The sequence below is a fragment of the Hevea brasiliensis genome, unplaced genomic scaffold, assembly GCF_030052815.1.
Source record: "Hevea brasiliensis isolate MT/VB/25A 57/8 unplaced genomic scaffold, ASM3005281v1 Scaf130, whole genome shotgun sequence".
NCBI lineage: Eukaryota > Viridiplantae > Streptophyta > Magnoliopsida > Malpighiales > Euphorbiaceae > Hevea > Hevea brasiliensis.
This window is the reverse complement of record NW_026614620.1, coordinates 56,307-128,395: the sequence shown is the minus strand read 5'-3', so window position 1 is coordinate 128,395 and position 72,089 is coordinate 56,307. Positions and strand designations below refer to the sequence as shown.

General features: G+C 34.0%; 1 protein-coding gene, 1 non-coding gene and 1 pseudogene across 2 annotated transcripts; all 3 read left to right on the top strand.

Moving 5' to 3' along the window:
* The first annotated feature begins 40,317 nt into the window (after window positions 1-40,317).
* LOC131176487 (small nucleolar RNA R71) lies at window positions 40,318-40,412 on the top strand (annotated as a pseudogene).
* Window positions 40,413-49,978: 9,566 nt separating this feature from the next.
* LOC131176486 (eukaryotic translation initiation factor-like) lies at window positions 49,979-57,302 on the top strand. Its single transcript, XM_058141534.1, has 9 exons — window positions 49,979-50,501; window positions 51,848-51,919; window positions 52,307-52,402; window positions 52,917-53,144; window positions 54,023-54,120; window positions 54,935-55,022; window positions 55,098-55,448; window positions 55,588-55,830; window positions 55,909-57,302. Exons 1-9 carry the CDS (start codon window positions 50,322-50,324, stop codon window positions 56,935-56,937), a joined length of 2,385 nt encoding a protein of 794 aa, XP_057997517.1. The 5' UTR covers window positions 49,979-50,321; the 3' UTR covers window positions 56,938-57,302.
* LOC131176488 (small nucleolar RNA snoR103) lies at window positions 51,065-51,168 on the top strand. Its single transcript, XR_009146535.1, has one exon. It is a non-coding gene; the product is annotated as a small nucleolar RNA snoR103 (small nucleolar RNA).
* Window positions 57,303-72,089: the final 14,787 nt, after the last annotated feature.

Genomic DNA, 72,089 nt, shown 5'->3' with positions numbered 1-72,089 from the left:
TCCCGAATTAGGATTTTCAAACTCAGTTCTAGAAATAAAACTCTATTCTGGTATATTTGTACCATAGTGAAAGTCATTTATAACTATTCTTATCCTTATGTACTATTGAGTAGTACGTAGCTCTACACAATAAATCTCAAGTCAGTACTGTAATCTGCAGCTTACAACACAAACATCAAGAATATTGCATAGTCACTACGATACATCCCAATAGATCAAACTTCCCTATGTCTTATTTCTTTCAAATCCACTAATATCTTAAAGTTATTTTGATTATGGTACTTACTGACATCTATCAACAGTAATACCTTTACTTCCATCTAGGGCAGATATATTACTAAAACTTACTTTTAGGTTCTCTTGCCTTACCTAATTAGGCTTACTAATTAACTTTATAATTTATCATAGTCTAGGAAATGTCTCTCACTAGAAACTTTTCCAAAATTAATTCCAATCACGCTTATTATCGCAATTCTTATCATAAAAGACTAATTACTAACACATTAAAATTTATCTCCATGCAAGGGAATAGTAGTAGAACATATAATTTTAGCATTAGCATATAAACAAGTAGAGCCGGAATCAAATAGTACATAATTATTCCTTTCACAAGTTAAGAACATATCGGCAACTACATCTGAAGTCTCTGCTTCTTTCCCTTGATGCATGGCATTCCCTCTTTCTAATGTATTCCTCTGCTCGGGTTGGTCCATTGTGCGAGGATTACCTGAAGTGTTGTCTCTACTTCTACCTCTGCCCCTACTGACTATTAATGAGCCTCTAAAATCAGAATCTTGAACTAATTCCTCTGGTGTAGTATATGGCATAAATCGACGTACACTAGAACAATCTCGAGCAAAATGTCCAATTCCACCACAATTGAAACAGGCTCCAGTGACCCTATGGCATATACCCCCGTGTAATTTTTCACAAACATCACAGATACGGATAGGGTAGGAACTTCTAGTTCTTTGACGAATGGTTCTTGATTGCTTCCGCCCTGAAGATCCGCCTCTGTCATACTTAGGAGCTCGGGGTCCCTCAAAATCTTTTCTCTTTCCCAAATTACTACTCGAACTTTGACCGATGGATTTCCCACTTTTCTCTTTTTCATGCTGCTCTTGAGGGGGTTGGGTTTGTACTTGAGCCTGGGCTGACAGATTATCAGCCATTTGCTGAAAGAACATGGCTATCTGCTAGGCCGTTAGTGCAGTAATTTGTATAGGAGGGACTGGTGCAGTTGGACCTCCAACGCTCTGCGAAACTGGGGCTTCTCCTTGTACATTAGCTGTATCAGACTGCTTTACTGTTTTATCCCCCTTGTCCATATCTATTCACAGGATTTTTTTTTTTCCTGTACAACCAACACAAGGAAATTTCTCCCCGTTAGTTCATAATTATGATGTAAATGTACTATATGTATCAAACATTTGAGCAGTTGTACTTATCGAAAAATATTTCAAATTCACAGTTCAAAATTTACTTTAAAGCCTTTGCTCTAATACCACTAAAATATGTCACACCCTACTCCTCTTAAGATGTAACATGCTCCCGTAGTACACCTAATGAATTACCGTACTTCGCCTACCGATAACCCATTAAATATACTATAAGGGATTTTAAAACAATTTTCGTTCATTTTTAAATTGGTGGGTAAAATTTTTTCTCAATTATTAAAAAACCTTTATTTAAAGTCCAATATAAATCTAATTTTTAGATGTTTAAAATCTCCGCAATTTTTACAAAAATTTCGGCAGAGTGCCGTCTGTATTTTGAGAAAACAGTTCTTCAAAACCTGAAAATAAAGACACTCCCAATATATTTCTCAATCACAACTTCTTCAAATTCACAATCAATCTCAACCAAATTTTTTCAAGTTTCAAATTTCAACAATCCTCATTAAAGTAACAAAATTAATATTTACATTCATGGGAGCATTAAAAATTTAGTAGTGCAAAACTTTATAAGTACATAAAATCTCAAGATAATATTACAATAATTTGTATTTGATTATAGTCCAAAAATATATTACAAAAGAGTTGGTACAACTGCTCAACTGAAATTACATACATATAATTACAGAATTACATCAAAATCTAATGTACAAGGGTATACCTATGATATACCCGAAGGTAGTCTCACTATGTCTTTTCAGTAATCCTGCTCAGTTGCTTTATATTTCCTTTCACCTGCGACAACATACAAAGCTATCGCTGAGTGGTGAACTCAGTGGTGCACAAACTAATAATTTAAAACTTAATACAAATTATGCTTGACAATTCATAACAAATAGAATTTTAAAATTTCTAAATTCTTCAAAATCCATGACCTTCAGAAATCAACATTTTCATTCATGCAAATTATTCATTTGAATAACATTTTGATCAAATAGTAACTATTTATTTACATTTCTTTTAAATTTCGAAACAATACAAAAATTTTTGAATCACTGACAAATTATTTATTTCAATCACAATTTATCAAATTATGCATAATTTAAAGGGCGTTGCCAACAATTCACACAGTCGAACCCATGACCCAAAATTCAAATAGATGCCGTGTTGTACACCACGACATTTCACACTCTCCCAATAACCGAAGCTAAAAGGGAGAAACAAAGACTAGCTAGTATATATGAGTACTCATTCAAATCATTCCCCAACTGGCAAGCCAGAGAGGAAGAAACTCGCCCCATCAAGTGGAGGAGTTATCTCACTAGACAAGCTAATGAGAATTCACAACATATTTTGTCATGTCAACTGTGGTTTCAAATCATATTCAAAACAATTTCTATTTACAAAGTGTTTACAAACCGTCAACATATTTAATCATCATAAATTCATGCTCAAAGTTGGCAACACATCAAACTTAAAATTTATAATCCTCAAAATCATGCAATAAATCCTTAAATGCATAGAAAAATTTACAATTAATTTATACAATTTCATTCAACAAATTAAAATTCTCAACACAACAAAATTATAAATCATAAAATAAACTTGTTCAAATCAATTTAGAAGTGAAAAGTAACAAAATAGTTAGTTGTGCACAAACCTTATACGAGTCGCCTCTTGGCCTTGACTCGATGTCTCGATTTCTTTCCCGGTGTTCTTTTCAACTGAAACACACAGTTTCACAGTGTTTCAGTATCATAACTCATTGTAAATCCAAAAATAAATTCAAATTCACTTTTATCTAGCTCTAATGTGCTAAACTTGACGTTCTGTAATTTTTGTGTTTCGGGGTTACTATTCACCACACTATTCAAGTCAATTTGTTGACTTTCTAAGGCTTAATAGGTATGGGAATTCCAACTTCACCCACATACCACATTTTGGTCACTAAATTTGTTGGTTTTGGTTGTTTACTCAATTTCTAAGTCTTTTAGGCAAATTTGCAAATTTTCAGTTTTGGTGTCTTAAGTTGCACTGTTCCATTAGTCATTTTACTGTTGGAATTTAGCAAACCTTTCTTCATAGAAAATGTTCCCTATTGTCTTAAGTTTATTCTCCTTTTTGAATCACTCCAATTGGAGTTTTGTAGCTCAAGTTATAGCCATTTGAACTATAGCTGCCGGATTGGACTCAGCCCAGATTTTCTGGCCAATTTTGGTTCTGGCAGTTTTAGGTCACCAACTTTGGGTGGCCAAATGACTTGGTTAATGGTAGAATTTAGGTTTGTGTTCTTCATGAAAGTTTTAGTTCTATATCTAAACTATCCACTGGTAAAATTTCAGGTAATTTAGACCTGCCTAGCTCAAGTTATGGCCAAATGAACAAACACTATTCATTTGGTCAGTTTGTACAGGGCAGACTGAGAATTTCCGGATTTGGTCAATTTGTTCACTAGGTTTTGGTCACTTTTTGTGCATGTTTCCTAAATGAAAATTGTGTCATTTTGTGTCTATTTTCATTCCCAATTGGTCTCATACCAAATAGACTTGTAAATTTTCAGTTTTGGTCCCTCAAAAGGACCTTGCAGCATGACCACATTAAATCCGAATCTAAACTCAATTCAAACACTTCCATCACACTTCATTTGATCACAAATGACTATTTCTCACTTCAAATTAGGTCAAATACATCATTCCACCATTTCTCCAAATTTTGTCTCCTAAACCCTAAGTGTCCAAAACCCTAACTCACTAAATTATTGCATTTAACCAATTCAATGCCTATATACATGCTTCTTCAACCCAAACAAGATCACATACACCTTTAAGTCCATCAAACTCATGCATACACACATCAAAACCCTAGTTGGACAAAATTCAACTTTGTCCCCTAACACTTGTCTTCATTTCATTTTAAGCTTATTTCCAAGTTCATTCAATCATAAACACATGTATTAAACTCAAAATTCCAAAGTAAATAGCTTACCTCAACTTTGATATTCAATCTTCAATTTTTCTCCTCTTTTCTTCTTTCTTTCTTGCTAAATCTCTTTCTCAAAGGAAGAAAATAAGGTTTTATGAAGTGATTGGGGAAGAATTTTGGGTTTAATGGTGGATTTAAATCTTGGAGCAAGCTTTCATGGAAGTGTGGTAATGGTGGTGTTAAGGGAGAGGTGGGCCGGCAACATGGATGAGGAAGAAGAAAAATGATTTTTCTTTCTTTTCTTTTTTTTTAAATATTTTATGTCTTATGGAAGACCATAAATCAATTTAATTAAATTTATTTATTATAATCTTTATGGCATCATGCGTGATGTCATGCATGATGTCATCTCCCTTCACTTTTTCATTTTCTTTTTTTTTTCTATTTATTTTTCTATTAGTTCTTTAATTTAATTCCCAACTCCGAAATTTTCTTTTCTCCGATTTTATTTGACAGTTAGGTCAGGAGTCAGCTCTCGGGGTCAATTGACCAAATCGCCCCTCGCCGGTTCAACCCGATTTGCAAATAATTCAATATTTATTTCGGCTCCCTGACCTAATTATTTGACTGGCTTAACAACCTTTTTCCGTGATTTTCTCTTTTCCACTGTGTTCATAATAGTCCTAAGGACCACGGCGTCACATTTTACGATTTGAAATTTGAGTTTAAATCGACTTTGCAGTCGTTCCCGAGAAGGTCACCCATCACTGTAACTCTCGGCTCGTTTAACTTTTTATGTTCTGTTTTTCTTATTTATACTTAACTAATTGGCAATTACTAATTATTTGTGTTTATGGCTTATCTAGTTGTTTTAAGTGTGGTTCTAATCCCCTTAATTGTCCGGACCGACTCCGGTCACCAGAATAGTGAAATATACCAGGCTATGCAAATGGGGGTGTTACAGAGAAATTATAATTTTGGGTTAAGAACGCAAATTAAAAAGTAAGGGTAAATTGGTCTTTTCACATGGTGACATGTGGCACCATGAGATGGTGGCACATGGCACCATACAAGCTTGCTACTTGTCTTCCTATGATAGAAGACCACCTTTTATGATTTAAATGTAGCTTGATACATGGCTCCATAAGATTAAGTCAACCAAAAAGCAAGATGGGATCTTGTGGTGACATGTGACAAGAGTAAGTGAAGTTTGACTTTAGTATAAAAGGCCAAAGTAAGAAAGAGAAAATAATCTTCTTCCTCTTCTCCATTTTGGATGGCAACTTGGAGTGTTCTTCTCCTCTCTTCTTTTCTCATTTGATTCAAAGAGAAATCACTTGTTTTCTTTGAGTTAAAATTGCTAAAAAAAGGTTTCTAGTGTCCTAAACACCCATTAACCTTCACTAAATCACTAAACCCCATCTTCAAGTGGTTGGCTGTAACACCCCTATTTGCATAGCCTGGTATATTTCACTGTTTCGGTGACCGGAGTCGGTTCGGACAATTAAGGGGATTAGGACCACACTTAAGACAACTAGAGAAACCATAAACACAAATAATTAGTAATGTTCAATTAGTTAAGTATAAATAAGAAAAACAGAACATAAGAAGTTAAACGAGCCGAAAGTCACAGCGATGGATGACCTCCTCGGGAACGACTGCGAATTCATTTTAAACTCAAATTTCGAACCGTAAAAAGTGACGCTACGGTCCTTAGGACCCTTATAAACACAGTGGAAAAGATAAAATCACGAAAAAGAACTGTTAAGCCAGTCAAATAATTAGGTTAGGGAGCCGGAAGAAATATGGAATTAATTGCAAATCGGGATGAACCGGCGAGGGGCAATTTGGTCAATTGACATCGAGAGCTGACTCCTGACCTAACTGTCAAATAAAATTGGACAAAAGAAAATTTCGGAATCGAGAATTAAATTAAAGAACTAATAGAAAAATAAATAGAAAAAAAAAAGGAAATGGAAAAATGGAAAAGTCCAAAGGTTATGACATCATGCATGACCTCATGCATGATGCCATAAAGAATATAATTAATTTATTTATTTATTTACATTTTTGGTCTTCCATAAGACTTAAAAATTAATAATAATAAAAAAGAAAATCATTTCTTCTTCTTCAAAAAACGTTTTTATCTCTCTCTCACTTTTCTCTCCCAAGGTTCCTCCATTAACAAGCTTTTAAAGCTTGAAAAACTTAGTTCTTCCCCATAAATTTCAACCCTAAACCCTAAAAAGCTTCCAATCTACACTAGAAAAGAAGATTGAGGGAGAAGAAGAAAGAAGAAAGTGAAAGAATTGGTGGATTGTAAATCAAAGAATTAAGGTTAGTGTTCTTCTTCATTTTCCCTTTGAATCTATGTTTAAGTAGTTAAGTTATGCTTGTAAATAAACTTAAAATGGAAAGAAAATTTGTTGAGAGATTATATAGAATTTTGGACAGCTAGGGTTTGGTTGGACAAAGTATAAATTTGTTTGAGCTAAACATGTTGGAAGCTTAATTGAGTTAAGGGAGTATGCTTATAAGTGTTTAATTAGCTAAATGCAACAAATGACATGAATTAGGGTTTTGAACTTAGGGTTTGTGAACCAAAAATGCAAGAAATGAGTAAATGGCATGTTTGACCTATTGTGAACTGAAAAATGGTCAATTGTGACCAAATAAGTTGTGTTTGAATTATTAGAAGTGAAGCCAAATTCGGAGGTTGTATGGTCATGCTGCTGGCAGCATGACCAAGTCAACTTTGAAGGACCAAAACTGAAATTTTACAAGTCCAATTGATATGCCACCAATTGGGGATGAAAATAGACATAAAATAGCACAATTTTCATTAAGGAACCATGCCCAAAAACTGACCAAAACTTGGTGAACCAATTGACCAAAGTGAAATGAGAGCAGGCTGCCACTGCACCAAACTGACCAAATGAACAGTAACTGTTCATTTGGTCATAATTCGAGCTAGACAGGTCAAATTGACCTAAAATTTTACCAGCAATTAGATAAGATATAGATCTAAAACTTTCATGAAGAACACCAAGCCAAATTATGCCATTAACCCATTCAAATTATTGAGCAAAGTTGAGTTACTGAACCTGCAATTCTACAGATTTCCATTTGAGCAGTAAAGTTTGAATGGCTATAACTCTCTCTAGAAAACTCCGATTTAGGCGATTCTGGAACCGATGGAAACCTAAGATATAGTAGAACATTTCATATGAAGAAAGTTAGACCAAATTATGAACTTAACTTGATCAAATTACTAAACAAAGTTGGATCAAAAATCTGCCAGAACCAAAATACCAGTATGAACAGTGCACGTGAACAGTAATTGTATTTTGGCTATAACTTGAGCTACAAAACTCCGATTGAGGTGATCCAAAAATGAGAATACACTTAAGACAATAAGAAACATTTTTTATGAAGGAAGTTTTGTCAAATTCCAACAGTAGATCGATCAATGGAATAGTGCAACTAGGAGCACCAAAACCGAAAATTTGACAATTTGGCCAAAAGGACTTAAGTTTTGAGAAAATAACCAAAACCAACAAGTTTGGTGACCAAAATGTGGTATGTGGGTGAAGTTGGAATTCCCATACCTATTAAGCCTTAGAAAGTCAACAATTTGACTTGAATAGTGTAGTGAATAGTAACCCCGAAATGAAAATTTCTAAGAACGTTAGTTTAAGCATATTTGGGCTAGAATTAAGTATTTATTAATTAATTATTGGATTTATGGTAAGTTATGATACTGAAACACTGTGAAACTGTGTGTTTCAGTGGAAAAGAACATCGGGAAAGAACCCGAGGAATCGAGTCAAGGCCGATAGGCGACTCGCATCAGGTTTGTGCACAAAAATTTATAAATTATAGTTTTTACAATGAAAATTGATTTGTTATACATTGTGAATATGTTTATTTTATTATGAATTTCGAGAATGTTGTGCTACCTATTTTACAATGGAGATTTGAAATGAAGCTTGTTTAATTTTTTGCATTGTGAAATTTTTGTGTTAATTATGGGTTTTAAGTACTACGGTGTTGCCACCTGTGAATGAAAATTTGACTTTAGAAATTGATTGTGTTTCGCATAAAATATTTGAATAACTTGATTTAAATTGTTTTAATTCACACTTGGCATGGCAATATTAATATGTTCCTCATCCACTTGTAGGGTGAGTTTGATATTTGATCAGTTTCCTCCTCTTGCTTCCCACCGAGGCGAGTTTGGATGAGTACTCATTAGCTAGCTAGCCACCTCCCTCATTGATTTCGATTAGTGGGGGTGTTTGCCTTATCGTGATGTACACACGGCATGTTCAGAAATTTTGTGTCATGGCCTAAGTTGTGTTATTGTTTGGCAACACTATGTTTATTAAATTGTTTGATCAAGTTGTGCTATATTAAGCTTGAAATTATGATTTGTTATAAATGCAATTTGAGAAAGAAATTGTGAAATGCGATTATGAGATTTTTGAATGATGATTTGTTCATAAATGTCTTATATTATACATTTTATTCTTTATTGTGCACCACTGAGTATTTATATACTCAGCGATAGCTTTAACTTGCTGTCGCAGATAGAGAAAAGGACATAGCAATAGAGTGAGCTGCTACAGTCAGAGAGGAGCACGGTTGAAGAATTTCTGTACGGGTATTGTCTATACCCTGGTAGTTTAGTTTGATGTAAATATGATGGTATGCATATGTATCTCTGTAGTTTGAGCAGTTGTACAGATAAAATTGTAATAATATTATTCTTGAGATTTTGTGTTTGTAAATTTAATAGTGAATGTAAATTAAATATTTAAAATGCAATGTGCATGATTTTATGAAATGTTTTGAGTTATTAATTTTTGATTTGAAATTTGGATTTTGAGTTGAAGTGTTGCCATTGTTGTTGATTTGAAATTTGGTGGTTGCAAATGAAGTTGTGATTGAGAAAAATATTGGGAGTGTTTTTATTTTCAGGTTTTGAAGAACTGTTTTCTCAAAATACAGACGGCACTCTGCCGAAATTTTTGAAAAAATCGCGGAAATTTTAAATATCCAAAAAATTTTATTTATGTTTGGACTTTAAATAAAGGTTTTTAATATTTGAAAAAAATTTTACCCACCAATTCCAAAATGAACGAAAATTGTTTTAAAATCCCTTGTAGTATATTTAATGGGTTACCGGTAGGTGAAGTACGGTAATTCATTAGGTGTACTACGGGAACATGTTACATCTTACGAGGAGTAGGGTGTGACATTGGCAAAGCTTGAGAGGCAAGATTCGGGGCTGCCATAGTTGATTCTTGGTGTGCTTGTGGTGGACAAGCTAGAGGGACTACAATTGAGGTCCTAAAAGCATCCAAAGGAACGGACATTGATCAATTGTTCATCTTGGAGGTTAGTGATCAAAACCATTCTTTTAGTTAGGGTTTAATTGATTAAATTCCTAATGTTCAATTCTTGATGGCAAATGAAAGTTTAATGCATGCTAAAATGTGTTTTGGTATGCAATTGGGCATTAGAAATTGATTAGGCACATAATTCATCATGCATGATAAATGTAACCCTAGAATAAATTTTGAAATTCAAGGTTCTAATGCCCTAATTCCCATGCTTCCATGCCTTCATTTTGTTCCCAAGTGAATGGTTATATTTCTTGTGACTTTAAAAAAAAATATTGTTGTGCACCACTGAGTAAAATTACTTAGCGATGATTTTTTCTTGCTGCCATAGATAGGGAGAAGGATAAAGCAGCAGAGTAAGCTGCTATAGATACAGGGGGGAAATCTATTTTTCGATCTTCTACTAATATAATATTTTATACCCTTGTAACTTTCTTTTTCATGTAAAATATTTGTACATGTGTATCTAAAGAACTAGTTAAGCAGTTGTACAATCAAAATTGTAATATTAATATTTTGTTCTCTTTTTTGGAATTTCAAATTTATATTTGAGTGGCACTGAATGAAATGCTATTGGGATTACTTGAAAATGTGTTGATTGAGTTGGATTGTGTGGACCTTAAATGGAGTTGCGGGTATTATATGCATATTGGAAGTGTTTTTAGCAGGTTTTGAAGAACTGTTTTCTTAAATTCTAGTTGGCATTGTGCCAAAATTTCTGTAAAATTTTCGAAATCCAAAATAAATTAAAATTTTATCTTATGACATAAACCTTAATAAAAGGCTTTTTATTAATTGTTCATCGTTACCTTACATTTTAAAATGAATGGAAATCGGTTTAAAATCTCTTGTAGTATATTTAATGGGTTATCGGTAGGCGAAGTTTGATAATTCGTTAGGTATACTACAGGATCATGTTATGGCTTACAGAGGGGGTAAGGTGTGACAAGGGATGCATCAAAATACCTGATATAATATAAAAATCAAGAATTAGGTTAGATTAACATATTTTCCAAAATAGAACAAAATTTACCTAAAACTGTGCAATTAACTAACTAAATGTGAACGAAAATGCAACAATTACTATCCTTAAATGCCTATATAATGTGAATGCATCAAGTACACCCAAACTTAGATATTTACTTGTCCTTCTGTAAAATTGGAACTAAAAAACTTATAAGGGAATCATATCTCATAAAATCATAAATAAACTCATCTGGCTACCAATTGTGCTCTTAACCACCACATTCCAATTTCTCGCTTTTAAGGCATAAAGAATTTAGTGGTCTTTTGAGAAAATCTACCTTTTGAATGAAGTTTCAACCAATCAATCCTAAATATACAACCATTAATAAGTTATAAGGAATTAGTTTGATTAGATAGATTCAAAGAAACAATCACCAACTAAAGTGCCTCTATTGTAGATGAATGTATGAAGAATGGAGGAATTTTTATCTAATTCCATAGGCATACCTCAATTCTTGATCTCCACTAACATAGTATACGCCATCAAAAGGTCTTTTTATAGGGTTGTAATGGGATTTAAGGGATAATAATATGGCAATCAAAGAAAGGAATAAGAGGCAATCAAAATATGAGAGGAATCAATCTGCAAAAGACCAAGATACACTAGAATTTCTTTCTTTTCAAATATGGAGAAAAGAGGTTTTACAATTTGACTTTAGTGCTTAGTATGCTTTTTGATGATTGAAGAGGGACTTTAGTACATAATTAGTTGAATTTGATGTTTTTGTTTCACATTGATGTTTACCCCCAAACTCATTCTTTAGGTAGTTTGTGACGATAATTCTTGATGATTTATATTACATACTAGCACTTCTATTTTTTTTGCTTCTTTCTCCATATTCCTCTTCTCTCTCTCTCTCTCTCTCTCTCTCTCTTACACATCTAGTATGTTTCTCACTTTTGTAGATAACCCCTCTCACAGGGTCAGGATAAGTGTTTGAGCTAAGGGCTAGATGAATAATATAGGTAAAGTAAGAAAAAATTACATAGGTAAAACATAGGCTCAAATTGGCTACAAGGGGTAATTTTTTTAGGGCGATTAAGGCTATAATAGGGCTATATCAAAGAATGCCTAAATCATTTCTTTATCAAGTGTACATTAGGATTCACTTCGATAGATTAAAAAGGTTTGTTCTAGGGTTAGTAAGACATGCATTAGTTGTTTCAAGTTTCAAGAATTTTCTCTAAACAATCAAAATTCATTTGTGATAGATTAATAGTTGTGAATTTAGTTTGATTGAATTAAACTTAACTAAAAATTGATTTTTACAAGTAAAGCACTTAAAAAACTTAAAACTATCCTATATGTTCAATCCATCTAACCTATGAAAGAACAACTATTCATTTTTTGAAGTGTTAATAATGTTTCTAGAGACAAGAAAAAATTAAGGAAAAAAAATTTTAGGTGTAAGGGCAAAATAAGGCATTAAAGGAAGTACAAGTCCACTAAAATTAAAGCAGAAATAAACAATAATAAGGTAAAAACACTAAAAACACAAAAAGTAAACATAAAGTGTATAATAAAACAAAATTACAGTAAGAAAAAATAAAAGCAAAACTTTGTATACTCTTAACTCATTCTTGACATTGTCCTCAATGTCAAATATAGATAATGCATGCTAAGGTGTAAAAATAATCGATATTATGTAATATAAATCATCAAGAATTGTCCTCCTGTAGGCTAGCCTTTATGTAAAGAAAGAACTAGGCTTTATGGTACCATGAAGTTTATGTACTATGTATCCACAAGCCATTACATCAAAATGGAAGTACTATTAAATATAAAAGCCTAGTCTAAAATTCTTTTGAAGGGGAGAATGGCCCATTATTGAGGTTTGCAAGGAGGTTGTCTAGCTTGTCATATGCCTCCTGTACGCTATCCTTTAAATTTTGAAATCACTGAGTGAACATTGCTTTCATTCTCTGAAGGTATGGTGGGTTGTGGTACTGGCTTAAGTGGTGGGACACGGGTTAGGGAAGCCTATAGAAAAGGGTCTATTATGGTGGGCTGTGATGCTAGCCTAGGTGGTGGGACACAAGTTAGGAAAGCCTGTAAAAGAGGGTTTGTGGCTTCCTATTGGTACTATGGCTTAGTAGGTTGGGATTGCTCTCCCTGCTGTTATGTCCTTGCCCTTGGTATAATGTTTCCTTCTTTATCCAATAAGAAACACTAATTTCCAACCTTCTTGAACATCTCCATTGAGATAAGTTTAGCTACATCTATCCTATTTGTCCCTATAATGGGATGTAGCCTAGCATATGCTTAGATAAATCCAAAGTGGAGGGCAATGGCAATGATCAAACCTTCGTTAGCTATATGTCTAGTCTGTTAGTGGGAGATACATTAGAAGTGCTAGCAACAGAAAAAGCCTGTATTGCACCTTCTGTTGCTTAGCATACACCATAGAAAGAATAATTTGTTGGCATTAACAACCCCTAAATTGTCTTCTCTCCTTGTAATGTTATGTGCCGATAAGCAATGGAGATACCTGAGCGCTGGGTTGGTTAACCTTGAAGATTTTAATCTACTGGGCTAGTATTCTAGGGCATTTGGTGCAATGGTGTGCTAGAAAAGGACACTATTATAGTTCTATCCATTGGTATCTTCTAAAACCCTCACTATCAAATCCAAATATAGCATTAAATTCATCCCTATCCATAGCTCTATCCACTCCCATCAGGTGGAACTCAATTTATCCTCTATCTTTTTAACTACCTAACCACAATGTGGTTCTAAAACTACCCAAGAATTCTAAGGTAAGGTCCTTATATATTGGGTATCTTAGGGTAGTGAACCTAGTCTAGCCAATATTTTCAAGATAGGTATTTACTTAGTCTCTTAAACAAATTTATTCTAGGGATAAGTTCATGAATTTACTTAGTTGATATTACCTTTTTTTTTTGCCAGATTTATGCAAGAAGCCTTATGGGCGACATCACGAAAGGGCCATGCAATTTCCAAATCCAGTTCTTATGGAGGATTGCAACTTAGACCCATTGTACGTTATGGTTGGGTAGCACTTGTTTCCTAGGTGATGCGAGTTTGAGGTCTTCATAGAGGAGGAGTTGGTTCTTTCATGTGGGAGGAAGAGACACGCCCTATTACACATTTTTTGGGTCCCATTGTTTAAGAAAGATTAAGGCTCGAGGTTAGTGTTGGAGAAAAAATTGAGATAGGGAGAGATATTAAAGGAAAAAAATGACGTGAGAGGGGCTTATGGGAGGAGTTGAGAGCTTTTTTATTGCTCAAAAGGGAGGAAGAAGTTGGTTTTTGCAAGCGAGAGTCGAGTCATGTGAAAAGGGGGAATTTAAAATTGCACATCTGTTAAAATTGCATGGGTCATGTGCTGGTGCATAGGTCTGACTCGTGTAATTTTTTGTTCAATTTCGAAATTGTTTGAAGAGCCTCTAATTTGGTTACATGGGCCATGCAATGTTGCATAAGGTAGGCCCATGTAACGTTCTATTTGCCTTTTTCAAAAATTTGGGTGTGGTTTGGCTACATGGGTCATGCAATGGTGCATAGGGCAGACCCATGCATGTTATGGAGCTATTTTTTAAAGTAGCTTGAGTTTCCTTATTGTATAGCCTGTGTGATGTTGCATGGGGCAGACCTATGCAACATTTTGCCTCTTTTTTTTTAAGTAGTTTTGTGGGCTTTCTAAGTTTTAGGTGGTATTTCATCATATGAACTTGTGAAACTCCTTATTTTTGCAATTTAAATGCACAATATTACCCTTTTTTACTCTATGCCCATGTGAATTTTGTGCTATAGGAAAACACCTTGCTATTGACATACTTACAGATTATGCACAATGAATGAAATTGAAAATATCAAAATAAGGCAAAGGAAGCATCCCTTTTTGGTGTTTGCCGTCCTTATGTGGTGTATGTCTGATTGTCCAATCCCTCTCTTGCCTCTTGCTACTATTGACTTGAAATATTTTGTAAACATCAAAATTAAGTTTGGGGGAAGATGTAAAGAAAGATTAAAAAGAAACTTTAATTTTAGATAGAATGAAACTTGGGTTACCTCCCAAGAAGTGCTTATTTATAGCCTTTATCTTGGCTATTCTATTTGCTATTATGGAGCAGATGAATTAGAAAAGGAGTATGTGACTCCTTTTTTAATAGGCTCTTTTGTGATGTATGGCTTTAAACATTGTCCATTGTGTAATGACCCAACTCTATGGGTCGGACTGTCACTAGGACATGAGCCAGTATAAAGCCCTCGAAACCCATAGTTAGCCTTACGGCTTTCAAACCCATGACAAGACTCAATTTCAATGCCCAACATGCCAAAAAAAAAAAAGAAACGAAGTATTATAAATTAATTTGGGCTAACTCAACCTAACAACTATCAGAAATCTATAACTAGGGGACCTCAGCTCAACCCTAATACCCGGCATGCACAAACCATTTAATATCATTAATTTTCATTAATTAATATAATATATTTCTACACTAGTGTCAAGATTAAACAAATAGATAAATAAATGAATAAATAAATAATCATAATAAAAACTACTAACTAATAAGTACCACAACCTGTGGAGAAAAATAGAAGTTAGACCCAAAAATAAACTTGCTTCTTTTGTAACTTGGAAAAAAATATTTGAACAGTAATGAGCACTCGACTCAGAGAGTTTAGATATTGATTATGAATGTAATTTCCAGAATTACCTAAAACTAATGCAATTCTACCATGAAATGCACATCCAGCACATATAATAAACAATTCACCCGATATTCGTACGAGAAGATAATTTAGAGCTATTCATGCAGCCAGTGTATCACATCAATGAAGGAGCGGAATAATAAAAATTGTTAGATTAGAACATTGAATTCAAAAATTTTCTTCTAGGATTTCATGCATCATGCGTTATATGTCTAATTGATTTTAATGTTCAATTGCATATTAAAACACTTTTAATATGTATTAGGATCGACATTTGCCATTTAAAATTTTTGAATTAACAAATTAATTCATTAGAACCCTATACTAAAAGAATAATATATGCACTAACCTTTTGATGCACTGTAGATGTAACTGGTACCTTTGTGAAGTACCTAGGACCCCAAGAGTTATCCCTCTAACTTGTCCACACCAATATCACCAATGGGCAGCCCCTAAACTATCTTCTCAAGCCTTGTTAATCAATTAGAAATTAGGGATTTTCCTTTAGAGAGGTTGTAGATGTGTATAAGACACTAGAAATAATTTTTAGTAATTTTAATTCAAAGGAATTTGGGAAATTCTCTTTGAATTGATGAAAGAAGATGAAGAGAGGAGATAGAGCTATGGGTGGCGACACACTTGAGGGAAAATAAGAAAAGTGGCTGATTTTTTTTATTTTCTCATAACATCACTTTATATAATTAGGTCATCACTTAAAACCCTTGCCACATGTCATCACCTGATTGCATCTTAATTTTAATTGACCTAATCACATTAAGCCAAGTGTCAAAGCTAGATTTAATCTTGACTTTGATCACCTTGCATGATAGGAAGACAAATGATAAACTTATACGGTGCCATGTGTTACCATCTCATGGTGCCATGTGTCACCCTGTGAAATGATCAAATTACTCTTGTGTTTTAATTTTGAGTTCTCAACCCAAAATAATTATTTCTCCTTTTCTAATCAATTTATATCAAATATAAATTAATTAATTAATCTCTATTAATTAATTTTTCATAATTAAATTTATATTTAAACACTTTAAATATAAATTTAACTCATATTATATATCCAATAACCTAGATTTGGTTTCAAGCTATGCTAGGGACTTTGTAATCTAATTGCAAACCAAACCTATTTAATTAATCAATTAAACTCTTTAATTAATCAATTAAATCACATTTAACTTTGTGATTACTTGTGTATGTGTGTGACTTACTAGGCTCATCACTAATTGGCAATGAGATATGATATTAACTCTTAATATCATCAGAACCTTTTCTTACCATAAATGATTTCTCTAAATCATTTTAGGCACCTCATAGTCCATAGTTAACACCTAACATAGCATGCCATAGCCACCCAATCAGTAATAAGGAATACCTTAAATGAACCTATAATCATATGTTACCATGCACTAGAATCTCTCTATTACACAATCCTAATTCGAGCTGGAGTCATGGTTTATGTCAAATCCCATTTGCTATGAACATTATGTTCTCTTTTAATTCCAGTTCTTGATTAATTAGATTTTCTTATCAAAAACTCTTTTCTGACTAGATCTGTCTGTCCTGGCCAGGAACTTGAAACATCAAGAACAATTAAATTAACATAGGATTTTATCCTTATTTACTTAGGGTAACAGACTCCATCTTGATCAACACCTACCTCCATATATAACTAGTAGGAGCCAACACATGCCCATATACTCATACACAGTACAAGTATGAAAGCAGTATCAAATTCAAACCACCTATATACAAGAAAACTGTGTTATCTCAGGTCTAAAGATTATATGCACTGATATGATATATGACAATGCATTGACAAGAGTAAACTCCATGTGCTTGTCATATGTGTCACTGGTTCGGCCTACTTATCATGCATAAGTGCCTATCCTGTTTGTAATAAAGCATGAGACTCACCATTCCATCTTATTTACATCTCATATAAATAACTTGGGAATAAACATGATTACAATCTTTCTGGATAAGTCATATCCTTATTGTGAAGTATCCTCGATTGTGAACCAATTTATGATACTTTGTGCTAGAAATACTATCACTCATATTTTTAACAACTTAAGAATAGAATTTTTAATAAAATATCAATGGACCTTTTCTATTACACATAAATATATTATGTAAATAGAAAAGTGAAATTGCCTTTTTATTAATAAAACATGTACAAGATACATACTAAATGATATGCTCTAGGGCATACTACTAACAATCTCTCACTAGCACTAGAGCCATTTATTACAATGCCTTAGACCCATCTTCTCAAGATGTCGGTCTAATTGAGCTTGTGACATAGGCTTCGTGAATGGATTAGCTGGATTTTCAGCTGATGCTATTTTTTGCATGGCTACATCGCCTCGCCCAACTATCTCTCTGATAATATGGTAGCGCCTTTCTATGTGTTTGGATTTCTGGTGAGACTGGGGTTCCTTAGCCTGTATGACTGCTCCATTGTTGTCACAGTAGAGTGGACCTACTGACTCAATGGAAGGATCTACTGCAAGTTCTGTCACAAACTTCTTTATCCAAATAGCTTCTTTTGTAGCATCTGATGCAGCAATGTACTCAGCTTGTGTAGTGGAATCTGTAGTCGTACTCTGTTTGGAACTCTTCCAACTAACTGCACTTCCATTACAAATGAACACAAACCCAGAGGTAGACTTTTTATCATCGATATCTGATTGAAAATCAGAATCAGTATAACCATCCAATTGCAAGTCACCACCTCCATAAATCAAGAATAAATCCTTAGTTCTTCTCAAGTACTTAAGGATATTCTTGACAGCTATCCGGTGTCCCAAACTTGGATTGGATTGAAACTTGCTAGTCAAACTAACAGCATATGCGATATCCGGCCTAGTACACAAAATTGCATACATCAAACTTCCAATAGCCGCAACATATAGAATCCTGGCCATTTTATCTCTTTCTTTAGGTGTCTTTGGAGACATCTCTTTAGAAAGATGGATACCATGTTTCACTGGTAATAATCCTCTCTTGGAATCAAGCATGTTAAACCTCTTTAACACTTTTTCCAAGTATAGACTTTGGGAAACCAATTATTCTTTTCGCTCTATCTCTATAGATGCAAATTACAAGAATATAGGTTGCCTCCCCTAATTCTTTCATGGAGAATGTATTTGACAACCATACCTTTACAGCTATCAACATACCTATGTCATTACCCATCAACAAAATGTCATCCACATATAAAACAAGGAAAGTGATAGCATTATCACTAACCTTCTTATATACACATGGCTCATCCTCATTTTTTATAAAACTAAATGACTTAATGGCTTTATCAAAACGGATGTTCCAACTCCTCGAAACTTGTTTCAACCCATAAATGGATCGCTTTAGCTTGCATACTTTAGAACCATCTTGGGATTCAAACCCCTAGGTTGTTCCATGAAAACGTTTTCTTCAATGTATCTATTAAGAAAAGCTGTTTTAACATCCATCTGTCAAATCTCATAATCATAGTATGCAGCTGTTGCTAACAAAATCCTAATTGATTTACGCATGGCAACAGGGGAGAAAGTCTCCTCATAGTCGATTCCTTGCCTTTGGCGAAACCCTTTAGCTACTAGCCTTGCCTTATAGGTCTCTACCTTTCCATCAGAACCAATTTTCTTCTTGAAAACCCATTTATTCCCTATAAGTACAATACCTTCAGGTGGGTCAATAAGATCCCAAACTTGATTCTTATACATGGAATCAATTTCAGATTTCATAGTATCAATCCATTTTGAAGAGTCTATATCTGATATAGCTTCTTCATAGGTAAGTGGATCATCTCCATGATCTACTTTTTCATGAGTAAACAACTCTTGTTCATCTTCATGAAGGAAACCATATCTCACTGGTGGGTGAGATATCCTGGTTGATCTATGAAGAATAGCTGAAGATGTTTCATCAATAGGTGTAAGTTGACTAGATGGATCTATATCCATCTGATCTGTTGGTTGGTTAGAATTCTCCAATTCTAACTCTATTTGCCTTCCTTTGCTTCCTTCTTGAACAAACTGTTGTTTAAAAAATGTGACATCTCTATTTACCATAACCTTTTGTGATGTAAGCAAATAAAAATAATATCCAAAACTCTCTTTTGGATAACCAACAAATCGACCTTTTTCTGATCTGATTTCCAATTTATCAGTGTTTAGCTTTTTTATATAAGTTGGATAACATCAAATCTTAACATGCTTAAGACTTGATTTTCTTCCATGCCATATCTCATAAGGTGTGGAAGATACTGATTTTGATGGAATCCTATTCAGAATATGCAAAGCTAATTCTAATACAAATCCCCAAAAGGAGACTGGCATATCAGTATAGCTCATTATATTGCATAGCATATCTAATATGGTACGATTTCTCCTTTTAGATACACCATTCACCTGTGGCGTTCCAGGAGGAGTCAGCTGGGAAACAATGCTATGCTCTTTCAAGTATTCATCAAATTCAGTACTCAAGTATTCACCTCCACGATCTGATCGAAGAGCTTTAATACTTTTTCCTGTTTAATTTTCTACTTCAGATTTAAATTCTTTGAACTTTTCAAAGGATTCATGTTTGTATTTTATCAAATACAAATATCCAAACCTTGATTTATCATCAGTAAAGGTAATAAAGTAATAAAAACCACTTCTAGCCATTTCCTTAAATGGACCACATACATCACTATGTATTAGCTCCAAAATATTTTCAGCTCTTTGTCCTTGTCCAACAAAGGGTGATCTAGTCATTTTGCCCTGAATGTAGGATTCACAAGTTGGAGTAGGTTCAAAACCCAATGAGGATAAAATCCCCATTTTCTCTAGCCTTGCAATCCTATCTTCTGCAACATGACCTAATCTTATGTGTCAAATATATTTTGAACTTGAGTTGATTTTCATCATGGCATTGCATTCATTTAGATCGCTACACTCTGGGCAGTTCCTCTTCCAGTGCCCATTCTTCTGACAGTGGAAACACTTTCCCTTGCCTCCATCAGCTTTGGTCTTCCCTTTCTGTTTAGCTATCTTCTTGGAATGACTAGGAATTTGAGGTTTCTTTTCTTATTGCCCTTCTTCTTGTTGGACTTTCCAGCAGAAGAAGATACAATCAAAGCTACCTCTTTTTCTTTATTGCCCGGTATATTCTTTTGGGCAATAACCAGCATGTTAAGTAAACTAGCCAAGGTGTATTCTTGCTTAGTCATATGGAAATTTGTCACAAAATTCCCAAATGACTCTGGTAGAGACTGAAGGATCAAATCCGTCTGCAATTGGAAATCTATGTGAAAGTTAAGATGTTCCAACTGCTCAATAAGCCGAATCATCTTGTGAACATGATCCCCAATATTCTGTCCCTCAGACATCCTCATGCGGAATAACTGTCTAGATATCTCATACCTAGCATTCCTGCTGTGCTCACCATATAACTCTTGTAGGTGAAGGAGGATCTCACTTGCATATTGCATATTTTCATGTTGCTTCTGTAACTCATTACTCATAGAAGCAAGCATGCAACACTTGGCTCTCATATTATGCTCCCTCGACTTGTCCAAAGTTTCATGCTCTTCTTGAGTGGCCTCTGGAGGTAAGGGACCAGGAACCTTTGAGTCTAGAACATATCCAATATGTTCTATGTTCAGAACAAGTTTCAAATTTCTTAGCCAATCAGAAAGATTAGGTCTTGTCAACCTATTGTGATCAAGTATGCTCGCAAGGATATTGGATGGTGGTAGTTGTTGTGTGCTCATTATTATCAGAAAATTAACTGCACAAAATAACTAGATTAATGAGTAAATATATCATGTATTTAACCAAAATGATTATGGTCTTTTAATCAAATTGGTCCTCCCACTAACTTAGTGAATCTTACACTTTCAAAGTAGAAAATAGAAATCCTAGTTGGATGGATTTCTAGTGAGTGATTGAATTCTTATAGTCTTATTGATCATCCTCAGGCACATCCATTATTGGAATTATAATAGACTACAAGTGAGCAACTCCTTGCCCATCATATCTCATGTGAGGTTCAATCATTTACCTAGCCCCTAATGCTCAAAATCTCAGGCACATCCATTATTGGCCACCAAACCATTTACATATTTACAACATCTCATGCTTAACAATTACTCTTAAGAAAATCTCTTAAATTAATTGCATCATATGCAAGTATTTAAAATTTCTTAAAATAATTACCTTAATAGAGGGCCTATGATATAATTACCTTAATTATACCATTTCCAACTTAATCATTTGTTTGGAAGATTTTGTGGTCTGCTTAATTACTATTATGGTCTCACTTTGCACATTATCCAATTTTCATGCATATATCATATACTTGCATATATTCCCATACATCTCATGCATACATGGATAAACAATAAATATGGTATGATCATGGACTTTCTAAAGGATTCAATTCTGAGCCACCAAGAATTGAATCAGGGCATTCCTAGGTGCATTTCATTCATTCATATTACAAGAGTTGCTGAAGGAGTACATAATCAACACTTGATCTTGAATTCCTTCCACTGGTCCCACTAATGCTCTTGACCTCCTTGATCTTCTTGCAATCCAATTACATTGTAATCCTTGGCATACCAAGGCGAATTTACAAGAACATGGACTTTAAAGTCCTCAAATAAATGAAATTACAACCCAAAATTATTACAACACTTATAATACATGCCACCAAAATAAATTAATTAATTTACAACCCAAAGAAAAATAAAAGAAATAAATCCAATCACATTGATCTTTTATTGTCTATGATCATCCATCATGCATATTACCATTTAACAATTAAATAAAACATACATATTAAAATTAATTTGAATATCTCATATTCAACTAAAAAATTCAGATTTGAATCTCATTCAAACAAATTTAAAAATTCATATTTGAATCTCATTCAAACAAATTTAAAAATTCATATTTGAATCTCATTCAAACAAATGAATTAAAATTTAATTGTATGATTAAAACTCCTAATTAAACATTTTAATTAGTCATGGGCCTAATTATGGGCCTTGAAACCAAGTCCACACTCAAGCCCAAAAACCATGCGCATGGTTGAATGAACCAAACCATGCGAACCAATGGTGCTCTTCATCTTGCCTCCACATTGTTGGTCCAACTAGCAATGAATCAATCAACTTTTAATCAAATCACACAATTAAATCTTATATTAAACAATCTAAATGGCAAATATAGTGGCTCTGATACCAATTGAAGGAGTAGAAGCATGAAAATTGTTAGACTAGAACATCGAATTCAAAAATTTTCTTCTAGGGTTTCATGCATCATGCAACATCCATTATATGTGTAACGCCCTCACTTTAGGTAGTCTGTATGTTCTGCTGTTCCAGTGACCAACGTCTGTCTGGAGAGCCAGAATGTCTGGAACTATAATTAGACTAGAGTGAGGAGTCATAAATAATTCAAATAAGTGTAAGAAAAATTAAGAAAAAATTTTAGAAATAAAATACAATGAATTTAAATGAGCTGGTGCCCCAGTGATGGGTGACCCTGACGGGAAGTTGCTGTCTTTACAGCTACTAGCCCTAAAACCGAAGAAAATTCCGTGAAATAATTTTTGGGACTCGAGAGAAGAGTCATTGAGATTTCGATGGCATTAAAATGCCAAGAAAATGCTTAAAAAAATTTTTAAATCGGTACAGACAATTTTAGTCTGTTAAACAAAATGAAGGGCATTTTATTAAAAATGTGAATATAACATAAAATGTGAATAAATATTGAAGAAAAATTTATTAAAAATATTTAAAAGAGAAAAGAAAGAAAGACAAAATAAAATGAAATTAAAAACTCAATTATTACATCATGATGATGCAATAAAAAGTGGTTAGTCAATTAGAACTCAACAAGCACACATTAAAACAATTAAAAGAGGATAACTGAATAAAAGTCTGTTGTCTTCCTCCCTTACTTTCAGCCAGCCGAGACCCTCTCTTCTCATCCTCCATTGAAATACTTTTTCCAAGCTTGATTTCCACCCAAAACCACCATAAAACCTCATCTTGTCTTCACTAAAATTGACCCTTACTACTAGAGCAAGACTTGGACAACAAAAAGAAAAAGAAAAAGTGGAGTTTTCAATCCTTGGGGATTGGCTAATTCAAGGTTAGTGCTACCTTCTTCCCTTTCTCTTCTTTAAACTTGAAATTGAGTAGGAAAATAGAAAGAAATTCAAGAGAAATTGAGAAACTATTCATGTTTAATTCAAGAGAAATTTTGGCCAACTTATGAGTTAAGGGAATTGATGAATTTGAATGAAATAAATTGTGATTATTGGAGTTGTTTAGTGTGTATATATGATTAGAATGTTAGTTTTACATGGGTTGTATGAAATGGACATTTGAGAATTATGGTTTGAGGCATGAAGTTAGGGTTTTGTTCTTGTGTTGTGGAATTGGAGTCCTAATAGTCAATTAGTGACCATTTGGCTATATTTAATGAGGAATTGAAGTAATTTATGCCTATGGAATTGAGGGTAGGTATGCTGCCTTAGGTGACTTGCAGGGCTGGATGTTAGTCCAGCAGATTTTGGCAGTTGTAACTTGAGTGGTGTAGATTCAATTCATGCAAGGCCAATTGGACATGAAACTAGATACATAATGGCACAACTTTGATGAAGAAACCTTGCCTAGAAAACAAACTTAGATACCCTAAAAATTAACCAAATCCGAGTAACCAATTCTGGACCTTGTAAAAGTGACTAAATAAACAGTGTTTGTTCATTTGGCCATAACTCAGTGTAGAAATATCCAATTGACCTGAATTTTATATCAATGGAAAGCTTAGACAATTTAGAACTACCTTCATGTGGAACACAAACTCAAATTCTGGACTTAACTGAATGGAATTGTCCACCAAAAATCAGGACACCAAATCTGGCAAAACCAATTCTGCCTAGAATTCTGGGTACAAGTCAATCCAGCCAGTTATGGTAAAATGGCCAAAACTTGAGCCACAAAACTCCAAATGGAGTGATTCAAAAAGGAAATTAAAGAAGATACAATAAGGAACAACTTTTATGAAGAAAGTTTTATCAAATTTTTACTACAGCCAGGTCCAATGGAACAATGAATTTGGACATCAAATTCTGAAAATTTGGAAGAAAACCTAGGAGGCTAGGAATTGAGTTTGGCAATCAATGCCAATAAAAATAAATTGTAAAATGTAGCATCTTGGTGAACTTAGGCTTAACAAATCTATTATGAATTAAAAAGTCAACCTATGAAGGGAAATGGTCAAGTGAATAGTAACCCCAATGATACAGGAAATGGTATACTAAATTAGAAAAACTATTAGGATGATTAAAATAGATAATGTGATTAATGAATTTAAATTTTTGAAGTTGAGTGACTCTAGGATTTAAGAAAAATTTAGTCAAATTTGAAATCCATGAAATGTCCATGGATTATTTGAAATATGAATGATAATTTATATACATAGTGTAATAAATAAATGAATATATGAATGAGACTTTAGTTCTCATTATTGGAGAAAGGATAAGGAAAAATGCTTTGAGTACAATTACACATGAAAATAATTATTATAAATTGTGATCAATATGAATGACATAATGAATGAATAAAATGATGAATACATAATTTAGGTAGGATTATATTTTAGACATTTACACTTCTTCTAGTAATAAAAATTAAAGCGTTATAAATTATAATTGGAACATATAATGAAATAATGATAGTTATAAACCCTTAAAGGTACTAATGTGCCCATGTATTGCCTAGACACGTGTGTTAGATTAGATAGATTGACATGTCAATAGGGTATTATTTTAGCAGTATTGCATAAGGCTTTATGCCTGTATTTATGGCTTTATGCCGGCACTCATGGCTTTTATGCCCGATTACTTGTTATCATGGCTTTTAGCCATCGATATGTTATCATGGCTTTTTAGACATACTGACTGCATACATGGTTGACGTACTGAGCTTACACGTCCCATGGTATGATGACCCGAGACACTGCGGTGTCCAGTGCCCACGACCCACTTATCTAGTTTAGTCAGCCTATCATAGGTTTACTTAGGCAGTGAAATATGTTAAGAATAATATGAATTAAATAATGAATAAGAAAAAAACTAGAATTAGTTTTAAAATTTTATTTATTGTGCAATGATTCAAAATACCTAGAAATAAATTAGTGAAATGATAAGAAGATTTGCAAAAGAAGTAGAACGTAAATAAATATTACAAATGCGTCTCTCATAATAAATTAAGACTAAATTTAATATTGTTAAATAATTGAATATTGTATATATTATTACCGTAAAGTTTATACGCTAAGCATTTTCAAAGAATGACAAATTAGGATAATTGATAATTAATATTAGTAATCTCACATGAAATTAAATTAATTCTTGAGCATCCAAATATTGCTTCGGTTTTGTCTTTATTGTATATTATTTTCTTTATTATATTATTACACCACTAAGCAACAATGCGCGCAGATACTGAAGGTAAAGCTCAGCGGATATTAAACTGAGATTTTGGATATCGAATCGGCAGAGTGTTTAAGGTTGTCACCTCCTCAGCAATGCATGTAGATAGGGCTCACATTAGTCATTTTATATATTTTGTATAGTATAAATATTTTTTATGTTATAATGCAAATTAGAAAATTGTAATTAATATTTATGTGTTGTAAATTAATAAATCGGTTATTTCATATATGATTAAATTGTATATCATGTAAATTAATGAAGATTGAAAATTTTCACATATGAGTTAAGAATGAATGAGAATGTATGGAAATGAATATGAAATTGAATTATATAGAGGATATTCGAATTGCTGAGATAATTATGATTAGTATGGATGATATTTTATTATGAAAATATTATTGAATTTTAAAGCAGGTAAATAGCGAAACACGCCAAACAGTATTAGAATAGGGGAAACTCCGTCGGTTTCTCTTTAAAAAAAATTTGATATTAAAAGATAATGAGTTTAAAATGATTAAAGGAATAAAGTAAGATAAGTTAAGGTGCTCATGCCTTGCTCACCTACAATATAGACAGGTAAGGGGTGTCACATTTGGTGGTATCAAAGCATGGTTTAGGCGTTCCTAGGCATCGATAGATAGAATAAGATAGTGTGCATAACATGCATTGCATTCATATGAGTCGAGGTGACACTAATACAGATCTGTTTTCTCTGGTAAGGTGAAAAAATAAAGAGGTAGCAACTCCCCGACTATATATACTGGGTAAATTTCGAGAACGAAATTTTTATTAGAGGGAAAGAATTGTAACGCCATCACTTTTGGTAGTCCATACGTTCTACTATTCTGGTGACCAACATCTGTCTGGAGAGCTAGAATGTCTGAAACTATAATTAGACTAGAGTGAAGAGTCTTAAATAATTCAAATAAGTGTAAGAAAAATTAAGCAAAAATTTTAGAAATAAAATACAATGAAGTTAAATGAGCCAGTACCCAGGTGATGGGTGACCCTAACGGGAAGTTGTCTTTACAGCTAGTAGCCCTAAACCCGAGGGAAATTCTATGAAATAATTTTTGGGACTCCAGAGAAGATTCATTGAGGTTTCGATGGTATTAGAATGCCAAGAAAATGCTTAGAAAAATTTTTAAATCGGTACAGATAATTTTAGTCCGTTAAGCAAAACGAAAGGCATTTCAGTCATTTTGCCTTCAGAGACGATTTTTGGCCAACTTACCCAATTAAGTAAATGTATTATATAACATAAAATGTGAATAAATATTGAAGAAAAATTTATTAAAAATATGTAAAGAGAAAAGAAAGAAAGACAAAATAAAATGAAATTAAAAACTCAATTATTACATCATGATGATGTAATAAAAAGTGGTTAACCAATTAGAACTCAACAAGCGCACATTAAAACAATTAAAAGAGAATAAAATTGAATAAAAATCTATTTTCTTCCTCCCTTGTTTTCAGCCGGCCGAGACCCTCTCTTTTTATCCTCCATTGAAATACTTTTTCCAAGCTTGATTTCCACCCAAAATCACCATAAAACCTCATCTTGTCTTCACTAAAATTGACCCTTACCACTAGGGCAAGACTTGGACAGCAAAAAGAAAGAGAAAAAGTGGAGTTTTCAAGCCTTGGGGATTGGCTAATTTAAGGTTAGTGCTACCTTCTTCCCTTTCTCTTCTTTAAACTTGAAATTGAGTAGGAAAATGGAAAGAAATTCAAGAGAAATTGAGAAACTATTCATGTTTAATTCAAGAGAAATTTTGGCCAGCTTATGAGTTAAGGGAATTGATGAATTTGAATGAAATAAATTATGATTATTGGGGTTGTTTAGTGTGTATATATGATTAGAATGTTAGTTTTGCATGGGTTGTATGAAATGGACATTTGAGAATTATAGTTTGAGGCAAGAAGTTAGGGTTTTGTTCATGTGTTGTGGAATTAGAGTCCTAATGGTCAATTAGTGACCATTTGGCTATATTTGATGAGGAATTGAAGTGATTTATGCCAATGGAATTGAGGTTAGGTATGCTGCCTTAAGTGACCTGCAAGGCTGGATGTTATGCCAATGGAATTGAGGTTAGGTATGCTGCCTTAAGTGACCTGCAAGGATGGATGTTAGTCCAGCAGATTTGGGCAGTTGTAACTTGAGTGGTGTTGGTTCAATTCATGCAAGGCCAATTGGATATGAAACTAGACACATAATGGCATAACTTTGATGAAGAAACCTTGCCTAGAAAACAAACTTAGAATACCCTAAAAATTGACCAAATCTGGGTAACCAATTCTGGACCTGGTAAAAGTGACTAAATGAACTTTGTTCATTTTGCCATAACTCAGTGTAGAAATATCCAATTGACCTGAATTTTATATAAATGGAAAGCTTAGACAATTTAAAACAACCTTCATGAGGAACACAAACTCAAATTTTGGACTTAACCTAATAGTGTCCACCAAAATCAGGACACCAAATCTGACAGAACCGATTCTGCTCAGAATTCTAGGTATAGGTCAATCCAGCCAGTTATGGTAAAATGGCTAAAACTTAAGCTAAAAATCTCCAAATGGAGTGATTCAAAAAAGGAATTAAAGGAGACACAATAAGGAACAACTTTCATGAAGAAAGTTTTATCAAATTGTTACTGCAGCCAGGTCCAATGGAACATTGAATTTGGACCTCAAATTCTGAAAATTTGTAATAAAACCTAGGAGGCTAGGAATTGAGTTTGGCAATCAATGCCAACAAAAATAAAATGCAAAATGTGGCATCTTGGTGAACTTAGGCTTAACAAATTTATTATGAATTAAAAAGTCACCCTTTGAAGGGAAACGGTTAAGTGAATAGTAACCCCAATGATATAGGAAATGGTATACTAAATTAGAAAAACTATTAGGATGGTTAATATAGATAATGTGATTAATGAATTTAAATTCTTGAAGTTGAGTGACTCTAAGATTTAAAGAAAATTTAGTCAAATTTGAAATCCATGAAATACTCATGGATTACTTGAAATATGAATGATAATTTATATACATAGTGTAATGAATAAATGAATATATGAATGAGACTTTAGTTCTCATTATTGGAGAAAGGATAAGGCAAAAAAATGCTTTGAGTACAATTACACATGAAAATAATTATTATAAATTGTGATTAATATGAATGACATAATGAATGAATAAAAGGATGAATGCATAATTTAGGTAGAGTTGTATTTTACACATTTACACTTCTTCTAGTAATAAAAATTAAAGCGTTATAAATTATAATTGGAACATATAATGAAATAATGATAGTTATAAACCCTTAAAGGTACTAATGCGCCCATGTATTGCCTAGACAAGTGTATCAGATTGGATAGATTGGCATGCCAATAGGGTATTATTTTAGCAGTATTGCGTAAGGCTTTATGCCTGTATTTATGGCTTTATGCCCGCACTCATGGCTTTTATGCCTGATTACTTATTGTCATGGCTTTTAGCCATACTGATATGTTATCATGGCTTTTTAGCCATACTGACTGCATACGTGGTTGACGTATTGAGCTTACACGTCCCATGGTATGAAGGCCCGAGACACTGCTGTGTCTAGTGCCCACGACCAGCTTATCCAGTTTAGTCAGCCTGTCATAGACTTGGGCAGTGAAATTTGTTAAGAATAATATGAATTAAATGAATGAATAAGAAAGAAACTAGAATTAGTTTTAAAATTTTATTTATTGTGCAATGATTCAAAATATCTAGAAATAAATTAGTGAAATGATAAGAAGATTTGTAAAAGAAGTAGAACGTAAATAAATATTACAAATGCGTCTCTCATAATAAATTAAGACTAAATTTAATATTATTAATAATTGAATATTGTATATATTATTACCGTAAAGTTTATACCCTAAGCTTTTTCAAAGAAGGACAAATTAGTATAATCGATAATTAATATTAGTAATCTCACACGAAATTAAATTAATTCTTGAGCATCCAAATATTACTTCAGTTTTATCTTTATTGTATATTATTTTCTTTGTTATATTATTGCACCACTAAGTAGCAATGCTTAGCGCTATGGATTTATTTCCCCGCGCCGGTACTGAAGGTAAAGCCCAGCGGATATTAAACTGGGATTTTGGAGATCGAATCTGCAGAGTATTTAAGGTTGTCACCTCCTCAGCAATGCATGTAGATAGGGCTCACATTAGTCATTTTATGTATTTTGTATAGTATAAATATTTTTTATATTATAATGTAAAGTAGAAAATTATAATTAATATTTATGTGTTGTAAATTAATAAATCGGTTAGTTTATATGTGATTAAATTGTATATCATGTAAATTAATGAAGATTGAAAATTTTCACATATGAGTTAAGAATGTATGGAAATGAATATGAAATTAAATTATATAGAGGATATTCGAATTGATGAGATAATTATGATTAGTATGGATGAGATTTTATTGTGAAAATATTATTTAATTTTCAAGCAGGTAAATAGCGAGACACGCCAAACAGTATCAGAATAGGGAAAACTCCGTCAGTTTCTCCTTAGAAAAAAAATTTATATTAAAAGATAATGAGTTTAAAATGATTAAAGGAATAAAGTAAGATAAGTTAAGGTGCTCCGGCACTGAGTGTAACATGCCTTGCTCAGCTACAATATAGGCGGGTAAGGGGTGTCACATTTAGTGGTATCAGAGCACGGTTTAGGCGTTCCAAGGCATCGATAGATAGAATAAGATAGTGTGCATAACATGCATTGCATTCATATGAGTCGAGGTGACACTAATGCAGATCTGTTTTCTCTGGTAAGATGAAGAAATAAAGAGGTAGCAGCTCCTCGACTATATACACCGGGTGAATTTCGAGAATGAAATTTTTATTGGAGGGAAAGAATTGTAATGCCCTCACTTTAGGTAGTCCGTACATTCTACTGTTCCGATGACCAATGTCTCTCTGGAGAGCCAGAATGTCTGAAACTATAATTAGACTAGAGTGAAGAGTCATAAATAATTCAAATAAGTGTAAGAAAAATTAAAGAAAAATTTTAGAAATAAAATACAATGAAGTTAAATGAGCCAGTGCCCTGGTGATGGGTGACCCTAACGGAAAGTTGCTGTCTTTATAACTAGTAGCCCTAAACCCGAGGTGAGGACCACCAAGCCCAAAAATGCCAATTATCAAGTCAAAATGATTGCCAAAGTTGGGTTATAAAAACCGGCCGAATTGACTTTGACCTAAAAGTGACCCAGAATTGTCAAATAACTGCAACTTGACCAGCATTAGTAAAATGACCATAACTTGGTCCAGAAAACTCCAAATGACCTAAAATCAGTGCCGAAAATTCAAAAAGACATAGACCTCCAAAATTAGTAATTGGACCAAAACCCAGAAACCAAGAGAAATAGGTCAATTAGTTTGATCAAGTTGATGTATGAAATTTGGAATTGGTACAATTGACCATTAAGTCCAGAAAATTCAAATAGGCATATCTTCCACAAGAAATCTCCCATTGTAATAAGCCATACCAATCTAGAAAGCTAAGAAAGAGACCTAAAACTTTGTTTTAGACAACTTCCTCAAATTATAAATGTATAAGGTCAGAATTTAAAGTCAAAGTCATTGACCTAATTAAGAACTATGCCAATATAAGACCTTTGAGTCCAAGTCAACAATTTGGCTATAAATAATTCTATAAGACTTGACAAATTACAAGTAAAATTTTCGATTGACCCTATGACATAGGGCAACAATACTTATGAAGAATGCTAGACCTCAATATGATTACAAACAGTCCAAATAAATTAGTAAAGTCATAACCGAAAATGCCTAATAAGAAAGTCAAAATTTAACTTTGACCTAGTTATGGTTAAATGACCATAACATAAGTTATATAACTCCAAATGAAGTGATTCAAAAAGGGAATTAAAAAAGACAGAATAAGAAACAATTTGATAAAGAGAATTTTGCCAAATTCCCATTGTAACTTGGTCCAATAGAATAGTTAACATTGAACATGAAATAAATTATAGGATTAATTATGAGATATGGTACTGAAACACTGTATATTATGTGTTTCAGTTAGAAAAGACACTGGGAAGGGAAAAGACCCACTAAGTCAAGGCCAAGAGGCGACTCATTAGAGATTTGTACACAACTAGTTTTTAATTGAATTTGTTATGAATATTTCATATGATTAAATGACGTTATTTTCTTTATGTATTATGTTTATCAAGTATAGGATCTAATTCAATGATTATTGAAATTTTTATAGTATGTATGAATTTAGCTTTGTGAAATGGTTTTTCAACAATTATTGAGCATTGTTGTGCATTGAATAAATTAGTTTTGGAAAAATTGTGATAAAATATATTTTGAATTGTGATGAGCATAAAAATTATTAGAAATTGGAATTGACATTGAATTGAATTGAATTGTGTTGTGATTTATACTCACAAAAAGGACAAAGAGATTCATGATATTATTTTATATCTCACTATAGATACTTGACTAGGTTATTACCCGTCTCTCTCATTTATTGAGGAGACAATGGAGTTAGCTTTGTTTTGATTACCATGGTACGTGCACAGGCTTAGATTCTCCTCCTATTAGATGTTAGATCTAAGTTTTTAATAGTGGCCCTTTTGGAAGTTTCATTATTATGATGTGTACTGTGCACGATGATTCGACCTCCCTGAACATAGGGAGTTAGAATTCGATTCGACCTCCCCGACCATAGAAGTACGATAATTCATTAGGTGTACTACGAGATTATGTTACATCTTACGGAGGAGTAGGGTGTGACATGTTCAGTGGCATCAGAGCAATGGTTTTAAAGTAAATTTTGAATTGTGAAATTGAACTAATTTTGTCGATAAATACAACTGCTTAAATGTTTGATACATATAGTACATTTGCATCATAAATATGAAGTAATGGAGAGAAATCTCCTTATGTTGGTTGAACGGAAAATAGAAAATCCTGTGAAAAGATATGAAAAAGAAGAATGAGATAATAGAACGATGCATGTGGAAGTACAAGGTGAGGCCCAGCTCCAGAGTGTCGAATGCATGTACCCGATTTCACGGTACAAATTACCGCACAAATGGCCCAGCAAATTGCTATTTTCTTTCAATAAATGGCTGATAATCTATCAGCCCAAGCCCAAGTACGAACCCAACCCCCACAAGGGCAATATGAAATAGAGAAGAATGAAAGACCTGGTGATCAAAGTTCAAATAGTAAATTGGGAAAAAGGAAGAACACTGGAGAGCCTAGTGGCTATGGATCTGATAGAGGCAGATCTTCAGAGCAGAGGCCACCAAGGTCTAATCGTCGAACAACTAAAAGTTCCTATTCTGCCCGTATCTGCCATGTTTGTGGCAAGCTACATGGAGGTAATTGTTATAAGGCCACTGGAGCCTGCTATAATTGTGGTGAACATAGACACTTTGCTAGAGATTGTACTAGAGCACCTCGATCTGCTCTCTGAAGTTCATAGATAGTCAGTAAAGGTCGAGATAGAAATAGAGTTGGTACTCCTCGTAATCATAGCACAGCAAATCAACCCGAACATAGTAGCGCATTAGTCAGAGTGTCCACTATGCGCCAAGGAGAAAGAGCAGAAACTTCGGATGTAGCTGCTGGTAAGTTCTTAATTTTTGAAAGAAACAATTAGTTATTATTTGATCCTAGCACTACTTAGTTGTATGTTAGTGTTAGAACTATATGTTCTGTTGCTATTCCTTTATATGGGAATAAATTTTGATGCATTAGTGATTAGTCCTTTAAGATAAGGATTGTGATAATAAGTGAAATTAGTTTTGGAAGAGATTGTCAGCGAAAAGTACTTTCTAACACATCATAAATTATAAAGCTAATTGGCAAGCCTACTTAATGTAAGGCAAGAGGACCTAAAAGTAAGTTACAGTAATAGAATTGCTCTAGATGAGGGCAAAGATATTAGTGTTAGTAATTGTCAATGGATATTGTAATTAGAATAGGTTTAGGATATTAGTGGATTCGAGAAGGATAAGATGTTAGAAAACCTAGTCCATGAGGTTATAACGTAGTGACTATGTAATGTTCTCGATGTTTGTATTGTAAGCTGCAGATTACAGTACCGACATGAGATTATTGTGTAGAGCTACGTGCTTCCTCGTGGTACACCAAGATAAGGATGTTTGTAAGTAGTCTTTGATTTGGTATAGAAGAGTACTATTATGGGAAATAAATGTGAAAATTTTAGTTAGAAATTGAAAACTTTAAAACTAACATATAGAAAGGTCATTATTAGTCAGTGACTTGGTTACACTAATGTGAGGTACCGATACGACAGGAATTATTATAAAATTTGAGATTTTAGTATGACTATAAATTAAAAAGAATACCTTGAGGACGAAGATATCTAGACCTCGATATGGAGTCTTATAGTTATTTTCATATTTTTGTCAGAAAGAAATGATTTAGGCATTTGAGACATTTGTGTGAGATAAATGTAGAATACCTAGACGAGGGCAAGTTAACAGGATTGGAGTATGTAAAGGAGACAGAAGGACTAGTAAGGATTCTAGCATGAGAAATCAAGGAACTAATGAATAAGAGAATTTCGTGAGAGAAAACACAAAAGGCAAAGGACACAATGATGGGAGAGTGAGTAAAATTATGAGATAACGATATAAGTTATATGAATCCGATAAATTTCGAGGATGAAATTTTTGTTTAGAGGGGAAGAATTGTAATGCCCTCACTTTACGTAGTCCGTACATTCGACTACTTCGGTGACCTAATGTCGGTCTGGATAAGTTAGGATGTCTGAAACTACACTTCAGTGATAATAAATAGGTATAAAATGATGAAATAAATAAAAAAAAATACAAGAAAAATTAAAGAAAAAATAAAAGAGAGGAAATGAAACTAGGGTAAATGAGCCGGCACCAAAGCGATGGGTGACCGCACCGGGAAGTTACGGTGGGAACCGTTGACTACCCTTGGACCATGGGAAAATATTTTTGGGACCTAATTAAAGGTCTACTAAGGTGTAATTGACATTGGAAATGTCAAAGAAAATTTAGTAAGTCAGTACAAATAAAAACGAAAATTAAAGAAATCAGCGGGTCAAGGAGTTAATCGATAATACCGAAAAATTCGAAATGCAACCCGAAGAGGGGCATTTTGGTCATTTGACACCTAGAGTTGACTAATGACCTAAATGTACATGAAAAATAAGTAGTATTAAATTTTGGGAACCCCATGAAAAAGGAAATTAAATATGTAATGAAATTAAAAGAAATTAACGGGTTAAAATTGGGATAATTGAAACTTAATAATTAAACTATATTAAATAAAGATAATGGAGCACTAAGTGGGATATTTAGTGGAGTATATAAGGGCCACTAAGGACAGATTTTTCCACTTAAAAACTTCATCTTCAACCTCATTTTCTCACTTTGCCGAATTCAAGTTTCTCTCCCAAAAATTCCATGGCCGCACATGCATGAAGCTTCACTCCACCATCATCAAGCCCTCATTTCTCCTAAGTTTCTTCACTAAAGTTTGTCTACACAACATGGGAAAGAGATAGGTAGCAAGAAGGAGAGGATTTGGTGAAGATTTAACAAGTTCAAACAATAGGTAAGTGTTCAAATTCCTTTCCTTTTTAAGTAAAGTTTGTGGGAAGCTTGAGATAAGTAAATTGATGAAGAAATTTTGAGGTTTTGATGAGTTATTATTATGTACTATTTTCGACAGCCATGGTGATTAAAGAGCTTTGAATTGTTTTCACATGAATTTGATGGGTATTGATATTAATTGAAGTAAATAAAAGTTCTAGTAGGTTAATTATTGGTGTATGTTGAAGTTGAGTACTTGAATTGGAAATTGATTTTGAGTTTGAAATTTTCTGTGTAATTGCTTAAATGGACAGCCATGGAATTGTATATTAAATGAACTATTCTTACACGAATTGTGGAGAATTAATGTTTATTAATGTGATTTAAGGTGTTAGTAAGTTAACTTTATGTATATGTGATGATTGACCAAGTGAAAATTAGAGCTTGAAAGCAATTATGGGAAGCCTTACAATTCGACAGCTTGTTAACTTTTTGAAGAATGCTGGAATTCATGAAGTTGTTTGATGAATTGTGGTCTTAAAGATTGCTAAATTTGTATGTAAATTAGTGGTGAAGTTATATGTTATGGTACTGGTGAAGTTATATGTTATGGTTAGGAGTGATTATGTGTATATATTGTTAGAATTGGATTTGGTGAATTGGAATTGTAATTAGTGTATTGTCAATTGGTTATATACTGCCCAAAGTGACCAAAATGTGATGTGATGAATGGTCATGGTATGATACCAATTCAGAATTGGGTATGAGAAATAAACTTATAGCAAGGTGAATGTGCATTTGGTTGGTGTTTGAGCAATGTGTTTAAGGGCAGTATGTAATTGAGCTTATAACCCTAATTGTGTGACCCTAATTGGTATGAGGCCAATTGGAGGCAAAACTAGACATAAAATAGGCTAACTTTCATGTTGAAGTGTTGCCCAAATTCTGCCTAGAAGTGACCTAAAAGAATGACCTAATCCGAAATTGAAACTTTGAGAACTCAGAAATTGACCATATGAACAGTAGTTATTAAAATGACCATAACTCACTCAAAACTGGTCCAAATGACCTGAAATTTATACCGTTGGAAAGCTTAGACATAGGGCTACAACTTTGGTGAAGACCACCAAGCTGAGAAATGCCAATTACCAAGTCAAAATGATCGCCAAATTTGGGTTACAAAAACTGGCCGAATTGACTTTGACCTAAAAGTGACACAGAATTGTCAAATAATTACAACTTGACCAGCATTAGTAAAATGACCATAACTTGGTCCAAAAAACTCCAAATGACCTGCAATTAGTGCCAAAAATTCAATAAGACATAGACCTACAAAATTGGTAATTGTACCTAAACCCAGAAACCAAGAGAAATAGGTCAATTAGTTTGATCAAATTGATGTATAAAATCTGAAATTGGTACAATTGACCATTAAGTCTAGAAAATTCAAATAGGTATATCTCCCACAAGAAATCTCCCATTGTAAGGAGCCATACCAATCTGGAAAGCTAAGAAAGAGACCTAAAACTTTGTTTTAGACAACTTCCTCAAATTATAAATGTATAAGTTTAGAATTTAAGGTCAAATCCATTGACCTAATTAAGGGTCATGCCAATATAAGACCTTTGAGTCCAAGTCAACAATTTGGCTATAAATAATTCTATAAGACTTGACAAATTACAAGTAAAATTTTCAATTGACCCTAAGACATAGGGCAACAATACTTATGAAGAATGCTAGACCTCAATGTGATTACAAATAGTCCAAATAAATTAGTAAAGTCAGAACCGAAAATGCCTAATGAGGAAGTCAAAATTTAACTTTGACATAGTTATGGTTAAATGACCATAACTTAAGTTTTATAACTCTAAATGGAGTGATTCAAAAAAGAAGTTAAAGAAGACAAAATAAGAAACAATTTAATAAAGAGAATTTTGCTAAATTCCCATTGTAACTTGGTCTAATAGAACAGTTAACATTGAACATGAAATAAATTGTTGGATTAATTATGAGATATGGTACTGAAACACTGTATATTGTGTGTTTAGTTAGAAAAGACACTGGAAAGGGAAAAGACCTACTTAGTCAAGGCCAAGAGGCGACTCATCAGATATTTATGCATAACTAGTTTTTAATTGATTTCGTTCTGAATATTTCATATGATTAAATGACGTTATTTTCTTTATGTATTATGTTTATCAAGTATTGGATTTAATCTAATGATTATTGAAATTGTTATAGTATGTATGAATTTTGCTTTGTGAAGTGGTATTTTAATAATTATTGAGCATTGTTGTGGATTGAACAAATTAGTTTTAGAAAAATTGTGATAAAATATGTTTTGAATTATGATGAACATAAAAATTATTGGATATTGAAATTGACATTGAATTGAATTGTGTTGTGATTTATGCTCACAATAAGGACAAAGAGATTCATGATATTGTTTTATATCTCACTATAGATGCTTGACTAGATTATTACCTGTCTCTCTCATTTGTTGAGGAGACAATGGAGTTAGCTTTGTTTTGATTACCATGGTACGTGCACAGGCTTAGATTCTCCTCTTATTAGAGGTTAGATCTAAGTTTTTTATTATGGCCCTTTCGGAAGTTTCATTATTATGATATGTACTGTGCATGATGATTCGATCTCCCCGACCATAGGGAGTTAGAATCACCCCGGAGATGGCCCTTTCGGATTAGTCTTGCATGGTTAGTGAGATAAAGAATGATTTTTGAATAGTAAAGAATTTCGATTTCAAATGGGATTTATGCATAATTGATTTTATTGGAATTAATCTTTATTTCCATAAATTGTTGGAATTACCTTAAATATTTAGTTGTGATTTGATAAATTGAATTTCGTGATCAAAGTCATTTTATACAAATGATTTATATTATTGGCAACGAATATTTTGATTTTTAAATTTTGATGAGTATCCAGATTTCTAAATTATTTGCTGTAATTTTACTAAGGTATATTGTACTATGTTTTAAGTTATAGTTGTGCACCACTGAGTTTACCACTCGGCGATAGCTTTGTATGCTGTCGCAGGTGAAAAGAGCATAGAGCACTTGAGTAAGATTCCTTGAAGACACATTCAGATCAGCTCCAGGTATATTATAGATATACCCATGTACATAGGTTTGATGTATGCATGTAATAATATGTATGAAAATTATTTGAGCAGTTATATAAAAACTCTTGTAAAATATTTTGGTACGTAATTAAATGCAAATTATTGTAATGTAAATTTGATATTTCATTTACCTGTATAGTTTTGTAATATTAATTTTTGAGTCTTGTAATCAATGAAATGTTTCTTTTACGATGAGGTTGGTTTGAAAATGAATTGATTTGATTATTGAGATTGAAGTGTGAGATGAAATGAAGTTTATTGGATTTGTATTTGAGAAAACATATTGGGAGTGTTTTCCTTTTCAGATTTGAAGAACTATTCTCTCAAAATACAGCTGGTACTCTGCCGAAATTTTGAAAAATTTTATAACACTAGATTTTAATCGTTGATTTAAATTTCATGAAAATTGATTTAAAATCCCTTGTATACTATTTAATGGGTTACCGGTAGGCGAAGTACGCTAATTCATTAGGTGTACTACGGGATCATGTTACATCTTACGGAGGAATAGGGTGTGACAAAATAGACACTAACCTTTTACGGAGCTTGATAAAACCTCACTAAATCTCCTTCCTAAGATGTGTGGAGCACTTTTAATGAAGGAAGTTATTTGAATCACGGCTTGAACATGGAGGAGATGAAGCTTTACATGGTGCAGCCATGGTGGATTTAGGGAGAGAAACCATTTCGACAATGAGAGAAATTAAGGAAAAAGAATATGAAAGTGGATGGAAATTTGGCATTTTATATGTTTATATGTCCCACTAACAGTCCACTAATCTTCCACTAACTTAGGTTTAGTATTATAATAATTAAACTTATTAACATTTCAATTAATCCCCCATAATTCCTTTAATTACATTATGTATAAAATTTATTATTTTAATGGCATTTTCAAAATTTAATACCACTTATTTTTAATGGACATTTAGGTCAAAAGTCAACTCTAGGTGTCAAATGACTAAAATGCCCCTCTTCGGGTTGTATTTCAAATTTTTTGGTAATACCGATTTAATTCCAAAATCGTCGGTTCCTTGAATTTTTGTTTTCATTTGTACCGATTCACTAAATTTTCTTTGATATTTTCAATGTCATATATACCTCAATAAACTTTTAATTATGTCTTAAAAATTATTTCTCGGTGTTCTTCGAGTCCTGGGATTGTCAACTGTTTACCCAGTGACTTCCCAGTGCGGTCACCCATCGCTACAGTTCCAGCTCATTTAACCTAATTACATTTCATCTCTTTTATTTTTCCTTAATTTTTCTTGTATTTTTTTATCACGTATTTCATCATTTTATGTCTCCTCACTATCATTTAAGTGTAGTTCCAGACATCCTAGCTGTCCGGACAGACACCGGTCACCGGAATAGTAGAATGCATAGACTGCTTAATATAGGAGTGTTACACTTAGGGCATCCACTTCTAGGATTCCTGCTGTTCTCTTCATATTTCCCCTTTCATTCGACCACTCATAATTGTGATATGCGACCCTCTCCAGAAGTTCAAGTGCTTGATCCACTGTTTTCTCCATCAGGTCACCTTCTGTTGCTGAATCTACTGTGCTCCTTGTAGAGGGCAGTAGCCCATTATAAAAGTTCTGAACTAGGAGCCAATCTTCTATGCCATGGTGCAGGCATTCTCTCTATAAATCCTTATATCTCTCCCATGCATCATAGAGTTATTCACCTTCCCTTTGCCTAAAGGTGTTGAGTTTAACTCTCAACTTTGCAGTCTTCGCAGATGGGAAGTACCTTGCTAGAAAAGCTTGTAAGAGGTCCTCCCATGTGGTGAATGTTCCAGCTGGTTGAGAAAGTAACCACTTCCTTGCTTTATCTCGAAGGGAAAATGGAAATGCTCTAAGTCTTATAGCTTGATCAGAGAGGCCATTCATCTTGAATGTGTCATAAAGGGTAAGAAAGCACTGGAGGTGGTAGTGCGGATCTTCTGTTGGTGAACCCCCAAATTGGGTCTGTTGGATCATCTAGAGCTATGCCAATTTTAATTCAAAATTGTTGGCATCCCACTATGGGTCTTGTAACACTAGATTAGAATCCTTGTAGGGAGGGAGCTCCGTAGTCCTTCAAGAGTCTCGGCCTGTTGTTGTTATCGTCGGCCATATTTGGAATCTCTGGATTCCCTTGATCTTGTTATTCACGTTTTCTCTCTCTCCTGATAGTTCTTAGAGTTCTGTCTATCTCTGGATCTAAATCAAAGACTTCTTCCTCTGGTCTTGTTCTGGTCACGTACCAAACCAATCACTTGAGAAAGAATAAGAAAATAAAACAATTTAAGCAAAACTAAATAATAAATGAAATTGCCTAAATCAGCTAAATTACTTATCACCTAATATTACTAATATTAAAATTCTTCAATAATAGAGCCAAAAACTTGTTTGCTAGTTTTTAAACCACTGCAAGTGCACAAATTGCTAACAAGTAATAAAGTGATGAGTGAAGTATTGTTCCTATGAGGAATTTAATTAGCAAGTACCAGGTTACATGGTAATTTTGACTGTTTAGGCTACCGAATATGGATGAGAATGATTTAAACCTATTTTAGATGTTGAAAAGTAATCTTTGAATTAAACTATTTATAAAAGCAATTCCAGAATTAAGATTTCACACTATAATTTTACTATAGATTTTAATCTTGTCTATTCATCGGATTGAGAATAATTGCTTTGATGGAAATTAATCCTGGGATATCCTAAGTCCTCTCTCAAGGCACTTAAGGTGTATTTTAATTAACCTAAACCCTACTTTTGTGGTGATTAAATTAATTAAAACCCTTTAAGATTTGTGATTAATTTTGGAATTCCACAAAGGTATCAGCTTATCTCTAGGTCAGATTTCCTAGATTCAATATCTCAATTTGCTAATATTAATCTTCACCTTTCAGTCCTTCAATTAATATCTGCAATCAATACTAAGTGGGTACCGACACATAGCATGCATTAAGATCACAAGAAGTTGAATCAAAGAACTAAACTCAAATCCAATAAATAAAACTCAATATTTATCCATAATAATAATTGCAAATGTTACTCTCCTAATTCCAGAATAAAGAAATTACTCACTCATGGTGAGTTCAACAAACATGAAGAAAATTAAATAACAGAACATAAAGAGTCCATTTAGAGATATAGAACAAAAGAACCACAGAGGAATAACTGCAGTCTCAATCCTTGAGGGACTTGCTGAGGATTTCTCTTTTGTGCTGGTGTTCTACTCTTCAAGACAGCTGAAGAGAATACAAGTATAAAAAATGAAAAACCCTTCTGAAAACTCCGAAAAGCTCTGCAAAAAGGTTGAACTCCCCCAAAAGGAAAAGCTACTTTTATTGTCATTTCTGCTTCTATTTATAATAGCTAGTGTAGGGTTAGGTCTTTAGAATCCTAAAAGCACTAGAAGTCTGTTTTGAGTGTGTAAACAAGAGCTGAAATTCGGATTAGGAAATTAGCTGCCGCATAGCACACGGTCTGTGTGTCACTACAAGGCCCAGAGCCATGTAACTTACTGGAGCTGAATGGTTGCGTCTTGCTTTGCACGAGGAGTTTACAGTCATGGGTACATGGATGCAGTTACACGGCGTGTATACATTTTGGAGAATTCTTCAAGCTTGTGCCTGGCAGAGACTTACACGGGTCTGATTACATGACCTGTACTTTTGCTTCTTCTTTGGCTCTTCTGGCTTTCTTCTGGCAGTAGGTTACAAGGGTTTGTGGCTTTTCTTACATGACCCGTGTACTCTATCTCAGTAACTTTTCTCAATCCTTTGACCTTTCCAAGTTTCCTTCTGCACTACTATGCTCTCGAACTTCACCCAAATACCTGAAATGGTACAGAAAATATGGAAATTAGAGCTTGACAATGGAATTTACAGAAGTTAATGAAATTAATGGTTATGCATGAGATTACTATTCTAAATGCTATGAAATATTATAAAAATGTACTTAAAAAATCTATATAATACAAGTATATTAGTTTCCATGAAGTTTTAGAACTTGAATGCACACCACCATTATACTTATTAGAAGTCCCCTTCCTGTAGAGTTATTTTCCCTTCATGGCCATATGCTCCATATCCTCTAACTCAATGTAGTAATGCAACTTGACAACATCAACTATGTCCCAATTTAGACCATGTAAAAACCTAGCCATAGTGGCTTCTCTATCCTCCTCCACATTAGCCTTTATCATGGCTATTCCATTTCTTTATGGTAGTCCTCCACACTTTTAGACCCTTGCACTAGCCTTTATAACCTTTGATGCAACTCTCAATAATAGTGGCTAGGCACAAATCTCTTCCTCATGATAGCCTTTATTTCATCCCAATTCCCAGTAGGCCTTTCCATATTTCTCCTCCTACTCATCACCATCTGATCCCACCAAACAATAGCATAGTTAGTAAATTTAAACTGCTACTAACTTCACCTTCTTTTCCTCATAATAGTTATGATAGTCAAACACCAACTTTACTTTCCTCTCCCACTCAAAGTAAGCATCAGGATCATTCTTTCCTTGAAATGATAGAATTTTTCATTTTAATACTCCCTACATTTCCATCTACTCTTTCTCTCCCCCTTTACTCTCTCCTAGGTCTACCATCATTCCTACCAACTCTTGGTCTATGTCTCCTATCATTAATAATAGACATCTTATCTTCATCTCCAAACTCCTCATTAACTCTTCCTCAGAATTTTCCAAGGGAGGAATTTTAGCTCTTCTATTTGGCCTCCTTCTATTAGGTCTCCCTTTATTAGTTCTATCACTTATCAATTCAATTTAACATATCATCATGCTGCTCCATTCTATCTCTTATGTATTTAAACATCACATTCATTCTCTCAAATTGCTATTATATAGCTTGCATATAAAATGGGTTATCTATAGCTCTCCTTTTACCAGTTACTTCCTCACCACTACCTTATGACATATTTTATAAACCTGCAAGAAAATGTTAGAAAAAAATAATTCTTATAACACTCCCTTACCTGTTTGCACTCAAGCATATCACTCCCCTCTTGTTTCACACAATAAGACTTTTTCCCACTTATGTCTCACCACTCAAGTCTTTCATCGCTCTTTTTTGCCTCTTTCAACTCTTTAATGAACTAATCAACTTTAAACAAGACAACCAACTTACAAAAATCAACACAATAATATCCAAGAATGAGATAAACAAAATGAGTTCACAAGCAAAATATAAAGTGTGACACTAGAGCCAACAAATGAAAGACATCAAATTAGGAGTGAAATTTCAAAGAAGATATTAATGAAGAATCTCAATACAATGATCAGCCCAAAATGTATCCAACAAAATATATATCTCTAACACAAGCAATGTCTCAAAATAATCTGCAAATAACTCAATTGTATTCCACCTTTTGTAATTTTCAATCACAACTTTTTTCTTATATGCTTATCTACTACCAATTATCAAGGAAATAGGGCTATTGTGATAAACCCACAATACTAATAGTAATTCACCTCTTTTGTATTTTTTTTCTTTTTTTTTTTTTAACCAAATATGCAAAACTACTAATAAAATAATTGAGATGTCATTAAATTTGCTGGAATAATCAATTCAACACAACAATTGCTCAAACCGAAGAATATGGCTTTAAGAGATATTTTATCAAATACCAATATGCAAACAATTGTATTGATTCAGAAACTTCCAACAATAGAAATAATGCCCAACCATGGAAATCAATAAACAATAACCTCAAAGGAGTCGCACGAATTAATCCAATAAAAAATGAAATTGAAGCAAAATGAACAAAGAAAAATTAAAAATATCAAAATACAAACTAATGGATAGAGAAAAACGATCAATACGTAACACAAACAAGGAATTCCAAAAGATGAAAAAAAAATTTAACACAAAAGAAATTAATACCAAACACAAAATTAATTGAAATTAACAAACAAAAGAACAAGGATAAGTAACCTAATTGGAGACCTAAAGCTCTGATACCAAAATGATGAAAACCCCAATGGACTTACTAAGGAACCCCTAAAATGTTTGAATTAATTCCCCAGAACCCTCACAATCAAATTCTTCTAATTGAAATCACTTAACCCAAAACTAACCTTGTGGTAGAGAACCAAGTGAATAATTCAAATAGCAAAACAAAGGATTCAAGATCCAATACCAACTTATGGTAGAGAACCATGAATATCAGAGTATTAATTCTTGCAAGTTAATTAGACTTGTCAAGAAAAAAAGATCAATGAAGAACCATAAAGGAGAAAACTTTTTTAATACTCAATTGATTAATATCTTAAAGTTCTGTTTACAGTCCTAAAATATTCTATTTATATGTGTCTCCTAATACAAAGCCAAAATGACCTAAAACCTTAGAAATATTAAAAGTCACATACATAATAGCACTAAAAAATAACCAAACAGCAAGTCTCATGGCTTTTAGTGAGCTTTCCATGGCTTATGGTGCGCCTAAACACTTCTCATGGCCATGGATGCATTTAACACTCAGTCCACACCCTCCTATGCCCCTTATATGCTTCTTTAGTGTGTTTCATGGCTAGCCATGCTACTAGGGGACTTCCCATGGCTAGCTATGTGCCTCATGGCCTCTGAAACCTTTCTAAATGCATCTCACAAGAAGCCATGCACTCTAAAGAACCTTTTGTGGCTGGCTATGCGCCCCATGGCCTTTAAAACCCTTCAAAATGATTCTCACAAGAAGCCATGCAACCCAAGAGACTTACCGTGGCTAGCCCTGTGCCTCCTAGACCTCTTCCTATGGCTGAATGTGAGCTTCCCATGGCTGGGTGTGAGAGATTTTGTTCCTTTCGTTAGTAAGGATGTTTTTGGCTCTAATTAATGGCTAAAGGTGAAAATCTCATGGCTAGGCATGCGATGTTTTGTCTCCTTTGGAAAATGAAGGTATTTTGGCTCTTTATTACTAGTTGTTGGAGAATTTATTAGCATTGAATACCACCAACACCATCCAAGCACACTTACACTAATATAAGCCATTTGAACTCTTTAAGCATGCTAAACTTTTGAATTTTAACCTTGCACACTTGAATTAAGATGACCCATTTGAGCTCCTTGAGGATGCCAGTTTTGTCAATCTCATGTCTCTTACCAACATATGCTTGAATTGAAGAAATTCCTTAAAACTTGGCGCTCTCCTGATCATGTTATGCATTGTATGTTGCTAATTTGTTTTTCAAGGATGTTGTGAGATTGTATGGTATTCCTAAAACTGTTACTAGTAATAGGGATGTGAAATTTTTAGTTTATTTTTGAAAGTGTTTTAGGGATTATTGGGTACCAAGTTATATTTCTCTATTACTTGTAATCCATAGTTAGATGGATAAACTGAAGTTGTAAATAAGACTATAAGAACATTGTTGCATGCCATGGTTAAACAAAACTTGAAATCTTAACTGTGCATTCTTCCACTGGTTTTTTTCCTTTTGAAATTGTGTATGGATTTAACCCTTTGAGTCCTTTGAATTTATTGCCTTTGCCTGTTAATGAGTTGGCTAGTCTCGATGGAAAAGGGAAAGCTAAATTAGTCAAGAAGATTCATGAGCAAGTAAAATAGAGAATTGAGAAGGCGAATGAAAAGAATGTCGCCTATACCAATAAGGGTAGAAGGCATGTTGTCTTCCAATTGGGAGACTTAGTTTGGGCGCACTTGAGAAAGGAAAGATTTTCTACACAAAGAAAATCAAAATTGCAGCCTAGATGTGATGGTCCTTTTGAGTTGTTGGAGAGGATTAATGAAAATGCCGACAAGATTAACTTCCCAGGTGAGTATAATATTAGTGCTACATTTAATGTTACTAATCTTTCTCCTTATTATGCAAAAGATAACAATTCGATGACGAATTCTTTTAAAGAGGGAGAGGAAGGTGAAGATCAAGTACCATCCAATGAAACAATCCAAGGACCTATCACATGATTAATGGCAAATAAGATACAAGGATTAAGACAAAAACACATTGGTCAAACTTACATAGATAAATTTAAGCAAGGATGGAGCATGTTGGTGTAAGTTTGCTTGGATGAAAAACATGTGCTAAGAGCTGTATAAGATATAACATGAGGCATGTTGTCGGTTAGTGTCACATTGTCAAGCTGGCTGAAAAATTCAGACAACTTGATATTTGGCATGTTGAATTCATTGAACTTGACACTGGGTAGCGACATGGGGCATGTCAAATCTTAGGAAAATCTCGGCCTAAAAAAATGAACTTCACATCTTTGTGCCCTAAATATCAGCCATGTGCCAAAGCCCCTATGCATGCAGTTCCTTATTAGATGTTGGATGGTACAAGTGAGTAATGTTCATATTCCAAGGAATCCAATTATTTTCTTAGTTTACTTTTTCTGTTTTCTATTTCTATTAATGTATCACTTTCAGCTTTTGTAAATGTGTAAGAAATTATTGTTTTGATTAGCTTTTACCTCTTTTGGTAGAGACAACTTCTAAGACATAAAAATAGATGTTAGGATATTATTTTTGAGTGGAAGAATATGCTTTCTTCAACCTCCCTTCTTTAGGTCAAATTCTTGTAAGGGTATAAAACCCATATCTTCTTCCTTTTTGTAAAAAAACTTGATATTTAGAGAATATAACTCTATTGAGAGGTTTTTTTCTTCAAGTGTTCTTGAAAAACTTAAATCACTCTTGACGAATCTGATCAACTTTTCAAGTTTTAGCTTATATTCTTAGTTCTCAATACAAATTAGTGAAGGGCCTTGAGTCTAATTATTCTACACTTATTTTTCCCTTTAGTTTGCACTTTGTTTAAGTGTTAGGTCAAGGAAAACTAATGTCCATATCCTAATTTTTGAGCTTTCCTTGGAGAATCACCAACAAAGAAGTGAGGGTTACTTAGTTTTCCCTTTGTGGGTCTGCATCATTGAATAATACAAGTGTTTGATAATGTATTTGACGAATAAAATTACTCAATTTATGACATAGAGATTATGGGTTCGAGTCATGAAAATATTCTCCGTGCAAAGTAGGGAAAAAGAATTGATATTTCTTGTATTGGATCATCCTTTAATTAACTTTATATGTATTTTATAATTTCTTATTTAATAATAATAATAATAATAATAATAATAATAATAATAAATAGATTATATATAAATAAATAAATAATAGATATGATATATAGAAAAATAAAATTAAATAAGTTTATAAATTCTTAAATTATATAAAATCAAGTGTAACACATAGAAGATATATATATATATATATATATATATATATATATATATATAAAACTCGTAATAAAAAAACTTGGTACACAGATAAAAAAACATAAAATACCAAGATATATTATTTTATTAAATAAAAAAAATTAAATGTGTTACTTAGTATTTTTTTAAATTTTATTTTTATTTATTGTAATTTAAAAAAAATTTATGAGCACCTTTTGAAATTTTAAAACTATTTTCATAATAAAAAAATTAATATAATAAAATATAGTAAATATAAATATAAGAAAATCTAAGTTTTAAAGTATTTTCAAGAGAATATCATGTGGCATTCTTTTTTATAGTAATACCACATAACTAACACGGGACATTACAAATATGTAATCATTACTATAAGGTACCTTATAATATATTAATATATATTAATTATATATATTTATGTTTATATTATATATAGATTTCTTTACAGTGAAATCTTCATTAAAAAGTTTAAGAGATAAAAGTAATAAAAATAAAATTTAAAATAATTAATAAAAAAATTAAAAAATACATTATTTTTATAAATTAAACTTAATTAAAATTATTAATAGTCACGGGTATCAGCATAAGTAATTCTCGTATGATATATGATATTTTTATTATAATATTACCACGTGACTAATACATAATATTCTCTTTCATAATGTTACTATATAATATTTTTTATTATATATAAATTATAAATTATTTAATAATGATATTGTTAATATTATAATAAGTAGTTATTATTATGAAATAACTTACAATATATTAATATATGTTAATTATATCTATATTATATATAAATAGATTTTAATTATTTTTTATATATAAATTTTTATTAAAAAATTGAAAAAATAAAAATAATAAAAATAAAATTTAAAATAGTTAATAAAAAATTAAAATATTACATTATTTTTATATGTTAAAATAAAAAAATAATAAATTAAAACTATTAATCACCGATTCTCTAATCCCATAGCTAAAGGAATTATAAAGATTTTGAGGATTCCATAAAAGGTGCACTGATCCAAGTGAAAATCCCAACTAAATTGTCTAAAAACCCCAATGAAAATCCAATCCCATCAGCGTAAACCTGATCCCAAGTGAGCAGTTGAGACAAGAAAAAAAAAAAAAAGTGAGGGTAAAAACGTCATTCTAAACTCTCTTATCGTCGAACGGAAATCCTCAACCGCCAAGGACAATTGCGCTACTACACGATACTTAAAAGTACAGTGAAGAACGAAAAGACCTCACACCCAAAAAAAATTGTAAAAATTAAATAAAATAAAAAATTATTTTATTTTTATTTATTCTGTTTATAAAAATAAAATTTTTTATATCATTTACACTATATTTTAATACAAAATGAGATAAACAAAGAAAAATATTTTTAATTTTTAACTTGTTATTTTCTCTCATTTTGTTTGAGAATAATAGAAAAATAATAAGAATAAAAAAATAAAGTTTATTTTCCCTTATTTAGGAAGAGATAATAGAGAAAAAAATAATATTATTTTTTAAATTTATTTTTTTACTCTCAATTTTATAGATTATTTAGAAAATTAAAATAAGAAATAAAGATATATGGGTATTTTTTTAATCAAGTATATTTTTCCTCTTAATTAATTTATTTTTTCTTTAAAGTAAAGAGAAAATAATAAATATAAAATAAACATTATTTTCTTTTCTTTTAATATTTTTTTTTATTTTTAAATATAAAAAAAATTATAATCTCACTTTATTTTTTATTATTTATTTTCTTTTCTTACTCCTTTCCATGTATCTAAACAAAGGTTTATTATTCCACTCAACTCAAATTAATGTTTTTTTACGAATCATTATATGTAAAATAATTGGTTTATATTTTTAAATTACACAAATAAGGCAATTGAGTAAAATAATATCAAAAATAAATGAAATAAAAAATTAATTAATATAATTTTCAAAATAAAAAAATTAAATAATTATTTTTTTTATAAAATAAAAAGACAAATAGTAAACTTTTAAAAATAAAAAAAATATATAAAAAAAATAAGCCAGAAACACTCACCTAAAGTAGGGTTTGTATTTCCCCTGCCCCCACCAGCCTTACACTCTCTCTTCTCTTCTCTTCTCTTCTCCGCAGAAGAGAGGGAAAATCAACGAAACCTGCCCTTCTCCACCAATCCCTTCTTCTCTTCTTTCTATTAAATCAATCCTTTTCTCTCTCTAAAAACATATAAGTTTATTTTTTTTTCCTTAAATATCTATTCTATATATATTTGTATACGCATAGAAGGAGTCTTATCTTCATTCTGCGGTGTTATCGTAGCTGAATCTAGGCTTTCTTCTGCTTCTTCTTTTGTGTTTGATTGGACGGTGGAGATTTTATCTGGGAGTGAAAGATCGAGGTATGCAGCAAGGTGATCAGACGGCGTTGAGCTTGAGGCCTGGTGGTGGTCGAGGGAGCAGACTCTTCAATCCACGCGTGGAGTCCTCCTCTTCTAATTCCTCATCTTCTTCTGGTTTTTCTTCTTCTATCGCTTTTGGTGATCTCCCTCTCTTTCGTCCTCATGGTGGTGCTCCTCTAAAGGTTGTTTCTTTTTCTTTTTTGTTGAATGATTCTTTAAAATCATTATCTATTTTTGGATCTGGATGTTTTGGAACATATAGCTATGCTTGTTTTGATTGTATGCGACTGATTTTGCAGTGGATTTTTTTGCTGGTTGTTATTGGGAAAGCTGATTGTTTATTAATTAGGTTTTGAAAGTATTGGATCTGGGATTTATTTTGATGCTGATTTTATCACATGTATGAGCTTAGTTTTATTGTATCTATGTTGTGGGAATTATTGATTCATTAGTATAGATGCTCCAGTAATTGCAATACTCTTAAGTAAAACTATGAACCTCGCTTATGTATGATTGGATTTTGCGAATGATTTTGAAACTCATGTAATTGTTGCTCTCGAAATGAACATATTAAACTATTCCTAGGAACATTTTACAATTTTGTTGCATTCTGTTACTTATAATTGTTCTAAGGATTGTATTCTGTTCAGAACTGGAATTTTTTTTCCTTAGTTAAGAATAAGAAATTTAGAAGGGGCAGCATTGCCATACATAATTATTCAAGCGTCCTAATTCTTGGTGGGCCACTTGATACGTGTACCTGCTGTAAATATGGACCAACAACAATATGTAGGCTTTAAATGGGCATGTAGTGAGTTTCATGTTCCCATAAAGAACTTACTGACATTTAGACTTTCATGGATTATAAATGTAGTTGGATGTTGATATAGAAGAAGAGAAGTGCATCCTGTGTACAACATGTTTGTGAACTTTGATGGTTGGCAGTTGCTTCATTAAATGGTAGCCCATGGTCAAGTTTGGTCTTATTTTTTGCCTTTATTTTCATTAGAGGATATAGCTGTAGTTTGCTAATGTTAAAAAGAATGAATGTATATTTTCTAAAAGTTTCAGAGTGTGTTCTTGGCAAGTATATGTAGCAGTTCTATTAACAACATTGTTGTATTTTGCTATATTTTAATTCCTAAACTGATTAACACAATTTATATACATTGGCAATTTGATTTTAACCATTCATTTGAGTATGTTTAAAACGACTTTAGAGGCTATGCAGTTCCTGTTGACTTGGTATGATATGCATGTTCTTAAACTTTATCGCATTGTATCTTTTAATTTTATTGAAGAAGCGCAAATGTGTGTTAGCAATTGTTTTATACAATCAAGTTATTAGTTTTATATGTTGAGTGTATCATTTATGGCATCTGTTGTAATAGTGCGTCTTAGGTTTCTAGCCCTGTGGTCCATATTGTTTAATTCAGTTGTTATTGGGTTGGAGTTTGTTCATTCTCTGGTTTGTTTCATCGCCTTGTTGAAAGTTCCTGACTTTCTCTATCCTATGTTTTGTTGTTAGACTGGAGACTCACGATTTGAGGTTCATGATCGAGTGCAGTACACAAGAGACCAGCTGCTGCAACTTAGAGAGGTAATATTTTTATTTCTGTGCCCTGGTATTGTTATCAAGCTTAGTGATAGTAATGTCTTAGGTGGAAACTTTTTCCTTTTATATCTCATGTATGTTGATTCCAATCATTTGGATGCAGCACCAAGGCAATGGGAAATTAATTGGAAATTTTTTTTGTTTCCTATGTTATGAGTTTCCCTTTTCCTGCTTAAAGTATTCAACTTTTTGCACTTTTTTTTTTCTTATTAAGCTTTAAGATATGGTTTGCATAAACAATTTCTTCAGATGTTCATCTTGGTGATTAAATATAGAGCATATATTCATATCAGCTATGTTTTATTTATTTATTATTTATTTTATGGTTTACTCATTTCCTTACTGTATGTTGTGGCCATTATTTTCTCAAAGGCTATTGTGATCTATGATGAGATTTTAAAAATCAAACGAGAAATTGAAGCTGAGCTTTTTGGTGAGGATCAAAGCTGGAGTCGTGGAGAAATCAATGTGAGTTCGTATCCTATGTTGATTTGCATGCTTCTTCGTATTTTTATTTTGCTTCCTTGTCTAAAGAATGCATAGATGGTTTTAAAAATTGTTAAATTTGTTAAGATAGTTAGTTAGTTACGTTCAAAGAGCATGTTTGGGATTGTGGTTCCGACGAGATTTTTCGAAAAGCACCATTTTAGATGCTATTTGAAAAAAAAAAAAAAAAGCAGTTGAAAAAATTGTTTAGCTGTTTTGGAATTCTTATTTTAAAACACATCAAATTTAACTTGAAATAAATTTTTAATGGTTTTTAACTAATATATTTAAGTAGTGCTTTTTTCAATAGCAGTTCAAACAACAATTCTAAAAGGACCCACCGTAAATATCTTTGTTTGTACCAAATGTTTACTATGGTCCATTGACTGCTGGCCCGACAATCAAAATGATCAGTATGATCGATTGACAAATTTTCTGATCGCATTTGAGCTGTCAGCTTCTAGAATTAAGATTTCTTTTGCTCTGTCCATTCCAGCCACCAAATCAGTCTCAGAGTCGTTATTCAGAGACAGACAATCGTGACTGGCGTGGTCGTTCTGCACAATTTTCTACATCTGCAGAGGAGAGGTCCTGGGATTCCCTTCGAGAAAACAAAGACTTTGCTGGGCAATATGACTCCAGGCAGCCAGATGCAAGTCAATTTAAGCGTCAGGACCAACTCAATTCCCAATTTGCAAGAGCACAAATCTCTTCCAATCAATTGGTAATTTATATGATCATTTTGCTTGCTACATTTGTATGTTCTTGTTCATTTGTTGTCTTTTGAAACTACTATTTACGCATCTAGAATTTTTTTTTGATACAATTAAATTTTAGTTCATATGGATTGTAATGGTTTGTTAAATAAAATACATCTTTCCATGGCACAAACTATGCAATGATGAGAATTTGTTAAATAAGGAGCATCCTTCAATGTTATTTTTCACATGTATTGTTCTTTGGGTTTGTTATCGCTGTAAGATTGACATTGTTCAATAGTTGCATGGCATATTGAAATGCAAGTTAAGGTGAACAGATTCTACAGATTCAGTATATTGCTATAGCTTAGTTTGAAATGTTTTAGCATGAGAAATTAAATTTTGATATACTAGTCATAAACTATTTTATCTCAAAAGAAATAGTTTTATGATATAGGTTCCTCTTGCTCCTTTTTAAATTTCTAATTTTGAGAATGGTATACATGTATAAGCACAGCCTTTTTACTTAATTCGAGTTTTATGATAACTCTTCCAAATAATGTTGTTTTTTGGCATAAAAAAGATATGTGAGTGTCCATGGGCAGAAGATAACAATGACTTTTTGTTCGATTTGAAGAAAAAGGGTACTTAAATATTACTGTAAAGTAATTGGTTCCTGATCTAATAACACTTAAGATAACTCTGTTCTCATTGGTTGATATTTGCTCACTTCTTTGTTGGTAACATTACTTCAATTATAATGCATGTTGTAAGTGTTATGTTGATTGTTATCGGTGTTACCATGATCGTCATTTTTATTTGTAGTAATTTGGTGCAAACGTTTGCCTTTATGGGCATGTGGCTGAACTTTAGTTTCAAACCTGTATTTTATTTTGAAAACTAGGGGGGTCCTGCTCCAGCTTTGGTCAAGGCTGAGGTGCCATGGTCAGCTAGAAGGGGGAATCTTTCTGAGAAGGAACGTGTCTTGAAGACTGTAAAAGGGTAATTCATTACAGCAATCTGAAGTGTGACTTTCTGCATTGTTAAACATGGAATGCATGAAAATTTACATTTTTCTACTGGAAGTGTGGACTTGTTGGTAGTCTTAATATCCTTTTATTTATCCTTTAAATATTGAATTCCTGTATGCTGTCTACAAAAATCTAAATGATCCTGAATCTTAGATATCCTTTAAGTAGTAAAATTTAAGTTCTGACTTCTGAATGTGCACAGCTCCTATGTAAGGTTCTTATAAAATTTCCACCAATAAGTTTTTTTATAACATTTATGCCTTTCAGCAATTAAAATCTCTTTTGGAAGTGGCTAACAATATAGCAGACATTTTATAACCCTAGTATGTATACTGAATAATAATGCTGACATATCATAATTCTAGTATTTTTGCTGAACAATAAAGCAGACGTATGATATAGATGTCACTCCATATAATTGACTGCTTCAAATGGAAACTACATACCTAGTGACGAGTAACAAGTATATAGACAGTGTCAAAGGAAGCCAGAACGATAGAATAGGAATTGAATTCAGTTATTTATCTCCTATTTTGTCTTTTGAGAGCATCTGTCTTTTATTATTTTTCCTCTGCTTAGAAAGTCTGAAATGGGTTGTTTTGATCCTTATGGATCTGCTAGAATTTATGTTCTTTAATTCTTTCTGTTTTTTTATATCTAACTACTATAATTTGGCTTCATGGAATCCATATTTTGAAATGTTAATGGAGTTTGCAAGGGCTAGTACAGGATATGAGTTTTACATAGAAGTGATTTGCTGAAAAAGAAGTCTCTTTTTTATGCAGTATATTGAACAAGCTTACCCCTGAGAAGTTTGATCTTCTCAAGGGTCAACTCATTGATTCTGGCATTACATCTGCTGATATCTTAAAGGTTACTTATCTCCACGCTTTATCTATTTAGATGATTGCAATTACCAGATGAACTCATGGTTAACTTGTCATGCAGGGTGTGATACAGCTTATTTTTGAGAAGTCTGTTCTGGAGCCCACATTTTGTCCCATGTATGCTCAGCTGTGCTCTGATCTAAATGAAAAGCTTCCCCCATTCCCATCTGATGAGCCAGGTGGCAAGGAAATCACATTCAAGCGAGTTCTCCTGAATATCTGCCAGGAGGCATTTGAGGGTGCTGATAAACAGTGGGAGGAAGTTTGGCAGATGACAGCTCCAGAGCAAGAGCTTGAACGCAGGGACAAGGAAAGATTGGTCAAGCTTCGTACCCTTGGAAACATCCGTTTGATTGGAGAACTTTTGAAGCAGAAGATGGTTCCTGGGAAGATTGTTCATCACATTGTTAAGGTTAAAATTGAAAGCTCAATTGTAACACTTCCCTGATGTGACTGATATTGAAATGGATTCTATGCCTTGTTTGTTGGTCTCTCTCTCCAATTCCTTTTTCGTTTTTGGGATTGCTTATTGTTGGTTACTATTTGCACAGGAGCTTTTGGGACCTGATACCAAAATTTGTCCTGCTGAAGAAAATGTTGAGGCCATATGTCAGATCTTTAACACCATTGGGAAGCAGCTTGATGACAACACAAAGTCGCAGCGTATAAATGATACATACTTCCTTCGATTGAAGGAATTGTCAGCAAACCCTCAGCTGGCTCCACGACTGAGGTTCATGATACGTGATGTTCTTGAACTGCGGGGAAATAACTGGATTCCTAGACGTGAAGAGGTGGCTTTCATGCCATCAGTTTTCATTTGTTAGTTAGATATTACATCATTTTGAACATTTATACCTTTATTGTTGCAGGTCAAAGCCAAAACCATCACTGAGATACATTCTGAGGCCGAGAAAAATCTTGGATTGCGTCCAGGTGCTACTTCAATCATTAGAAATAATCGTGGTGTTATTTCGGCTGCTCCAGGTGCTGCTGGTCCTGGGGGCTTTTCCATTAACCGACCTGGAGCAGGGGGTATGATGCCTGGTATGCCAGGAACTAGGAGGATGCCTGGGATGCCTGGAATTGATAATGATAATTGGGAGGTACCCAGGACCCGCTCGATGCAGCCTTCAGGACGTGTGCCATCACTAATGTACAATATGTCAACATCTCTTAACACGAGGCTGTTACCTCAGGGTAGTGGTGGCTTTATAGGTGGAAAGAGTAGTGCCCTCTTGCAAGGAAGTACTGGCCCTTCTCCTCGCCCCTACAGTTTTGGTTTGAGTAATGAGCTTCCTTCTCAAGTCTCTGTACCTAGTAAACCTTCACCTGCTCCCTATGTGCCTCCCATTGTTGAGAAACCGTCGGCTTCAGCTGCAAGATTAAATCCTGAGGAACTTAGGAAGAAAACAGAGTTACTTTTGAAGGAATATTTCAATGCACAGCTTCTGGATGAGGCTTTGCAGTGTGTGGAGGAACTGAAGTCTCCAGCCTACCATTGTGAAGTTGTCAAGGAAGCCATTTCCCTTGCCTTGGAGGAAAATCCACCTTGTGTTGAACTAGTCGCAAAGCTTTTGGAATATTTGTTGACCAAGAAGGTTCTCACAGCTAGAGACATAGGGACTGGGTGTTTGCTCTATGGTTCTTTGTTGGATGATATTGGTATTGATTTGCCAAAAGCACCTAACAATTTCGGTGAAGTTATTGGGAAACTAGTTTTGGCTGGGGGATTGGACTTCAAAGTGGTGACAGAGGTCCTTAAGAAGATGGAAGATGATAGGTATCAGAAAGCTGTATTTGATGCAGCAATGAGGACTGTTAGTTATAGTCCAAATGCGCAAGTTCTATTAGATTCACAGGCATCTGATATTGAGGCCTGCAAGAGTTTGCTTTCATAAGCATAGCATCTATTGGGTGATATTTGATCATCTGTATCCACTTGAACTTTCGAGCTTTCTTTCACATCATAATGCCCTGTCCAAAGCCTTTTGATGCTAGCAACTTGCACCATGTGATAAGATAGAGCTGCCAAGAACAGGTCTTTTTTTTTTTTTTGTCATATATTTTCCCCCAAGTTCATAGCTGTGTGTTATTGAGCAAAGAAATTAAACCCATAATGCCATGGATTTTGTTCTCGAGCGTGGCTAATTATGTGCCTAATTGCTTGAGAAGAGCGGCCCTTTTAAGGGATCCAGTTGTTTTGTATTGTTTAGCTTTGATCATCTGCAGTTTGTTCACTCAGTAATTTAGTTTATTGTTTAAACTTCCCAGTTCATAAATCCTTTTTTTTTTTTTTAAATTTTGTTGCACCTTTGCACTAGTTAAAAAAAAAAATATTGTGCTTTGATATGGAATTTCTGGTGCCGTCTGCTTTTGATTTTGAACAGCTTTATTAGCTTTCTTTAGAGTTGGAATTCGTTTTGTAGTGTTCTTAAACACTGGTTTCTTGCTACACAGTTGAAATTGAAGGGGTTTTAGTCTGCCTCTGATGATCTTTGTCGAGTTTCTTTTATCTCTCTTCTTCTTTTATATGTAATTTTGTACACTTTTTGTCCTACTTTCCCCCCCAAATTCTTAAATATGGTTATGTTTGTCGAGTTTCTTTTATCTCTCTTCTTCTTCTTCTATATGTAATTTTATACACTTTTTGTCCTGCTTCTCCTCCCCTCTCCATCTCCTCCTCCCTCCTCTCTTACCCCCCTGCTTCTCCTCCCCTCTCCATCTCCTCCTCCCTCCTCTCTTCCGCCCCCCCCCCCTTAGAATAATTTATTAGAAAAATTTTATAAGAAAATTATGAAAATATAATTTAATATTTAGATGTCGGTTCTTTAAATAGATAATTGAAAATCTATTTTTTTTTTCAAATCTCATTAAGATTTAAAAATAATTTTTAAGTTGTTTTTAACTATTTATTTTTCTATAATTAAAATTAAACAATTGTTTAAATTATTTATTAATAAAAATAATTATATATTATAAAGTAAATAAATAAATAATACGAGTAAAATGTAAATATATATTATGACTTATTTTTTTTTAATATAAAAGATATAAATAATTTTAAGATTTTATAAAATTAAAAAAATATTTTTTATCCAGTAAACTTGATTTTTATATGTGAAAATAAAAAAATTATTTTTCACAAATATGCAGAATTATATTATTCGTTAATTCATTTTTAAAAATTTTAATAGAAGTGACATAAATTTATTCATTTTATATACATAAAAAATTAATAAGTTTATTGAGTTTTTTTTTAAAAAAAATGTATAAAATTTACATAAATAATTAAGATAATAAAAGCAAAATATCCATCTTTCGTTTTCTTTTCTTGCTAGGTTATGATTTTTATAAGGTGAACACTTTCTGATTCTCCTCTTTAGAGGAGCTTTTATCTGTGAATTTATAACTTTTCATTTTGAAAAATGATTTTATTAAATTAATAATGATAAAGTTGACTAATATGTTTTGCTGCCCATTAGAAAACGACAAATTGGATCCTCCAGTGGAGCATAGTATATCATTGTGTAATCTTCCATAAGTAGAGAATTCTAAACTTTATAATTGCAAAGAAGATTTCAATTATTAATAATTTTTTTTAAAAAAAAATATTTTTCTAATTTTTAAATATTAAACTGAACTACTTTTATACTTCAAGAAATGTAAATATTTTTTTTTATTAATAACATATCTTAAATAATAAATGCTACTCTTAGTAATAATAGCTCCAATCTAAATATGGGTAATTCCAATTGTGAATTACATCAGGATTGGACTGGGTCAACGGTTTCGGTTTATAAATTGACTTCAAATCTGAATCAAGATAAAAACGAAACTATCAATTTGAATCAATGATTCTAAACTGAAATCAGTTCAATTCAAAAAATTAAATTTCTTTTTAATAAATAAATTTATGTTGTGTTTATATGTGGATTTCTTTTTTAAAATTAGAAATTAAATAAATAATGCTTAAAAAAATATTATAATTTGATCATACTCGGCCGAATCAGTATTGAAATGGTTTTGAACCAAAATAATTATACATTAAAACCTTTTCGGATCAGAATTGATCCCAACCATCAAGCCGGCAAAACCAACCGAGAAACCTTAAATTAATTATTTATTTATTCGGCATAGCAGTTTGACTTGCCAGTAGAAGTGGCTTATGAACAACGGCAGAGTTCAAATTTAACTTTTGCACGGGAGAAAGCCCAAAGATCTTGCGCGTCAATTATACTTGTCAAGATAATGGGCTCCAACGAACAAGCACCAAACGCCAAAGCTGGCTGCTGCATCGACGAGCGACAAGTCGCTGAAGCTCGCTGTCGCAATCACTCTTCTCCGATCAAAGCTCCTCCAGAGGCAGCCTCTGTTGGCTCATCCTACTCTAGATTCCTATGACGCCTTTCGCTAGAAGCTAAATGTGAAGACTTCTTTTGATTCTTCGGTGGAACTAAAGGACATTATGTGTGTTCGGCTTAAAATTGATGTGAAATTTCTACATACAACACATCCACAGATTTAAACATTGAAGATGAAACAGAGCAGCTTAGGGCCTCCATTGATTTTCTTGGGGAGCCTTGTGAGACTGCTTCTTCTGTAAGAGTGCTATACAAGCCACCTTTTATACTCGTTTTTTTTTTTTTTGATTTTTGAAATTTGCTTCTATGAAGAAACAGGACTTCAATCCAGTAGTGGAACAGAATTTCATATAGGGGAGAATATCTTTTATATATATATATATATATATATATATATATATATATATATATATATATATATATATATATATTTATTTATTTATTTATTTATTTTCTTTTAAAGAATGAATGGTCACTTTCAATTGGAGTTGGAAAAATATCTTTAAATTTTAAAAATCTCTTTTTACAAAATAAGCTTTAATAAATTTATTTTTACTCATGATATTTGTCACAATCCAACCTATGGCGGACGCAGGTAGACCTAAAGCTCCTGACAGAGTAGTAAGTTCTAACTATTCTTTAACCCAACTCTAAGGCCCATTTGGGCCCAATTTCAAGAATTCAATGACAGCAGTCCCATAAAGTGGACCTTTCAACGGAGAGTTTTTGACTCACCCGACCTGTAAACGCATTGTATAATCAATTGGGGAGCTCAACTCACCCTCCACATACTCAAATGTCATAAAAATAAATGGGAGCTCAGCTCCCTTATCCAGTCCATCAAACATGCATATAATAATACGTTTACAGGTCCAACATGATAATTATATTACAGACCAAAATCAAATAAATATTTCTAACACATGCGGAAATTCTAGTAATAAAATTACAAAAACATTAATAAACAACTACAAGAAAAAAGCAAATAGGTAACCACAACAAATCCTCCTCAGAAATCAAAAATAATGAACAAGAGTGAGCGCGTTCAACTAGAGTAAAATATCAATTTTAACCATAATCTCTATAACTATCTAAAGCTAATGCATGGCCCAAGAAGTGAAAATGCAACATCAGGATCAATATTTTCACATCATAAAATTAAAGGTAATTTGGAGCACTCACACGAAGAATGTCAAATCATAAAATATATGGAGTGATCCCATATGCTCTCTTTAATCCAATAATGAAGAACTCAAGCGGTTTCAACTTCGAATAAAATATCAATTTTAACTCATAATCTGTCTATCTAAGGACAAGGTCTAGCTAAGCACTCTGAGAGTGAAATACAACATCATCCATATCAACATCATACCACACGCAAGATCTCAAGCACACTATTCCAAATTACCACAACAACATCCATGGCACTTTAACAGTTGTGAATGCAATATAAAACGTGCTTAGAGTTTAACTACATAGATATTTACATATAAGTGATGCATGGGCATGCTTGAACATATAATAATATCGAAATTACAATTAAAATTAATATTTTACTCACAGACTTGACAGCAGTCACTGTGACGGCTGGGCGGAGGAAGAAGGCTGTCCCGGCTCACCTGACAATTTTATTACAATTATTTAATAAATTTGACTCAATACAAACTAAGAAAAAGACCAAAGACGTCCTATGTCGTGCCGAAAATCCGGCAGAGTCTCTTCTATATCTAGGACCTACCCAACCTACAAATGGGTTTAAAACACACTTCTATATCCACCAACCATACACCCACAACTCAATCATATAACACAGCCCCTCCTGGGCCCATCCAAATAGTCATCAATCACAATATGCAAAATTACAGTTTAATCCTTATAATTGACCCTTTTTGCAAAAACTACCCAAATAAACTCTAAAAATTCTAAAACTTTGCCCCGCGGTCCTTAGCAATATTACTAGGCTATTGCAAAAAGAATCATAATTTTCTGAGCTACCACGAATATTTTATGAATTTTTAATCCCATTTAAGCACTAGAAAATTATGAAAAAGCAAGGTTCGGGTTTACCTATGCCGATTCCAACTCCGGGACACGCTTGGGACATCTGACAATGGTTGGGTAGCCAAAATCTCGATCCAATTCGGAGACTTTTTCGTGGCAGTTCTGCGGCGAAAATTCACGCACTGGACAATCGCCGATTACGTAAATTGAAGGTACCTACACAAAGCCTATAATATGGGAGTTAGTATATAATTTTTACGGAATTTTCTAAGCTCATTTAATGCTCGAAAAAACACTACGAAGTTCCGTGGGACCCACCGAAAAACGGTGTCAAAAAATTTTGAAATTTATATTGCCGCGAAGCTCTCGACGAGTGGAGCACTCTGGTACTCTCGATTTTCTCGTGGGGTTCACGGTTTGCGAGAAATCTAGCCCAAAAATCAAAATGGGCTAAAACATCCCGGATAAAAATTGGACAAACTGCTCGATGGATTTTGGTATTCTTGGTGTCTATGGAAAGCTCTCGAGGTGTAGATGGTGTTTGACACAAGACCCGGCCCAATTGGTGGCCAGATAGACCGAATTTCAGTCGAAAAATCAAAACGGCGCGGACGCGTCAGGTGGTCTTCGCGCGCGTTTTCTGGCCGCTTGGAGCATCGGCCGGCCGTGTGGAGGTGGTGGGCCGACGCGCTGGCCAAGTGGGGTGGCTGGGGAGGCGGCGGCGAGGCCTGGGGGTGAGGGAGGAGAGAGAAAACGGGAAGGGAAGGAGGGGAGGTCGGGCGCGCAAGGGAGAAGAAGGAAGAAAAAGAAAAGGGCCGGTCCGATCCGGTCCAGTTCGATTCGGCCGGTTCGATTCATGATACAAAATTTTAAATTTTTACTCTACCTTGGGACCGAAAACGAGGCCCAAAAATTCTGAAAAAATTTTAGAAAACTTAGAAAAATTCGTAGACTCCAAATATATTTTTAGTTTTGCCACGTGGTCTTTAAATTAATTTTTAAAAATCATCAAGTTTTATATTTTCGGGAAATCAAACCAGATTTCAAAAATCCGAAAAATTTCAAATAATTTCCTAAAATTTAAATAAAATTAAAATATTAATATTACTCACAAAATAATAAATTTAAAAATTTAGGGTGTTACATTCTTCCCCCCTTATAGAAAATTCATCCTCGAATTTTACACAAGGCAGAATAAAGTACAGAATTATACATTGAATAGATAAGGGTACTTGCTACGCATGTCTCGCTCTGACTCCCAAGTGCACTCTTCCACTGACTGGCTCCTCCACAAAACCTTAACCATAGGGATCTGTTTTGATCTTAACTGCCTCACTTGATAGTCCACTATGGCTACAGGTTGCTCCTCAAACGTCAAGTTTTCTTTCAGCTCTACTATATCCGGATGTAGTACATGAGAAGGATCAGGAATGTATTTCCTGAGCATGGAGATGTGAAATACAGGATGAACATGAGAAAGGTTGGGTGGTAACTCCAACTGGTAGGCAACTGCTCCAACTCTATCCGTAACCTCAAAAGGTCCAATATACCGAGGTGCCAACTTGCCCTTCTTTCCAAATCTCATGACTCCCTTCATCGAAGAAACTTTCAGGAATACGTAGTCGCCTACTGCAAACTCTACATCCCTCCGTCTGGGGTCTGCATAACTCTTCTGCCTACTGAAAGCTGTTTTCAATCGTTCCCTGATTAAAGGAACTATCTCTGAAGTGTATTGCACTAGGTATACATCATGCACCTTCGCTTCTCCCATTTTCGTCCAACACAGAGGAAACCTACACTTTCTTCCATATAGTGCCTAATAGGGTGCCATCCCTATGCTGGAATGGTAACTGTTGTTGTAGGCAAACTCCACCAAAGGTAGCTGATCATCCCATTGACCTCTAAAATCCAAAACACTCATGCAAAGCATGTCTTCTAGTGTTTGGATTGTCCTTTCGGACTGTCCGTCTATCTAAGGGTGGAAAGCAGTACTAAAGTTCAACTGTGTGCCAAGTGCCTCCTGTAACTTCCTCCAAAATCGAGAAGTGAACTGGGGCCCTTTGTTAGATATTATGGAAGTCGAAACTCCATGCAATCTGATTATTTCTTGAATATAGAGTCAGGCGTACTGTGCAATAGAATAGGTGATCTTCACAGGCAAGAAATGAGCTGATTTAGTTAGGCGGTCTACAATTACCCATATGGAATCATATCCTCGCATGGTACAAAGCAAACCAGTGACAAAATCTATAGTAATCATCTCCCACTTCCATTCTGGGATAAGGAGCTCTTGCAGCTTCCCTGATAGCCTCTGGTGTTCAAACTTCACCTTCTGACAAGTCAAGCACTTGGACACAAAGTCTGCTATATCTCTCTTCATGCCATTCCATCAATAGCTATCTTTCACATTATGGTACATCTTGGTGGAGCCTGGGTGGACATTGTACAGTGTATAGTGTGCCTTTTGCATGATTTCATTTCTAAGATTGTCCACATTGGGCACACATATCCTAGAACCTTGCACTAGGGCGCCATCATTGGCAAATCCAAACTCACCACCTTCACCCTGCTGTACTCTTTCTATGATCTTCATCAATTATTGGTCTCTGTGCTGGGAAACTCTAACTCTATCTCGCAGGTCTGGTCTCACTGAAAAATGAGCCAGCAATACCCCCTCATCTGAAAGATCTAGGATTAGACCTTGATCCATCAACTCATGTACTCCCTGAATCAACGGTCTCTTCTCCGCTGATATGTGCGCCAAGCTGCCAAAAGACTTTCTGCTCAAAGCATCTACTACTACATTGGCCTTCCCAGTGTGGTACTGGATGGTGCAATCATAGTCCTTCAAAAGCTCCATCCATCTCCTCTGTCTCAAGTTTAAATCCCTCTATTGAAAGATGTACTTTAAACTCTTGTGGTCAGTGTATATCTCGCACACTTCACCATACAGGTAGTGTCTCCAAATCTTTAGTGCAAAGACTACAGCCGCCATTTCCAAATCATGACTGGGGTAGTTCTGCTCATGCCTCTTTAGCTGTCTTGAAGCATAAGCCACTACTTTTTCATTCTGCATCAAAACACACCCTAAGCCAACTCTGGAGGCGTCACAGTACACGGTATATCCTTCACCACTCATCTATAGTGTCAACACCGGGGCGGTGGTTAGACACTCCTTAAGCTTCTGGAAACTCTTCTCACAGTCATCTGTCCAAATGAATGAAACATTCTTCCGAGTTAACTTAGTTAGGGAAGCTGCTATCCTGGAAAAATCTTGCACAAAACGCCTATAGTAGCCAGTTAGACCCAGAAAACTTCGCACCTCAGTGACTGTTGTAGGCTTAAGCCAATCAGTTACAGCCTCAATTTTCTTGAGATCTACTTGAATGCCTTCACTAGAAACCATGTGTCCCAAGAATGAGATGCTTTCTAGCCAAAATTCACATTTTGAAAATTTGGCATATAACTGGTGCTCCCTCAAAGTCTAAAACACCATCCTTAAGTGCTACACATGTTCTTCCTCAGTTTGAGAGTATACCAAAATGTCATCTATGAATACGATGACAAAATGGTCCAGGAATAGCCTAAACACCTTGTTCATTAAGTCCATGAAGGCTGCTGGTGCATTAGTGAGTCCAAAAGACATCACCAAGAACTCATAATGACCATATCTTATCCTAAATACTGTTTTGGACACATCCTCATTTCTGATTCTCAACTAATGGTAGCCTGATTACAGGTCTATCTTGGAAAAGAATCTAGCCCCTTGGAACTAATCAAACAGATCATCGATCTGAGGAGGTGGATACTTGTTCTTCACAGTCACCTTGTTTAGCTGTCTATAGTCAATACACAACCTCAAGGACCCATCTTTCTTTCTCACAAATAGAACAGGAGCACCCCAGGGTGAAGTGCTTGAACGTATAAAACCCTTGTCCAAAAGCTCCTATAGTTGCTCCTTTAACTCTTTCAATTCTGCTAGTGCCATCCTGTAAGGCGGCATTGATATGAGGTTTGTACCCGGCACAACATCAATGCAGAACTCTATTTCCCTTCCTGGTGACAACCTTGGAAGCTCCTCAGGGAAGACATCCATGAATTCTCTGACAACAGGAACATTTTCCATGTTGACACCTTCTATAGATGTATCTCTCACCAATGCCAAATACCCTTGGTATCCACGCCTCAACATTTTTCTAGCACTAATTGCTGACACCAAATTATATGGAGCCACACTCCTGTCACCATCAAAACTAAACTCTTTCACACCAGGTATGTGAAAATACACCTTTTTGTTCCTACAGTCTAAAGTAGCATAATGAGTTGCCAACCAATCCATTCCCAAGATTACATCGAAATCCATTACTAGTAGAGGAACCAAGTCTGCTGGGAGGATCTTTCCATCCACTACTACTGGGCTACCCGGAAAAACCATATCTACATCTATGTTGTCACTAAGCGGCGTAGCTACAGACAAAGGACATTCTAAAGTTATAAGGTTCCTACCCAATCTCATGGCAAACAATGGGGAGACAAATGAGTGCGTAGCACCCGGATCTATTAAAATATGAGCCTCATAGGAACAGACTAGAAGAATACCTGCCACAACTGCATTGGAAGCCTGAGCATCCTGGTGGGTCAGGGTGAAAACCCGAGCTTGACCCCTACCTTACGTTGTAGAACCCTGATACTGACTTCTACCCCCTGATCTGCCTTCAAATCCACGTCCCCCTTGTCCTCGACTCTGTTGGCCACTGAACTGACTACTTGCCATGCTAGAAGCACCAGGATACAACTGACGAGGAACATTTGCAACAGAACCCTGTGACCCCATCTGTGGCTCACTGAACACGGGGCATTTCTTAGCAAAGTGACCTTGTTGGCCACATCTGAAGCATACTCCTGAACCCATCATACAAGGTCCTGAATGTCCTCTTCCACACTGTGCACAAGGTGTAAAGGAGGATCCTGAACTAGACCCAGAACTGCTGTATCCCGAACTATGACCACTGCTGGATTCGTACCCTATCGAGATTTGTGTCTAAAACCACTCTTCTTGTTCCTACTTCTTCCTCTGTACTTACTCTGGCCTCCGCTATCCGGAGCACCCATGTGGGGAACACCTGAAGAACCCTCTGCTCTATTTTTCTTTTCCCTTCCACTGTCATCCACAGTATAGCTAATCTCAATCTGTTTGGCTTGGTCAACCACCATATCAAAAGACTGATAAGACATCATGGCCAGGTTTGCATACCTCCTGTCAAGCCCCTTTAGGAACCTCTTCACCTTCATAGTTTCTGTAGCTACTGCTGTAGGGGCATACCGCTAGTTCTAGAAATGCAGAGCATATTCATCTACTGCACCGCCATTATCGCCTTAAGGCCTCAAAGGCCCACTGCTTTTAATCTCTGAAACTTTTTGGTACAAACCAGTTGATGAACAGTTCTATAAACTGAGTCCACGACAAACCCTTCATCCGAGGTAATATGTAATCATTCATCCATTGTCTAGGCATAGGCCCCATGACATGCTACATACACTCTATAAGTCTTTTATCAGTCAACTGCAACTCTGTTCCTGCCTGTCTGCAGGAATCCAAAAATCAATATGCATCGTCTGACACATCATAAGTACCAGGCACCAACTTCTTAAAATTGATTATCTGTTTGTAAGGTTCCCCTCTTGGTGCGGTGGACTACTGCTGCTGTGGAGGGTGGACCATATATTATGCCATCATATCGATGGTTCTCTGACCCAACTAGAGTAGCTGCTATTGGGTCCATGGGACCCTGTGCCATAAAAGACTGATCCTGAACTGGTGGCAGCTGCTCTTCTACTTGAGCAGCTCTAGGCCTCCTACCCCGCCTCCTCGGGGCAGGCGCCTCATCCTGTGCCGACACCTCGTCAGGCACATCTAGTTCTGGTGCAGTGGCAGCTCTTCTGCTTCTACGTATTTTTCTTAAATTCAGCAGCATTAGCCTAAAAAATTCAAAACAGCATGTTACACAGCTCTATAGACTCATATTTATACATAATTATATGAAGCAAAAACTAGAAGCAAAGATAAGAATGCAAGATGAATGTGGACCCTATTTTCTGTATCTGACTCCTAGTAGACTCTTCCCAACACTTTAGACAATTTTTCCCTATGAATCTGGAGCCTAAGCTCTGATACCACATTTGTCATGACCCAACCTATGGGTTGGACCAGCACTAGGACTTGGGCTAGCCTAAAGCCCTCGAGGCCCATAGTAAGCCTAACTATTCCTTAACCCAACTCTAAGGCCCATTTGGGCCCAATTTCAAGAATTCAACCGGACAGAGTCCGGCCATAAAGTGGACATTTCAACGGGGAGTTTTTGACTCACCCGACCTGTAAACACAATATATAATCAATTGGGGAGCTCAGCTCACCCTCCACATACTCAAATGTCATAAAAATAAATGGGAGCTCAGCTCCCTCATCAAGTCAATCAAACATGCATATAATAATACGTTTACAGGTCCAACATGATAATTATATTACAGACCCAAATCAAATAAATATTTCTAACACATGCAAAAATTCTAGGAGTTAATAAAATTACATAAACATTAATAAACAATCTGCGAAGGAGAAAATCAGGTAACCACAGCAAAAATCCTCCTGTAGCCTGAAAAATAATGAATAGGAGTGAGCGTTCGACTCATAGAGTAAAATATCAATTTTAACCATAATCTCTATAACTATCTAAAGCTAATGCACCCTGTAGAGTGAAATGCAACATCAGTAATATTTTCACATCATAACAGCAAAAAGGTAATTTAGAGCACTCACACACCCAGTAATGTTAAATCATAAAATATATGGGAGCTGATCCCCTATACAGCTCTCTTTAATCCAACCTGTGCCAGCGAAGAACTCAAGCCGGACTTTCGCTTAATAAACCAAATCGGGGTCCCAGCGAAGAACTCAAGCCGTGTCTACCCCGAAGGACCGGGTCTCAGCAAAGATCTCAAGCTGTGTCTACCCATCCTGTCCATATCCAACACTATACTACACGCACGCCAACGCACGCACACTGCTCCAAATTATCACAACAGCATCCATGGCACTTTAACAGTTGTGAATGCAACATAAAATGTGCCTAGAGTTTAACTACATAGATATTTACATATAAGTGATGCATGGGCATGCTTGAACATATAATAATATCAAAATTACAATTAAAATAAATATTTTACTCACAGACTTGGCAATGATCCTTTGTGGCGGTGGAGGAAGAAGGTCATGAAGCTCACGACAATTTTATTACAATCATTTAATAAATTTGACTCAATACAAACTAAGAAAAAGACCAAAGACGTCCTATGTCGTGCCGAAAATCCGACAGAGTCTCCCCTATACCTAGGACTTACCCAACTTGCAAATGGGTTTAAAACACACTTCTATATCCACCAACCATACACCCACAACTCAATCATATCACACAGCCCCTCCTGGGCCTATCCAAACAGTCATCAATTACAATATGTAAAATTACAGTTTAGTCCTTATAATTGACCCTTTTTGCAAAAACTACTCAAATAAACTCTAAAAATTCTAAAACTTTGTCCCGCGGTCCTTAGCAATATTACTAGGATATTGCAAAAAGAATCATAATTTTCTGAGCTACCACGAATATTTTATGGATTTTTAATCCCATTTAAGTACTAGAAAATTATAAAAAGGCAAAGTTCGGGTTTACCTATGCCGATTCCGACTTCGGAGACGCGCTCGGGACATCTGACAATGGTAGGGTAGCCAAAATCTCGATCCAATTCGGAGACTTTTTCGGTAGCCGGTCTGTCTGGCCGGAAATTCACAAACCCTAACAACTATTGCATTTCCGCGAATTGAAGGTACCTACACGAAGCCCACAACGCAGGGGTTAGTATATAATTTTTACGGAATTTTCTAAGCTCATTTAATGCTCGAAAAAACACTACGAAGTTCCATTGACCCACCGAAAAACGGTATCGAAAAATTTTAAAATTTATATTGCCGCGAAGCTCTCGATGAGTGGAGCGCTCTGGTACTCTCGGTTTTCTCGTGGGGTTCACGGTTTGCGAGAAATCTAGCCCAAAAATCAAAATGGGCTAAAACTTCCCGGACAAAAATTGAACAAAGCGCTTAATGGATTTTTGATATTCTTGGTGTCTATGGAAAGCTCTCGAGGTCTAGATGGTGTTTGACACAAGACCCTGCCCAATCGGTGGCCGGATCGATCGAATTTCAGCCGAAAAGTCGAAACGGCGCGCTCATTGGGTGGTCTTCGTGTGCGTTTTCCAGCCGCCTGGAGGGTCGGTCGGCCGTGGGGAGGTGGTGGGGCGGCGCGCCGGTGAGGTGGGGTGGCTGGGGAGGTGGCGGTGCGGCCTGGGGGTGAGGGAGGAGAGAGAAAATGGGAAGGGAAGGAGGGGAGGTCGGGCGCGCTAGGGAGAAGAAGGAAGAAAAAGAAAAGGGTCAGTCCGATTCGATCGTTCTGATCCGGTCAGGTTCGATTAGGCTGGTTCGATTCATGATACAAAATTTTAAATTTTTACTCTGCTTTGGGACTGAAAACAAGGCCCAAAAATTCTGAAAAAATTTTAGAAAACTCAGAAAAATTCGTAGACTCCAAATATATTTTTAGTTTTGCCATGTGGTCTTTAAATTAATTTTTAAAAATCATCAAGTTTTATATTTTCGGGAAATCAAACCTGATTTCGAAAATCCGAAAAATTTCAAATAATTTCCTAAAATTTAAATAAAATTAAAATATTAATATTACTCACAAAATAATAAATTTAAAAATTTGGGGTGTTACAATATTAATTTTTAAATTTACTAGCTTAAAATTTTATAAATGAGTTTCCAATTTAAACATATATAATTATAATTACAAAAGTAATGATTTAAAATTTCAAGAATAATTTATAAGTTATAATTTATATATGAATGTAATTATCACAATAAATTCCAAGTTTTTAAAATTATAAATTTTCATCAAAATTTTCATCCATATATATTAAATATCAAAGTTTAATAAAAATCTTATAAATGAAATTATCAATTTTAATTATGAAATAAAATGAAAAGAAAAAAAAATTTAATAGTAATAGAGAATGGATGAGGAAGAAAGTTGGGTCTTAAGATGTTGAAACTTTAAGGGCATATATATAAGCATAAATAATTAGGATAAATTTTGACAACCGTACATGAATTTATCTAGTATAACATTATAGTCATTCAACTTAAAAATGTAACATAAAACTCATTCAACTTTTAAATTTTACACAGTAAAATCACTCGAATATTTAATTATTGATTTTTCAGTTAGACGCTGACCTAAACAGTTCTAGTATAGAGTTTAGTCAATATTTCTCTTTTTTCTCTCGAGTTATGTGTAAATTGAATCATTTTTCTCACTGTAAATAAAATGATTTTTCAGGTGCAAAGAGAATAATTTTACAATTTGAAAAAGAGAGGAGATAGAAATATTGATTAAGAGCCATGGGAGCTGTTCAAATCAATTTTCAACTGAAAAATCAATAATTGAAAATTAGAGGAATTTTACTGTGTAAAATTTAAAAGTTTAGGGATTTTATGTTATATTTTAAAGTTTAAGGATTATAACGTTACAATCATATAAGTTCAGGGATAGTTATTGAAATTTACTCTAAATAATTATGATTTCTAATTTTGATGGGCTTTTTAATTAAGAGTTTGAATCATGAAATGAGACAAGTTAATATTATGACAACAATTGAAGTTAAATATTAAAAAAAAATTGAATTGAACTAGGTATGTAACGTTAATGGTTAGGGGGGCAACATGATAAGCTCCTTATATATATATATATATATATATATATTTGGCTAAGGCCACCTCTAGTTACGCCATTGCAATCCAGCTCTAATTCCATGATGAAGAAGAGGAATTTGGGAGAAAATAACTATGGAACTCAAATCTAAGTTGTGATACCATGTTGAAATTTAGAAGGATAGAAAAGATAGAAGAAAATAGCAAGTGAATGATTTAGGTGGTTTGGTTGCGGAGACTCATAAGGGCTTTATTTTACTCACTTTTGTTAGTGAATCTTATATGATACATAGAACTTCATACTTGCAATGAAAGATACATAATATATATAGAATGCTATCAAGAAATCATCAAATATTCTTAAGATTTTGGTAATCAATCTTTATGATTTTCATATAATAATGGGATTCTTCAAACATATTTCATGTATTAAAGAAAAATCTCGTCAATTTCAGCAAAACTTATATAAATGCGAGCAAAGAAGAGCCTCATTGCCAAAGAAGGAATCATCTCGTGGTGTTCTATGATTGTATGATGATCGAGAAAGTGTGACAGCGACTAAAGCGTAAGCATCAAAAAATGAATGCTCTTTGATATGATTTTGATTTTCCCAGTAATTTTTAAGGATGCGCTTTGATTTTTCTTTTTCCTTTTTTCTTTATTAAATTCAGGAATTCAACAGTTGAAACCAAGCGGGAAGAAAAGTTCCATATAGGTCTATTGCCTAATGGTGAAGTTCTCCTTAGCATTTTTTCTTTCTTTTAAAAATAATTTCAGCATAAAATTCTCAAGAGCTTTTTCTGTTTTCTCCTACCCTTTCCTTCTTGAATTTTTGGGTCATAGGCACCACATCCAGTAAGAATTTCTC

Excerpts from the sequence above, each read along its gene's own strand:
- LOC131176486 (XM_058141534.1), top strand. The coding sequence starts at position 50,322 with ATGCAGCAAGGTGATCAGACGGCGTTGAGCTTGAGGCCTGGTGGTGGT. Across the intron at positions 51,920-52,306 it reads AGCTGCTGCAACTTAGAGAG|GCTATTGTGATCTATGATGA; the intron begins GTAATATTTTTA and ends ATTTTCTCAAAG. Across the intron at positions 55,023-55,097 it reads CATCTGCTGATATCTTAAAG|GGTGTGATACAGCTTATTTT; the intron begins GTTACTTATCTC and ends CTTGTCATGCAG.